Here is a 61,133-nt window from a genome sequence, read left to right on the forward strand (position 1 = left end):
GCTATACGAAGCTTGCGAGATTGAGCTGCTACGTTCCAGGGAGATGGAAGTCATCGGGAATTTCTCCACTGGCAGCGACTTAATTTTTACGAAAAATTACGCAAAATTTTAGACATTTACAGAAAGTATTATCGCCGTGACCGTAGTCAAGGTGAAACCCTGCTGTGTGCTAAGTCCCACGTTTCTGGAATGTTCCTGACAGTATCCAGTGTACCGTTCGAGTGAAGTAACTCATTTGTGATGTCTTGAGACGTGATGCGACGTCTGGAGATCCGCGTGCTGTTCAGCCAGCGAATCTGCAGCGCGAAGGCATGGCCTCAGGGTCGGTCGACGGTTGACGGAGTGCCGAAGCCGAGGCCGAAAAAGCAAACGACCTTCCCTGCATCGTCCGCTTCTTCGCCCGTGGTGGCGTGCGTGCCGGCGTTGGCCTTATCGAGAGAAACGGGCCCTGCCCCGGTTGTTGACTTCCTGCAGCGGTCACCCGGCGGCGGCCCGCGACTGCTGGCCTCTCGATGCAGTCACTCAGTGCGCAGCGATGCCTGGGGAGGGTAGTGGCCCGGTCGGTGCGCTTATCGTGTGTGTGTGTACGTATACACGCTTCCGCGGCCAAGGTCCCCTTCCACTCCCCCTCCGTGCCCGCCTCGTTTCTCCCCCGAGATGCGTGACCTTCTTAAATGCGTGGGTTCTTGCGTTAATGAAAACGACGTGCTGCCGCCGCTGAAGCCACTCGGCTTCTGTGACACGTGACCATCATCTGCAAAATTAAAAAAAGTAAGAGAAGCCGATGGTGAACGAAGCTACGCAACTCATAACAGGTCGTCCATCACGCACGCGTGAAGCTTATTTTTCTCAGCGCTGTCGCTCCCAGTGAAAGAACGGTGTTCGAAATTAACTGCAGGAGGAACTGGTAGTCCGCTGCCCCGCCATTACGTCGCTTGCTCTGGGCGAAGCAAAAGCCTGTTACACAGGCGTTTTGTTGCTGGGAAGTTTTTTGGTACACTGTCGTTTGGCGCATTATTTTTTTTTTTTCTAACAGGAAACCTTAGTGAAACGAGGCCTGGATTCAGCGCAGGCTCGCGGCCTCCTGGACATGGGAGGCTCACCACATCCCTGTCCCAATACTTTCTTGTTCAAATAAATGTTTGTTCCCCACCCTCTTCCTACTGACAAGCTTCTGTTGATCACGTCTGGCCTCTTTGTTTCCCGCATTATTCCTTTACCCGTGGTCTTACTCCATTTTCGGCATAATAGTTTTCCGTTCAGAGCTGCTTCCCATATTTACAGATGTTAAAATGCGGAATCACGCCGAGTCTTTGCGGCTATTTTTTAGAAAATTCAGAATAGGCCGGCTTCGCGCGCAGTAGTGGATGATTACTTTTTACCACCTGGGGATCTTTAACGTGCGCCGAAAGCTCGACGCACGGCGTTTTCGCTTTTCGCTTCAGGCAGAGAAACGGCCGCCGGGTCAGGAGTCGAACCCATATCCTTGGGTACAATGGGTTCCTTTTCGGACATTCGGACCAAATTGCAAAAAAAAAAAAAAGTGCCTTGGTGGCTGTTATTCAGAAAGTGTCAAATGAAAATCCATGGCGGCGTAACGAAAAAGAAGTTATGTCACCGCCAATTCCTGCCCCCCCCCCCCCCTCCTCCTTCCCTCCAAGACTTCTACAACCACCTCCAACCACCCTCTTTGCAACTGGTCAACATATCCGAAAAGGAACCACAAAGCCCGCTCGCCTGAGCCGCTCGAGCCGACTCGGAGCCGAAAGATTCCAAGCGGTCGGTTTGTTAGGTCGACTCTGCCTACCTCGCTAGTCGCGTTCTGGGGCGGAGCTTTCCGGCCGGCTAAACACTTCAAAGAAAGCGGCCGCTATCTTGGCGCCAGGCGTTTTCTTCACTGCAGTTACGAAGCGAGCGACATTTTGCGCTCGAGAAGTGGACCAAGTCTTGCTCTAATTCTGCCGCCGTGACTCGGGACGAAAAACACAGAAGAACGGCGACCGTGTACGCGGTGTTGTTACATTTGCAAGGGACCGCCTGGTTGGTGCAACTGTCGCCGGAGCTGTGGCACTAAGTTGGTGTGTCATCATTTCATGTATGAGAAAGCGACGACGCAGAAATGTGTCGCGCGATTTTGCCAGGTCAAGGTAAGAGCGCGGATGGTTCAAGAAAACAGCGTTTTGCACATCATGACTGTAATACTTCAAGTAGGGGAAGGAAAAATGTCCGCTCTTCTATCACCCTTGCCCTCAAGTGCTGTTTAACAATGTACCAGAACCAACTAGCCCAACCGTCGGTTTTGCTGAAGGAGGAATGACTAGTTCATCATCATGGCGATTATATGGATCGCACGTCAGTTTTTACACGACTTCATTACTCACACTGTAATGCACGTTGCAATTATTCAGGTCGTTTTAAATCGTGCTAAGACAGATTGCTTGAAGTCCTTTTCATCACGTGTCTTGTCTCATCCTCGTACCATTTGGGGAGTGTTTCTAGAGACACGCATTGCAGGGACACAAGCGTTGTTAAAGCAAAGCTTTTTACCTCTGCACCCCAAGGGTTCTGTCGCGACCTTTGGCGTCAACAGAAAACTCCCGCGAACAAATAAAAAAAAGTTACTGGCACCGTCAGGAATCGAACCTCGAACGAATATATATATATAGAAAAACAGAGTGAGAGCCCGTTGTCTTAACGATAAACCTACGAGCCCACGCGGAAACGGGGGAGACCGACGATGCACTCACCGAGCACATCTGCGGGTTTACCCCCTGCGTTTTCGCTGAATGCCACGTCATAGAGTCACGCGACCTCTCGCGCCGCTGTGCGCTCCGCCCACGGCACGTGTAGCGGCCGTGTTCGCGCCTTGCGCATGCGCTAGGAGTTATAGAAATTAAAGGAAAATCATACCAACGCATGGCATCTCACTTCTCCGTCCCTGCCACCGATCCCGTCGCCTCCGTCGGCTGTGGCAGAGACGGAGAAGTGAGATCGCCTAACACTGGGTTTGAGCTTCCTTTAATTTTATATATAAAAAAAGAGTTTCCGCTCAGTGCTTCACCAATACAACTCAACCAACCACCATTCATGAATCATGCATTGATATTTAACCTTAGAAAAGAATATCTCTTTGAAGTAATAAAGGGTGTGCTTAAGTGCATTTCACTTGTCTCTGGTTTCACTTTGTAGAGCCACGTGTGTGAATTCAAGTGACATCGCAATCGTTGTGGGTGTCGTTTCCAGCTTCACTTTCCAACTACCTTCACAGGATGGATTGGCGCGCACTTTTTTTAGGCCACTTCATGATTTACATAATCATCTTTCAAGTGAAATTTTGTGCGAGGGTTCCAAAAGAATTGTGTGAGGGTTCCGAAGCTGTTGCAAAATCAATGCACCTGTTCATGGGGTGCATTATATTCTAACGTTACGGAATGGTAGTGATAATCGCTTTGTGGTCGTCGCGGTAGACCGTGATAAGTTCACCGCATTTTTTGCTAGATTGTTGGACAAGCTATACGCTAAATCCAAACATGATTTGTAGTGCGTGGTTGGTTGATTGCGGTCGTTCCGTTGTAGCAGGTCAACCCGAAGTTGCCCTTAACAAACGACAGAAACAAATCCTTCTCGTTGGGTTTGGCAACGTCAACATTAAAGTCGCCGACTATAACCACTGGAGTGCTTTGTTATTGTATCCCCCATGCTCTCGCGCGAAGTTATCAATGTCTCTCTTTAATGATCTCGCGGTTGATGTAGACCGTGAAGATTAGTGTTCCGTCTCTGGTTTTAACACCACATCCTTAGCGCAGTCGGCGGCATTGATCCCTCGGTGTAGCATTGGGCTCCGGAGCTCGAAAAGCTTCAGGGCCAAATTTTTCTTCGCGTACATAGCTACACTACACCGCCGGCCGTTTCGTCAAGCCTATTTGCACGTGCGATCCCAGAGAACACCGTGGAGATGACTTCGATGCGTTCGTCCGAACAGTTTTCCGAAAAACACAAAAGCGGCACATCTCTGGTGATGAAATCATGTGTAACATTGAGCCGCACACAGAGCGGCAAGTGCATTGGAAGCGTGTGCGGCTGGCCGAGTACGGTCTTGTACCGTTGTCGGTGCACGGTCAATTCTCATCAGCTGCAACGAATTCTAGAGTGCTTGAATCATAAAAATAATGCACAAGGAAAAACGCGTGCAACTCATTTCGTCGTGAGGACGCCGACACGAAAAACGTAGAACCAAGTTATAACCTTGAAAATAACAGCAAAGCCCCGGTAAAAGTAGTTAATGTGTAGTTAATTTCTGCCTTTGTAGGTGATAAACTATGTTTAACTGGAAATTCGACCTTAGCTCTTTTCACAGTGGTAAATAAAATTCTAGTTTCGTGGCACCGGAACCTTCTACTAGAAATTATCAACGGCATGGATATGAAAACGTCATACAAAAGTTCGAAAATGTGCCCTGTATTTTGATATTTATTTATTTGTCTAGTGTTTCGTTTTTTTTGTGTTTTTATTTGTCTAGTGTTTCGTTTTTTTTGGTTTTTTTTTTCTCATTCACCTAACGTTGTATATAGGTTATTCTTGCCCATGTTTGATATATTTATGTTAGCCCTCTACCCTATCCCCCTATTCCTATGTACTCTTTCCTCCCTATCCCACCTCCCCTACACCATCAGGCGTTCCGGTGTCCGCCCCTAGGCGAGACAATTTACGCCTGTTGGTGGACCTTCCTTTCTTGTTTTTGTGCAATAAATACAATACATTCCTAGCATCATCATTAAAATGTAAAGTGAGACAATCAAAATATATAGCAGTGTGTGCATAAATTAAAAATAAAATGCAGCTTAATTGTGTGAGCAGTTTAAATTTGTGGCTTAAAATAGTTTACAAGTTATACAATCGAACCAACTTTGTGCCATAGCCTGTGCCATAGCCATAGCCTGCATGCGAAAACCGGCGTAAACATGGCGCGTTCAAGCGGCGACGCTGAAAGTTTATCCCGTGCACGAGCATTCCACCGCGAAAGTGTTTAACATTTGCCTGTGCGCTTACAGCGATAAGTCAGACCCTTTGTAACTTTAACGTGGTGCTGAGTCTGCAAATTGGTTGTGCTGGTGTTGATTATTATCGTTTTGTCACAATGGATACGAGCAAGACGAGCAGCATCAAGTCGCTACTTCTGCAAGCGTGGAGGGAGAGATGGACTGACGTGAGGTGGGGCATTAACATCAAAAATGTTCTCCCACGAGGCGTGAGCGGGGACGTGTACGATCTCGCCGACTGCATCCTTCAGGAAGCCCTCGTGGGTCCCGGACCTAACAACCTGTTCCTCTCGTATCTCACGCATTGTCTGAGCGCCCAAGTGGTGTCTTACGGAGCTGTGCTGTCGAGCATCGGCCGGTTTCAGTCCTTCTTCAAGCCTCCCTGCATCCTCAGCCTGTTGCAGCTGCTGTACAGCATACAGGCCAAGATCACCTGCCACGGAAACGAAGAAGAATGCATCGCCCTTTGCAAGGCCATAGTCGGCGTCACTCACTGGCTCTATCTGTGCATGTGCCACTCCATCGGCAAGATCGTCGAGCTCAAGCAGAGCACGGAGCACGGGCTCATCCTGGAGAAGGCCTGCGAGTCGCTCTCCTTCTTCAGCGAGTCCACGTTTCTCAAGTCGCTCCTGTACATCGGCAAGCACGAAGAGCCGGCCATCTACGCGCAGCTGGTGCAGAAGCAACAAGATCTGGAAACGAAGCTGGGCCAATCGCAGGCCTTTAGCATCCCCAAGGACACGTTGGAGGGAGCTCTTAACTTGGTCCGGCTGGTGGACGACATGCCCAAGATTTCGCTGTCTTCCTGCGTCAGCGGCCGGGTGCCCAAGCAGCCGCTCGTGTGCAGCCTCAACGCCAACGTCGCAATCGAGGCCGTCCTGAACCCCGCGAGCGACATCCAAGGCACGGTGGACCACCTGCTGCTCCTGAAGAAGCTGCTGAACCTGTCGTCAGCAGAGCTGTACTGCGAGATAATCCGAGCAGGCTTCATGGGGATGGCTAACGGAAGCATCGAGGACCTCAAGTGGGCCGCCTTCACCTTCCTCAAGGTGCCGCAGCTGCTTCTGAAGATACGCAGTGCCCGGAAGGACGACCGGCAGTGGGAAGAGGAGCTGGAGGCTGGGCTGATGCAGCTGCTCAACTACACGCCCCTGCTCGATCTCACCGATTCCAAGTGCCACTGCGACTGCCTGCAGTACCTTTTGAACGAGCTCCAAAGGGTCGAGCTTCTGAGTGAAACACAGGCCAAGGCCCTGATGCATCGCAGGCAGGCCAACACACAGAAGCAGAACCTGCCGAGGCCAGACCAGCAGACGTCGCAAGCAGGAGCTACGCTGATTCTCCGCGCAGAGCCCACTGTCACGAGCATCCTTAAAACGCTAGACTCTGATTACTCTAAAAACCAAGACGGCCTGTTGGGCATCCTTTGCCACATCATCACTGGCAAGAGCTTTGAGCTGATCCTCTCCGCTGCTGCAGCCACTGGGAAGCTGAACAGCTTTGTGAAGAAGTTGATCAAGTTCAACGAGTATAACAAGCAAATCAGCGGCGAAGCCACCAAGAATGCGCAGACGAGAGCACTTCTGTTTGACATCACTTTCCTGATGTTGTGCCACATTGCCCAGAATTACGGGATCCACTCCATGATCTTCAATGAAGAAACGAAGGACTCCTTCTTTGCAACATGGGTGCCCGAATGTCTCGCGGAGGGCAAAAGGTACAACTGTCCAGAAAAGATGCTGGCGAGCTGCGACCCTGCCAAGGTCGACCTGCTCTTGGAGCAGTTCATGAGCAACAGCCCTGATTTCAAGGGCAACCAGGCCAAGTGGCATGAGGTGTGTGTGAACGCCCCGATGGCCATCAAGGAGATCCTGGTAGCCTGGGAGCACGGGGCCGTTTCAACGGACACTGTGAAGATGATCCTGGATAATGTCAAAAGCCGCATGTGCTGCCTTCCCATCTGCATATCTGCCTGGCTGTGCAGCTACATCAACGTCCTTCACCACGAGGAGCGGCTGAAGCCGATGAACATGCTGCAGCAGTTCATGACCCCACTTGCCTCCGACACTGTCGTCAGTGCAGAGGCCGGTGGAGAACGCCTGAGCTCGCAGGAGCAGAATCTCTCGTACAAGGAGCGTTCGATGCTCATGTCGAACATCATAAAGAAGATGATGTACGACCTGCACCCACCGCAGCAGATCCAGGTGACTTCGCATGGCCTGACGGCCAAAACCCCCCTGTGGGAAGTCATGGACCAGGTGTTCAGCGTGGCTCACTCGAGGGGCTGGATCGACCTGCGTGCGATCCAGAACCTCGACACACTGATGTGCGTCGGCGGCCCCCAGTGGTTCAGCGACACGCTCGTGCGCCAGGCTTTGAAGCACGACCACCTCGAAGACCTCCACCGGGCCGTCGACCTCTCTTTCGGCCTCTTCCACATCGACATCGAGCAGTGTGCTCTCGCCCTGCTGACGCAAGTTCTTCCCAACTACCTCCTCTGGGAGACGCGGCAGGACTTCCTCACCGAGCCTCGAGGCTCCGCCCTGGCCAGGCTCGTGGTTCTAAGCACGTTCGCCGCCTTGCAGGTGCGGACCACATCCCCGATCCTCGGCACGCAACGGGGAGGCCACAAGCGGCCGTACTGGGACATGGAGCTCGAGGAAGCCATGGACGAGTCTAAGCGGATGCGGCCCAGCAAGATACGGCGGGGCCTCAACGACTCGGAGCTCCTCGACGACACGCCCTTTGCGCTGCAGTGCCACTCGGAGGAGGACTACCGGTCGCTGGACCCGCTGAGCAAGGCCGTGGCGGACACCATGAGGCTGCTCATGGCCATTGCCTCGGACTCGGTCATCAGCCAGCGCTCGGTGTTCCCCTTGCTGCTGTTTGAGCAGATCGTGCTGTGCGCGGGCGAGGAGTCGCACCGTGTGCTTCAGTTCGCGCCGCTCGGGCTGGTACCGCAGCTGGTGCGGAGCATGCCCCTCCTCATGTCCCACCAGCTCGTCCTTGCCCTCAGCAGCCTGCAGACGTCCAGGGCACGCAAGGTCACTGCCCGGTCCACCTGCCAGCTGCAGATTGCGCGGTCACTCAGCAGCGCTCAACTCACAAAGTGAGGAACCAGGTTGCAAGTCTCTCATCGAACGTGTTTAACACTGTGTCGAGAAAAATGAGGCCAGTGACATCCTCAATACAGCAAGAACTGACAAAGCGTGTTATCCTCATTCCATTGTCAAAAAAGCTAAGAGTAGTTTGCGGCATTGAAACTGGAGTTTTGCTGCACCCATTGACGCGTGTTATGCGAAACTCCGTCATATTTCATCCTGGGCTTTTTTGGCCGGTCCCTTCCTATCCCCCCAGTGCTGTCAGTGCATTGGCGCGATATTTGTGTAACCTAACTTGAAGACATTGTAAAGGAAAAAATAAAACGGAAGACGGTCATACCCAGTTTGCCTCACAATCAGTTCTGCAATGGAACAATGAATTGCCCCCCAACCAGTACTGGTAGTGTGAGCAGGTGGCTGGGTTTGTCACTTGTGGCTATTCTTCTACAAACTATCTTTGCAAACAGGCAGCTTGAGTGTCTCGATCACCTGATGCATTGTGTGGGGCTTACCGGTAATCCGTCAATGGGGAAGGAAAGGTGTTTACATTTTGGCTAAGCGTGTCAGAGCGGCACCAGGGCCACGGAGCAAGAATATATATACGAGGCGAAATGGGCCACTAAGGAAAACGTAGGTGAATGGCCAGATAGTGTCACAATGAAAAAGAAAGCGCACTACAAAGCTTCGTAGCTGCGATTGCGAAGGAGAGGGTAGTGGCATCTAATAGACAAAATGATAGCGGCCACATTCATTCCAGGGCTGTGCAGTTTCTTGTCTCGCGACAGATGTTGCTAGTTTAAGCTTGTGACATTACCTGGCTGCCATAGGAAGGGCCGTTTCTTGTACTGTCTTGTTACTGCGTGACCAGGGCTGTGCAGTACTCCGTAGTTGAGGGCCCAGAAATAACAATTGGGCCACCTTCGGATGTTCTAACGTGCACTTTATAGCGGTACACAGGGGCATTTTTCTTTCCAGCCTTCTCTAGAAAGACTGCCATGGCTGGAATTTGGACTTATAACTTTGTTATTTTTGTAGGAGCAAACATGTAGAGGAGTGCACTCATAGTCGAAAGCAACCTGAAATTAGTGCACGGAGTAACATCACAGATTGTTATAAAATTGTCGTGATTTAAAGGCACACTGTAGCCAGTTGTCATAATTGTCTACCTCACCAGATGCAAGACTACAGTGTGCAGGTCCTGCTGTCAGTTTTTCAGGCCGACTTATGTGCATTTGTAATGAGAAAGGTACATATTAAAGTGCTGTTTCTCTCCTACCACTCTCCTGGCTAATTTGATGACACTGGCTATGATGACACACTGGTTGGCTGCAAGCCTAGGTTCAGTAAATTGTTAGAAAGTTTATTTTGCACAAGTCATGCTTGAACAACCAAAAAGCTTTTATTAACTCCAAAAAGACAAAAATGAAAGTTCTGAAGGCCGAGTTATTGTGAAAACATTTGCTAAAACAGTGTTACATCAAAACGTTAGTAGGTTCTGTGGTCGCAAATGCTAGGTGTTTTTCGTTCCCCTACACTTTAAAGATTAACTAGGGCTTTAGACATGTGCTTGACCGTCGAGTAATAGATTACGTCGGTTAAGTTGTACAATGTAGCCACAGTGATTTCACTAGAGTGTCTCTGAAGTGCGTGGAGCTTCCTGGTGTGTGGAGTGCGAAGCTTTATTTAGCATCAGTAATGATCTTCACGCAACACTGGCATGTCTTCCTTTCTTGTTCTACTGTGTGCAACGAAACAAGAAATGTGAGTTCCGAATGAACTCCTGGAACAAATTTTTGTGTGTAGATGGGGTTGCTTGGTCCTTCTTTATTCACTTTAACATGCAGGGAAAAAGCAAATGGTGTGGCCTAAATGTACTTGGCATTCATATGCAAATTGCTTTGAATGAAGACGTGTGACAGTTTGTTCTGTAAGCAACTGGCATAGCTTCCGTTAAACTGAAGCTAAACTATTATTATGAGAGCACGCACATTTGTTACCCTATTGCCAAGGATTCAAGAGGGCTTGGGGAGGTGCCTTGAAAACTACATTTAGTCAAGACGTTATGCTGGCTGGACGGGCTGGCCAGCATTTCGTTGCAACGCACACACTCGGGGATACAAGAAATGCAAAGATATAGAGAGAGGGAGCCATAAAGACATGACATCCTGAGCTTCATTATAATTTGAAGAGAAATATGCTGTGGTTTATTTTTGTTTGAAATATGGTGTAATTTTCTTACTCTTTTTTTTTGTGCTCACATTTTTTGAAGAATATTTGAACAATTCAAATTAAAGACAGAAGTCTTCAATCATGATGAGTACAGTAGTTTCATGGCAGCTATAACATGACCTCCACTTTCTTCGTGCACAGGAACAGGGCACAACAAGCGTCATGTGACATGCATATTGGCAAGATTAGTCTTTGTGGTTGTAGTCCCAAATGTGTTTGCCGTATCCCCCCTTTCTGTCGCCCCACACAACCACAGATTTGACGTGTGGTCCCTTAGCCAGTTCCAGTCTACCGGTAAAGTGTTCCCCGTTGCCTTTCCTGTAGCCAAAGCGGTGTTGTCCAGGTGCTGGCACCTCGGCAAAGCTGCGCAAATAACAAAACAAGTTCAAGGTCAGGGATGTGATAATTCCCGCTGGGTTTAGAATATGTGTGCGCTGAGACCACTGTCATGCGTGCTAAATAAAACAACTAAGCCCCCTCTTTGCTACACGCCTACCAAATGCTCAAAGCAATTCCTGTGAGGGGCCATTTGGGCAACGTCATGCAAATGCATACTCCAACCATTCTTGTGGCTTCATACTACGGCTCTGGTTTATAGCTTACTCACAAATTATGAGTTGTGCATGCGGGGAATGCTTAAGAGCCGTGCTAAGGCTTTTCTCAAGATCTTCTAGTGCTGATTTTGTGTTTCTGGGCGGTAAAATATCTGTAACTGTAAAATATCTTCAGATTGTCGTCGTATGTATTTGGCAGGCTACGGAAGGAATCGCCAAGTCCCTAAACGATAGGACATTAACCATATTATAGTAGCGGTGCTCTTTTATTTATTTCCCCCTTTTGGCACATTTCGTAAGAAACATTGTAAGCTTGCAAAAGTTGGCTTTACCTCTAGGCAGCTCTCCGGTGTGTGAAGCTCACGCTAAAGGATATTTTTGGTTTTGTCTGTCTTATTTCCGCGTTTCTTGTACGGGAATACGCCATGGTTAGTCTCCTACAGCAAAAACTAGTTGACACCCCCTGCCCACTAGCCTCTCTTTGCAGAAAAAAAGGACAAAAACGCGTACGAGGCGTTGGTGGTACACGTACAATTTTGCTTAACACGCAGTGCCCTCTGTCGTCGCAATCGGCAAACGATTGCCGCGAAATATGAACTTCGGACATCGTTGGGGAAAGTATTCATTATTTGCTTGATGTATTTCTTGTGTTGCACTTACGCTTCAACATGCTTTGTCAGAGAAAACACGAAACCAATCCTTACGAAATCTTACGAAGGTTGCGGTGCTTCTGCAGCTATTGCCCTACCTGAAAAACTGGGAGTATCCGGTGTTCCGCTGAGTACTCGGCGTATCCTGGAGCTCTTCACTGACACGGTTGCTGCTGCGATCAATTTTGTCTCTTGCCGTAAGCACCGACTCCGCTTGGGAGGTTTCTGGAACTGGCTTCACTTGCGAAGCCCCGTTCTGAATTTTCGCCGGCAGCTCTGGCGGCTTTTGCTGTACGGTTCTGTACGAGGAGTTGCTGTCGTCAACCAATAGCTTGAAGCCTTCGGCCGGATCACTGAGCGTGTCCAACCGTATCGCATTTTGGCTCGCCAAGTCTAGTGTGGTCCGGGGGTGCGTTGCAGTTGTGGCATTAAACGAAGGATTAGTTTCCACTATCCGTCCTTCGGCGGTACTCGTGGCATTTTGTTTCGTTTGACGAGTTGAATTAGAGTCGTTAAGAGATCCGTCCCCTGTTTCTGGAGAAATATTGGACTCCGTTGAACCGCTGTCCCGTCGGTCTTCTTCCCGCGAAGGCTCGTCGCTACCGCTTTCTTGGTACTCGTCTGAATAGTGGCCCCCGTGGTACTCTGGAGAATAGTCGTAATCACTTTCGTGCGACTCACCCATCACTGGATCTTCGGACACATCACGATCACCGGCTCTATCGACGGGCCGTGCCATGAGCGGTGCTCTTCGCTCGATTCCTTTCGAGTCTAGGTCAACGCCATACACACGCGGCCGCATCACGGAAGATTCAGTCATTTGATCTTTCTGCGGCTGCTGTCTCCGTGGTCTGTTGACCGTCCCGTTCTGGCACGGTCCATCGTGGCGCGGCGTTTCGGCGCTGAGGCAGTCTCCCGATTTGGGACGCTTCTGAAAAACGTCTACCGCCAGCTGGCGCCCTCTCGGTTGGAAGAGGTTGAGTTTAGGCCTTTTCTTACGGCGGCGAAGTCTTGTGGCATTGGTAGTGCGTCCCGGTGCTAGAGCAGAGGTTGTTCGCAAGTAGACCTCATCATCTTTAGTACCATTCGGCCGTTGCGACTGGTCCAGGATCGCACGAGTGGGCCCGAGGCGCGGTTTGCTTGAGTTAGTTGGCCTCGTTTTAGTACGAAGTAACCTTCGTCTCTTCGTGGATGTCTTGTTTGACCTAGGCATAGATGGCATTGTTTGTACCGAATGGGAGTTCGGAGTGCTGCCGTCAATCTTCGTAGGAACGATTTTCAAACCATATAACTTCGATTCCGTAAAAGGAGCGGTGCTCGAGCCTTTGCTGTCCAGGGCTGGCGCAGTAGTCACTTCTTGTACGGAGCTTGTAGCCGTAACGCCGAGATTATTGATGTGACTGCTGTTCACAGATACCGCCACGGCGAAGCTAATTTTTTTCTTGTTGGCCGGGAGAGACGAGATATCTTCGCATGGGGGTTTGACGACCTTTGGCGGAGGTGTATCGGGCTTTGGCAAGGCGGTGGTGACCTTCTTGGTGGCTGCAATGCGCAGCAGGTCTTTTTTACGAGGAAATGATGGTACAGGCGTAGCTGCCGCTATGGTATTGGTGAGCACTTGCTTGCTTATATGGTCCACAAACTGATTAGAGTCGGCGAGCATCTTTTCCAAAGCGTGATGGTTTCGAGCCGTCGAGCTTCGATGCGTACTGGAATTTGCAATCTGCAATCTCCTGGAGGGTGGTTTGTTGTCGTGCATTTTTAAGGCGAACTTATGCTCCTGCCTTTGTCGACTTCTTCCTTCAAGGTTCACATGCAGTCTCCAACCAAGCTTGCTACTGTCCTGGCCCGTCGAAGTTGTCTGAGTTGTTCGAGGTTCCCTACGGCTATTGAGGTCCCATACGTCGAGTGGAAATGCCTGTAGGACTGTCAGCACCGTAGAGATGGCAGGCAACTGCAAGATTGAATACACATGCAGTAATTCCGCAGTGTAAACACTCAATATAATCGTCTTAGGCGTTGGATGGTACAGTAGCGTATGCTAGAATGTGCAAATTGCTATGCCAGTGGTTGAAATAGCAGCTTTCTCTTTTAAATTATAAACTAAACGACACGCAGAATGGCGCATGGGTTCCAAACGCCCGAACTGTAATGATGATTTCATTGTAGTCAAATGTGAATATAAAAAAATAAGAACTGCTCTTAAGCGGTTCACTGCGCTCACTGGCCCAGCTGTTGCTGTTAGTGCCCCAGAAAATGCTCTTCGCCACAGATAAATTCGCTTTGCATTGCACCGGTTCATTTGTAGGTGTATGATGGTTGGCTGTCCGATTTCTCTTCTCTTCAACCTTTTTAACGTAGTAGAATTTATAAAGCTGATTTCTTCGCGGTGTTGTGTTTCCCCACCGCATCCCGTCCTCAAATGCCCGTTTCGCGCTTGCTTATGTCACCTGGGCCAACGTTGCTAGGCCGTAAGGCAAAGGTAGTATGGAAAGGTAGGTCCCTTATACGAAAGGTAGGTCTTGCGTTCCAGTCCTCCTTTACAGCATGTGTAAATGCCACACTGGAGGCGTGCGAGTCTGATGTGCATCGATAACGAGCGCGGCACAGCGCCTTTAAATATACCCGCGACGGCTGCGATGGCTCTTCTATCTGGAGGCCTTATTATGCTCCTCAAGGAAGTAAAGTAGAACCAGAAGTGGGAGCAAAAAGGGTGTAAAATTGGAGTAAAAGTTTACTCATTTTGTTCTCCGTGGGAGTAAGGCGAACATGGACCTAGCACCAACGCACACCTTGTGCGTGCTTGCATCATCTCAAACGTAATTCGTGACTGCAAACAATCAACAAAGCCACTTCGAACCGGTTTAAATTAATTGGTTTGAACCAGTTTGAATATTCAAGTATCGCTCGCTTGGAAGCCGCGGGCACACTAGGCGCGCACAGTTTTCGAACTACGTACCAGCATGGCCGGCTCCAGGGATTTCAGCTGTTCCAGCCGGCGGGGAGGGCCTCTCGTTGTAACAGTGGCACCAAGGGTTTGGTGTCGAACCTGCCTCGTTTCCTCGTTCAACGGGGGACACGGAACGCGCGGCAGTAATGGCGGGGGCGTTTTCGGTCCTTTGTTCAAGAAGGCGAAAGCACCAGCACGTGACGACGCGGGAGTCTGCCGCCGTCTGGGCCTTTGTCGGTTTTTCTTCGTTGTTTCCTTTCGTGGGAGAGTGAAAACTTCGAGCTAGAAGGCGCCGACATCAACCTACAAAAGAAATTCCGCGGTCGCTCGAACAGACAGTCCACGAACATAGCGTACGTATGTAGCACATACGATCATTGCACGAGTTCGTGCATGTTAGATCACAAACAAAACAAAATGTATTTCAACATTTCGGCCGAAGATAGGTATAGTGATGATTGAAGGCAGTCAAGGAGTTTTTGGTGAAGTATAGTGACACGTCTTTTCCCAAGGTGGGGCCATCGACTCAGAGAAGGCGGCGGGCACATTTCTGCGGCAACCCGAAGCGAAATTTTTGCCAGTGTCTTTCACAAGCACGCGCATATCACCGCGGTTGCAAGTTATGCCTGCAACCTGCAAGGGTGGGGGGAAAGTGGGGGCGTGGGTGAGCCCTTACAGCCAGGCTGATGCGTTAACCGATGACATGCCCGTTTTGCTCGTATGTCCTGGGCGTCTCACGGCCCGTAACGATCTGGCTACTGTCCCCCGCGGTCGAGCGGCTTGAATTGGTGTACGTGCTACACAGACAGTGAGATGCCTACGGCTGAAAGGGAAACGGGCAAGCCATGTTTGTCCGCCAGAACAAAACCCTCGTCCTTCCAGGTTTCATTCAGCTAATTCGCTGGCAAATACGCTCAATTGCAAATTACGAACAAACGTACTTCGTTTCGTGCACTCCTCAGACTGCACGTGCCCAGCTTCGCTGGTCATCCTTCTTCACATAATTGAAGGAAACTGAATCTTTCAGACATCTGAGTTTCACGGCCCTTATTGCGCTCGGAGCTGCTTTTTTTATATATTAAGACCCATGGCTGACTAATTTTTAGTGCGTAAGCACCACAAGACTCAAAACCGCCAGATCCCTTTGTCGTGTTGGGCAGCGCCGCCGGAGCGCGCCTGTCCAGTAGAGGAGCGTGTTGCCAGCGGCGGCAGCGGTGCGCGCGGGCTCGGAGCCTGTTGGCGGGAGAGCGCCGTATGCAAAACTATGACGTCACGTGGCATGTGAGTGAGTGAGCGCTTTATCGATGCATAAAGTGGAACAGAAGTGGGCTGGGGTTATTTTGAACTCATTTGGGAGTTCACCAGCATACAACCCAGTCCGGGGAAGAGAGGGGGAATGAAAGGAGATAGGTGCACGGACAAATAGGGATAGAGAAAGAGGGAGAGAAAGAAAGAGGTAAGGAGTGCGTAAGGCTGGCCGGCAGTCATTGGGCTACAGCCGTTGGACGAGGTTGGTCTCCTCGAGGAAGGCCAGGAGAAGTCGGAATGCTTCCCGCCGGATGGAGTTGGGGCGTGTCGGGAAAAGCAGGTCCATCAAGGTGCGGCTGGGCAGTCCGAGACGCTGGAGTGCGGCCCGAAGCTCTGCTCGCGGGGCATCGTGCAGGTAGGTGGCAGGAGCAGGTGCTCCAGGGTCTCGGGCTCTGGGCAGGCTGCCACGTTAAGGTCCAACGCGTCAAAAGGTCCAATATTGGACGCGTTGGACCTCTTGACTCATTGGACCTCTTGACTCGGAATCGCGGCTGAGGCGAGTCAAAAGGTCCAACGAGTCGAGAGGTCCAAGCTTTAACAAATCACCGCAAGCTGCCAACCGCACTGCGTGAACGTTTGTTGGCACTGCAGGTTCTATAAAGGATGCTACACTTGCATCCATGCTCGTAGAATTGTTCAAGCACACTTTACGAATATTTATTAGGCGCCAAGCAGTGCGCGGTAGACGCAACCATGCACAGCGTTTTGTTATTCCCACTTACGCAATTGTGTTGGGAGAAGTGCGAATAATGCGAGTAAATAATAATTTTGTGGGCTGTCTTTACAAGGAAAGCTCCAACGGCGTTTATGCTGGTTACAGGTAAAAATAAAAATACCGAAACTAAATATCAAACGCTGACGCCTCTACGGCAGGGCTGTGCTGTGCTTTCAGCGCGCTGTCGGAAACGACGATGCCGCAGTAACAAGTGCATTTATTTATTAGAAATACCTACATCGTCCATTCCTGTGGGGGTTTGAGAAAGAAAAAAAAGCAGAAAATTCAAAATAGCAATCACACATAATACTAAAAAAGAGAACGAAGCACAAACAACCCAACAAAGCACGAAATGCAACTGGAATGCAGCATTTATTAAAAGTAACCAGCACGTTAATCAAAGAACAATGACGTTCTCCTGTTTGTTCTTCGCTTCACTTTCTTCTCGTGCATGCGCATAGGAATGTTATGTGGCGGTACGGCGGCTTTCTTCAACCGCGGTTTCAGAGGCTGCAGACCATCTATTAATAAACGACACACCCAACATGCACGAAAGACACACCATCAATAACAAGAGAGTGAACTAAACTTACAGATTTTGCTCCAGAAGAAGTCAGCTTTCGTGAAGTGACTACAGCAAACCCCATTGTGTTGCTGACACATTTTCCAATGGGAAGTTACTAGATGGAAGCTGAATTATTTTACTTTACAGGGACGAAGAAACGCGTAATCGATGCTACACGTTGAAAGAATATTAATTCGGTTTGGGGACTACAGCATTCGGCAACCTTTGAGAGGGGCCCCGATCGCTAGTCACGTTTAAAAAAAAAAAAAAACAGAACACACGAGATCCAAGGACTGGTCAGAGTTTCGCAAGGAAGTATTGGTGATTAAGAGTACTGATATACTAAACTGGGAGGCTGAACGTAAGATGCTGAAGCGAGAATTTCTATAGAATTAGTATAATATGTGTCATAGAACGCATATGCTGGAACACAGACCCTAAATTCTAAAAGACCAAAATATGTCATTCAAGCAGTTAGTAACCGTTACCAGGAACCGTTATACTCTAGTTACACTGCGGACGTAACCGCAGTTAAGCCTAACCGTGGTTATTTAACTTTAACCGCGGTTATCACAAACTGCGGTTTTGGCTGTTACACGCGAAATTCCAAGTGTGGTGACCGCGGTCACTTGGTTGTGAGCATAACAAAAATAAATGACCACACTTTTAACTTCACGATAAAAAACAAAAGAGAAGCAGTGTAGACAAAAGGAAATATCTTTAAAGCAGTCGCTTCAGAGCCAAACGCAATGCAGTCGCGCGCGGCGAGATGAGGGGCTTCTCCAAAAGCTCGCAACCGGCTTGGTTTGCTCAGGTCTGCTCGGTGTTGTGAACTTTAGGCTTAACTGCGAATTACAATATATAGCAGAATTTTTCACCGCACTAACTTCCACTTTCTCGCATGGGGAAGTTCTTTTCCGCGGTCAGGTTGACTTCGAAGAGCGGCGATAAGCTGTTGCTGCCGTGGTATGGGCCGGTTCGAGCCGCTTGCAGTTCCGTGCGGGCAGGCGCGCCGGCGTGTTCGCAGGCACTATAGTGCCTAGAATATACTATTCTAGGCACTATACAGGCACGGCCGACGTGCGCGCCGATCGTTTCCGAGTGCTGAAAACGCTTCACGATTGCCTGGTTTATCCTTTTTTTGTTGGCGGACGACGCTCGGAATTCACAAATTTAGCACGGCTTTCGTCGTAGTTGATCGGGTGGATCGGGAAACGAGCCGCTGCTGACGGGCAGTCGCGCTGCTTGCGAGAGCGACGCAAAGAACGAAAGCGCCTCTTGGGCACAGCTTTGGGGCGCTCGCTATTTGAGAACCTTCGTCTCCTCCGAACGCCAGGTGATTTTTTTTTTTTTCGCCTTCGCTGATGCGCCGCCACTTGCGTCCGAACTGACTTGCGCGATTTTGAGCACTGCGACTGCGGCAACTGCGGTTAGCGTGAACTGAGGTTGCCAAGCTCAGTTTGCGTTAACCATGGTTAGCGGGGTAACCGCAGTTTCGTCTGCCGTGTAACGTAGCAAACTGCGGTTTTGTCTAACCGCGGTTCGCTTGACCGTTGTGAACTGCGCCCGTGTAAGTAGGGTAGTATTAGCAGTCTCTCTGTCTACTTTTCGCCAACAACCATATAGCAGTCGTATAGTACAGAATCATCAAAATAGCTAGAACAATCAGTAACCATCACAAGCACCCATTTATCGCAATCTAAACCCGCAAAACTTAAACCAGATATTAGGGAGTTTTAGTATAGCGTTTTAGCTGTAGCGTTAACGTTTTGCGGGCCGCAATCGCCAACGGATAGCGCCTCGTTATGCTACGGTTAGCGTGCCCGCTGTTGCGACAGTGATTCCTCGAAAACCTGCCGTTGACCCTCCGTCATCGACTTGCTACGAACCGGCGTATTCACAGTGGCGAACTTTGCGCCTACTTGAACTATGCGCCTTTCAGCGACCTCGTGGCTTCTCAAAGCGCCAACCGGCCAGCGGCGGTGCTAACAAAAGCAATGCTGGGCGCCCTGCACAACAAGCCTCGGCGGCGTGCCCGCGCCTCATTGTCATGCCCTCTTGTGGCGTGTTGTCTTCAATAAGCCACTCGAAGAATATTTCCACCGAGGGATGCAAAGCGTCTTCGTGGTAGTGCAACATCGCCAGGACAAAGGAGGGCTCTGACCACGGCGGATTGCCACGGCGGGAGCAACCTGGCGCTCACCTGCCCAGGAGAGGAGGGGTCTCGTGCGTGTGCGCGTGTGTTTTGCGTGGTGGCGCTCCTATCAGTGCCATGACCTCCGTGATTGGTGCCTCCTGACGTCAGCCGGAGAAAAAGGGTGAAGGGGAAGGGACCCAACGTGCCTATTTAATCTCGAGCGCGCAGGAGCACCAGCCCGCTCTCATACCAAGATGTAAATACTTGTATATAAAGTTTTCTTCTTCGTCAACTTGCCCGTCATGACTGCCCCGGCACTTCACCCACCTCGGCCCACATCGACCACGCTACCATGGTTCGCAACAGTGGAGTCAGCGGTGAAATTCCCAACAGGGGACTCAGACCCTGGCTTCCCAATACCGCTAACGCTATGGGCGCGCTAAAGTGGTGCTTTCCGCTATACTAAAAGAACAGCAGCTGGTGATAATTAACTGAGAGCATAAATGCGACGGGCAGATAACGTGGCAAAGCGGCAATAGACAGTCTTGCATAGATATACGGCCTGGTCTCAGAGCACACGTACGAGCGGTTGACCCAAATGACGATACATGAACAAGGAGAAAGCAGCCTGGGCACCGACCACAGGCGTGTAATCCTGAAATTTGACAGTGCAGGGGCACCAGAGGTTGAGCTGCCGAAATTAAGCGAGAAACAGATAGCAGACATCGTAAATAGCATCGAAAGAGAATTAGAGGCCCAGTCCACGAAGGTGTGGGAATATGACGAGGTTGTGAGTTGTATACAAAAATAAATAAATAAATAAGGAAAAAAAAACTGCTGGAGGGGTAAAAGAAAACACCGAAGCTGGTGGGACAAGGAAATTAAACTGGCTATTGAAGAGCGACAACGGGCTTCTAGATTGCATAGAAAGGCAAAACAAATGGGATATCAGGATGAAGAGGTGCATGTTACGGTGGAGCCGGTAGCGAGAAAAGAAATTTGAGGTGCAAAAACTAGTACAAGCAAAGATTAAAAGTGCGAGTGAGAGATGGGTATCAGGTATACGTAAGAAGGATAAGAGCGCACCCAAAAAAATCTGGAATCATTTAAAAGCATTGGGAACGACGACTAAAGAGGTGCAGACTCAGATACAGGACGGGGACGGTAACATTTTCCTGGGGGACAGCGCATTAAGGTACCTACATGGAGTCATTGCAAATACTTTTGGCCAAACAAGCGAGATATCGGCTAACCGGACACAGGTGGCCAATAGGAGCGCGACAGATGAAAATTTTAATATCGAAATTTTGGACTGGAAAAAGGCAGAACACAATGTTCCCAAAAATACGGCAACAGGACCGGATGGAATCCCATTAGAGATTATCAACCAGTTGGGACCAGCGGGAAAGGAGCACCTGTATACAGCCATTGAGCGCGCTATAAAATCTGAGAGGATTCCTACGCAATGGCGCGAAAGCCGAATGAGTTTGATATATAAAGGCAAGGGAGAGAAGGACAAGGCGAGCTCATACAGGCCGATTACAGTCACGTCAGTGCTCTATAGATTAGCTATACAAGCCATCAAATCCGAGTTGTTGAAGTGGGTGAAAAGTAACGGTATTTTAGGGGAACTGCAAAATGGATTTCGGCCGGGGAAAGACAATATTGTCGTATTAACCCAGACCGTCGAAATTTCGGAAGTACAGGGCAGACCAACATGGCTACTGTTTCTGGACATAAAGGCAGCCTATGACAATGTAGATAGGGGATTGTTGTGGCATATACTAGAAGAAGAGGCGATTGGGTCAGAAGTTGTAGGGCTGCTCAGGGTAATATATGAGGATGACAAGGCGCATATATTACATGGGAAGGCCGTACGGGCAGAGCCCGTGTACATTCGAAGGTTTAAAACAGGGGTGCCCCCTTTCGCCATTGCTGTTCACACTTTACATTAGAGGAATGGAAACACGGTTGGAGAGTGGCTTTGACTTGTCGTAGCAAAGCAATGGGGAGTCGGTGGAGCAACTGATCCCCGGATTGACGTACGCGGACGATATAGTGTTGCTGGCAGATAATGCGGAAGACCTACAAAAACTGGCCGACATTTGTTGTGATGAAGCAACGTACTTAGACTTACATTTTAGCCCACAGAAATCCGGAGTCATGGTGTTCAACGAGGAAGCTCATGCAGCGCGACTAAGGACTCAACAGGAAGCCACACCATTAGTAAATAAGTAAAAATACTTGGGGATCTGGCTTAGTGAAGGAAAATGCTACCTGAATGCCCATGAAGAACACCTCAGACTGAAAGGGAGACGAAACGCAGTTGTAATGATGTACGAGGTAGTCGAGGCGTCTGGAAAGGGGTAATGGTGCCGGCGCTCACGTTCTCTAATGCCGTATTATATGCTTAAAGCCTGATATCCTGTCGGGACTGGAGGTTAACCAAAAGGCAGCCGGTAGATTAGCACTGGGAGCTCACAGTAAGACTACAAATGAGGTGGTGCAAGGCGATATGGGTTGGGCCTAATTTGAGGCGAGGGAAGCGCAAAGTAAAAAAAACTCCCACATCCCCTCGCGGGGACCCCTGTGTAGATGCGACGCATAGGCGGAGCGGCGAAGGTACCGCGTTTTACAGCGCGCATAACATTGAGGGGACTGCGTAAGCCGGTCCCAGTCGATGACGACGTTGGCGTACTTGTAAAGCGGCGTGGACTCTAGGTGTTTGAGCCAAGCGTGGATGTTGCTTCGCCGGAGAACGGCACACCGGTTATATGTGCAGCGCGCCCGAAGGAGAGGAAACCGCGGAAGAGGGAGTACTGCACATGCGCCGGCACCAGCGCGTCTGCCGCGGCTATGACGCAACACAATCCACTTTAATTCAATCCAATCCAAATCCAAGCCAATCCAATCCCCCTTGCGAGAGAGAGTCGCTATCGGAGAGGAGAGGGGGTGAGCGGCGGAGAGCGCAGCTGGCGCGGCGAGGAGACTCGGGGAGGGGCGGACAACGCCGACGACGACGACGCCGGAGGGACAAGGCGAGTGAATCAGATGCTCTGCATCTAATACGTTTTGAGGAGCAGCTTAGACATTTAGACGAGAAGAACTGGGCAGCCAGATTGCACAGGTAAATGTACCTTAAAAGTGTGTACACCCAATAGCGGAAGAGGACGCGAAAGCTGGCGACTAAATATAACTTGACCACGGCGAATAAACAATGGGGGGCAGTTAAAAAGCAAGTGAAGGAAACACAGACGCTCATGTGGTCAGAGAAGATGGAAAAGAAGGGATCACTGGGAATCTATAGGGCAGGCAAACAAGAGATCCGGAAAGAGAACTTTTATGACAACAATAAAGATAGTGCATTGCTGATCCTTGAGGCGCGGGCCGAACAACACGGTGCCGAACTTCCGACTAGAATTTATTGAAAAAAGATGCTGCTCATATACACAAAACTAAAATACTAAAAACATTGTGACATCAAAATGCATCACATTTCTAAGAACGCCACTTCTTTATCTGTCAGTGATATGGACGGAGTACTAACGCAGTTATCCCCTGCCTGTCTGATAAAAAGAGCATCCAGAATTTCGCGCTCAAGCTTTCCTCTTGCTTTCCGCAAAAACTTTGTCCTATCTAGCAGGGGGCTACACTTGCATCTTTTGCAGTGCTCAGATAGGTGGCCACCAGCTTTATTTGCAACTGTCCAGTTGTGTTCCCTTGCCCTCTCATTGAAGCACCTTCCAGTTTGCCCTATGTAGTACACTTTTTTTCAACTCAGGGGAATTTCATAAACTACACCCATGCTGCAGTCTGTGCAGCGAACAGCGTGGTTTTTTTTTAAAGGGTTCGGATTTTTCCTTCGGAGTTTTGCTCGTCAAAGGGCTAACTTTTGACAGGTTTTGCGGAGCACTGAAAACGATATTTACCCCGTACCTTTGTGACATTTTCTTTACATTGTGCGACACTTTGTGTAAATACGGTATGACGTGCACCTTTTGTCTTGTCGGCCTGTCTAGTTCGTCTGGGCTATCTTTTCGCCTCATCTTTTGTAGAAGAGCTTCACACAAGCTCGAAAATCAGAAAAGAAGGGAACCGGGCCAAGCTTAGCCTCAAAATCTGGTCGTGGAAACTAGCCTCCACTTTGTGTACGTACGATTTTTTCAAGGCTTCTTGAATACACGTCATCGCTACACCCCTTTTTACTAGTTTTTGAGTGCGCACTATTGAAGGGAAGAAGCTGTTTTCGTGCCCTCGGACTGTACTGCCAGCAAACATGCGTGCCTCCTCTGAACTAAAGCTGCAAATCAAGGAAGCGGATTTCATTATCACATGGCAACTCACACGTAAATTTGAGAACTTTTGACGCCTATCTGAATGTGCTTATCACATTTTTTACTATCAAATCTTGATACGGTATTCCCCGATTCACCACCACAAGAAAGTCATCGACATACCTACAAATGGTAAGGTCAAGCGAACTATCTATCTAAAGATAAGCTAACACGGTTATCAAAGGCACTCAAAAACAAGTAGGACAAGATGGGGACAAGGGATGAACCAGTACAAATACCACTACATTGAGCATAGTGTTTGTCCTCAAAATTAACCACCGTGGAATTCAGGTAAAAGTTTCGCTATTCACTCCCGTCACGCCATTGAACCTTATTTCACCATAATAAATTTTTTGCCCAGGACACTGAACCGTTCATCATGAGGAATATTGTAGTAAAGGTCCTCAACGAGAAGGCAAACACTCCACGTACCTTCTTCCAACTTCTGGATGACCTCGGTAGAGCTGCGGAAGAGAAAAGGATCATCCGGGCGCAGCTGTTCCTGTTTTTGTTTTCTCTGGTGGAATATCAAACCCCCCCCCCCCCGAAAAACAATTCTGGCTATGCCAATGATTGTCGGGTTCAGGTAAAACCAGTGGGTGTACCTATTTTCGTCCCAACTAATCCTGAACTCTCCTCCATTCCCATCCTCGCCACCCTCCATGAATTTTCATCCTCACCCCGACTTGTTGGTTAAGAGCCTCTGAAGCAGCTACAGTGAAGACCAAAAGTGATCTTGTTCCCCCTCTGGCAGCGCCGATAGTTTTGATTGATTACGAGGTTCAATGCGCTGATGCTACACAGGCGATGAGGCATGCGCCGTAGTCGAAGACTTTAGATTTGACCACCTTGAGGATATTTAACATGCGCTGAAATCACAAATGCATGGGCATTTTTGCTTTGCCCCTCCACCAGAAAAGCGGCCGCTGCGGCCGGGAATTGAACCCGCATTTTGCAAACCCGGTTTCAGGGAAGGTTATGGATGCTCACGGAACAATCATATGCAGCTTCTTTCACAGAAGCAAAGCTACAAGGTTATCGTGCAACGCAGACCCATATCAGAAAATACAATGAGAAAGAGGAGAAAAAAAGCAAGTTCAAACGGTCAAAGGACAGCCAAGTAGGCAGTATCCATGTATGTCTAGAATACTATTGACACTGGAAGCCTCGCCTGCATGGCATGGTGGACGGCACTTTTGTGAAGATATTGATAAGTATCGGACCATCCGACATTTCTTGCTGCTTTAGTAATTAAATGGCTAAAGTATCCTTTATGCAAGATTTCTAATACTTTAGAGAAACAATGACAATCCCAAACATTGATTTGATTGATTGTAGGGTTTAACGCGCCGATGCAACGCAGGCAATGAGGCGCACCGTAGTGGAGGGCTCCGGATTAATTTTGACCACCTGGGGATCTTTGACGTGCGCCGAAATCTCGTACACACGGGCGTTTTTGCTTTTCGCCTCCATCAGAAAAGCGGCCGCCGCGGCCGGGAATCGAACCCGCGACCTCGTGCTCAGCAGCGCAACGCCTTAGCCACCGAGCCACCGCGGCGGGTTGACAATCCCAAACAGCAAGAGTAACCTCTGAAACTGTACACCCATGCAGTTTCTTTCAAGCATCAACATGTGCACAGTTTTTGATGCTGGAACAAACCATGGTATTATTGACACTGTACAACAGTTGAACTAAAAAAAGTTGCTAGGGAAAAAAAAAAAGCAAAAAACATGCTCTAAGCAATTTTGCGCCACGTCAGAAATTATCGGTAGGAGCGGTTCTGAAGGCAACAGCCGCGAGTCACGGATTTGTGGTGCAAAGAACAAACAATTTGTTCTTTGAAGAAATGAGGCTAAAGCCAGTCTGGCCTGGTTTGGCATTTATTTTGTAGTACTCAGTCTGAATACAATTACATCAAGCAGAGTACGAGAACAGTATGCAACAACGGCACGAAATGGCCGAACAAACACAGCACCATCTTGTAGATAGCGGGAAGGAAGCATTAAACCATGTATGCGAATCGCAGTTCCGAGATTAATTTGCACTGTGCATGCAAATAAAAAACCACATACATAGTCGCACAGACATGAAGTTCATGTTTCTGCTCTCCCAACCCAATCATAGTTGCACGATGCTGTATAAAGCAGATTTTCCAGCCCTCTCACTAACCTTCTCACACCAAGTTAAATACCCTGCTTCATTGCATTTAAAACACTTCTCACAACACGACTGGTGACCAGGTACATCCCATGCACTGTTCTGTGCAAGCTTGCTCTACCACCAGTAAAGCGCAAGGTGACTGAAGAAATTTACACACAACTGCGAAACTGAAGAATGTGTAAGTGGCCCAGAATTACTAAGTAGCACTCGTGTACTTAAAATTAAGCAAGAAGCACTAGGAGAACATGTGATGCAACAGCAACAAACTAAGTAGGTGACACTGAATAATGAAGAAACAGCATGGGCTACCTTTCGGAAAAGCAATTAAGAGCCGACTCCGCAATCACTGCATCTGCGCAACTGGAAGCAATTGGTGCCCGACTTGCTTCCCACACCATAAATAAACAGGAAAACAGAGGTAACACATGATGAAAGATGAAAATGTTAAAACCAGAGTAAACAGCAAGATTTACTGAAAAAACAAAACAAAAAAAGCAGCAAATGTAACCTCTCTATAATAAAAGCTAAGGAAGTATTTTTTTTTGTGCCAATATTGATGCAAAGTTCACTACCTGTGTTGGCACGATGCAATCGCAAAATTCAAAAGCAAATTCAGGAGCAGTTTACAAATTCTCAGCCAGGGCAGGTGACGGTGCTTATTTGCATTTACATGAAGCACACTTGCGGACAACTCAGGCTACCAGCCGACACCTCAGACTGAGTTCAAAAATCACCAGCTTTGGGCAAGGTGAACATTAAAAAAAAAAAAGAAAAAAAGAAGAGAACAAAGGAAAGGAAATTGCTGCTGTTATTGTGAATTGAGTAGAACAAACCAAAAGGATGATCACTACGGATGATCAGTGCAAAGAAGACAACAGTCAAAGCGCACCCCCCCCCCCATCATAAAACAAAGAAAAGCACACATTTGATATGTGCCGCACTGCGCAGCCAGCTGACAACCATACCCAGCTATGCGCAGGAGCACTAAAGCTGCACGTAACCCGTTAGACGTTAAGAGAAACTGCAGGCCACAGCACGTCCGGAAGCCAGTTCATATGAAGAACATTTTGTTCTCCATCACTTTGTGAATCTTTACAGCCGAGTCGAGGAACTCTGTCGATGGCATGGAACCGTTTGAGCCGCTGCCGCTGCTGGAGTCCGACGCCTCCGAGCGGGCGTCCACATAGCACTTTGCCCTCTTGGTGGCGTGGTGGGCGTAGTAGACCGGTGTCGGGATGGAGACCGACCGGGCGCACCGGGCATACGTGTGGCAGAGGCCAAAGGTCAGCTTCTGCAGGCTGTCCGCGTCGAAGTCGTTGTCGTCCCAGAGGACGTAGTAGTGGGCCGGCCGGCTGGTGCCCTGGATGCCGAAGTGGGAGCAGAGGAAGAAGTCAAAGTCGACCGGGTGCGTGATGACTGTGTCCACCACGGTGCCTGGCGGGACGTTGCCAGACTTGCCGCAGCCGTCTCTCCGGTCCCTGGGCATGAAGCGCGTGTGGTGCCTCTTCTGGACAGTGAGGAAGGTGATGCCCGGCTGGTAGCCTGGCTCGAGCTCACTGCAGGCAGCCCGCAGAGCGGCCACCTCGTGCTGCTGCACTTGGCGGAACTGCCCCTCGCTGACGCCGTCCCGGTAGAAGATTATCTTCGCGGGCTTGACGCCGTTGTTGATCCTGTAGAAGCCGAGCAGCAGTTCTTTGGCAACGTTCTTCATGTCCTCTATTATCTCAATGCGTGCCTTGGCGACCGTGTTCTGCTTCTGGATGCGGAACGTGGAGATGTAGCGGAAGGCGAGACGATCCACGCTGGCCACGACGGCGGCGACCGAGGGCCGGTTCATTTCCGTTGGGGCTGGGTGGGTGACGTCGGCACCCATGATCATGATCGGCCGGTTGAAAATTATCGTCTTGACGGCCGGAATGGTGTTGTTGGTGCCACCCAGCTTTGCGTTCAGCTTCTGCAAAATGTTCACAATTGTGGCAGGGTTGCACCTCTTGGTGACGCTCTGGTCAGTCACGCACTGGGTCACCATGCCGAGAACAGTCTCGGCACTGTTCTTCAGCGGGCTGTAAAATGGAGAGTTCTTGCTGCCTCCGGCAAGCACGACGAGAACCACCTCGAGATTTGGGAAAGCTTGCCGCTGCCGTTTCAGCATGTGCTCGGGGTCATCCGTGGGCCTGCAGTTGGTTACTTGGGCCGGTTGTGTCATCGTCATTCCTAACTTCGTGCCATGTTGTATCAACATGGAGACAAACCTGCCAATGTCGGACTCCGAGCAGTAGTTCGAAGTGTTCACAATAGTCCAGCAGGTCATGCTGGCAGGCTTGAAGAACTTGTTGCTCTGCAGTTCCCACGCACCGTTGTTGGGAACAGCCTTCGTGTCGCCTTGGTAGATGACCTCGGGTGCAGGGAGCACCCTCGCCGACAGCTTGAGCGGGTCGTCACTGACCCGGATGCCAAAATGGTCCAAGTAAGGCTTGCCCACGGCATTGCACCCTTTGACATCCTCTTGGATCATACGAAACCTGTCGGACGGTGGCACGGCAGCCTTCCTGATCACTGCCGACGTCTGGTTCTCGTCCAGCTTTCGCTTGCAGTGCTGTCCGGGTACAACCTCGCAGACCTCCAAGGGAAGGTAGCTCTTCTTCGAGCCAACTTCAACGCAAGGCAGGTTGGGAAACTGCAGACGTCCGTACTTGGAGGCAAAGTAGTTGGCCACTGTGACGGGCGGTTCTCCGAACCTCAGCTCATTGGCTGCGGCGGCAGTCACCTTCTCAATCGTGTACTTGCGCTTGTAGGGCAGGTGCGTGGCCACCACCTTCAGCCTTTTCAACGTCTTGTTCAACTTGAAGATTTGAGTGCCATTCAGCCTCATCGCAGTGCTCAACTTCAAGTTTCCCCGCCGATCGCCAAGAACCTTGCTGATGAGGTCGAGCAGTGGTCCAGCTTCGAAGAAGGCAGTGACCACGGTGTTGATGTTGACAAACGGCTTCCACTGCCCCGGGCGGATGCTTGTCTGGAAGCCGTGCCACAGCTCGAGGCCACCCCCAAGCGCCGCCTCCCCCCTGGGGGGCTTGAAGAGCGAGCGGCCCACGACTGGCAGCCTCAAGGATGGCCCGTACCGGAGGACTATGTCCAGGGCCTGCACGACTGCCTGGGGCACCTCGGGAGTGGTCACCTGCTTGTTGTACAGCTGCTGCAGAAGGCTCACATCCAGTTCTGCGGCCAGCTGCACGGTCACCCTGAACACCGCTGGCCGGTCCCTGCCCTCCTCTTCCATGTGCACGTTAAAACTCTTCTTGTCGAAGCCCAGAGGCTTTTTGGTGTACATGTTCTTCTGCCCGTCAAAGACGGGCAGGTTGCCGTTCAGCTCCTGCTTGTACTGGTTCACGAGCAGCTGAAACACTCGCCGCTTGCAGTCCTTGGAGATGACGGTTTGCACCTGGCCTTCCCTGCGAACGCTCCCTACGTCGACGTCGTAGTGGTACAACTTGTCGGCAGAGAGCTCTAGCTCGAAGTAGTTGGCTACCAGCTGGATGGGGCGCCCCTCTTTCCCAAAGCCCTTACGCCGGGGGAAAGGAGTGCTCCGAGCAGGCAGCTCCATGCGAAACCGGGACAGCTCCACTGAGGGATTCCTTTCGGGCAGGGGGGCTGCTGCGGCTACCGCTGGCCGGTTGCCGGGCTTCTCACGAGTCATCGTGTGAGGTGGCGGCGTGGGTGGTGTAGGTGGCGGTGTTTCCAGACCCAAGTACACTGGAAGGGGTGAAAACACATAAAATTAGCACAATTGATGTGCTGCTCTATTGCTAGCTAGCAGCAACTGGAGAACAGGGCAGGGAGGCCATGGGATGAAAGCAAATGGTCAAACAGCAGCTGCACAGCACACACACTCGAGTTGTGGAAAATACCAAGACCCGCGTCCCTTGCATCTCCTAACAGTAGTAAAGGCACTGCAGCAGGAAAACGGTTTTACTCAGGAGCCCTGAAACTGCCGGACGTAGCATAAAAAGCCCCAGAGACAACGCATAAGGTCATGATAGAATAGCGACCTTAAAACTGAGTTTCTGGAAACTGATACGTCTTGCTTTATGAAGACATGGAGGTGCCTTCCTAAAATTATGGGGATCGAACATTGTTCAGAAACAGTTTTTAAATGGTTAATGATCACTGGGACATCAAGACGCCTGGAAACCACAGCCCAGCCTTATTGGGGATACATTTGAACAGTCACAGACCCAAATATCAGCACGAACAAAGAAAAGTCAAAATCAGTCACAGGCATCCTGTCTATAACGGTAGACCAAGACACGAAGCTCTTTGCAGAGCTGTATAGCATAGTTTGTGCAGCACTATCCACGGTCATTAGAGTATCCCAGTAGCCAGATTGCTGTAAAAGGTTACGGTGGGTTTTCCATTTCTGTTCCCTCTCGGTGCACTAAATTTTTCAGGGAGCTGCATAAAAGCTTTTCTGCATCAGTAGTCATGCTATGCGGATTGGCAACCCTTGAAGGAGGGCTATTATGATACAACACAACATTGTTCAAACACTAGTTCTTTCGAATTCGTTGATACCAGCCATGGAAGAAGCTCCTTTAACCCGGGGAAAAAAATAAATGCAAGAATTATTGAAAATCGTGCCTGATGACATCAGTAGCGATGCAACAGTGGCAATAGTGACGCAACGGAAAGAGACACTTAAAGGGGTCCTGAAATACCTTCCGCCGATGCATGGATGTACATGTAACCAAATAAAGCAATGTATTAGCAATCTCCTCCCGCAAAAATTTTGTTCAAGCGATGCGTATTAGCCGAGAAATCGTAAATCAGAAACCGCGCATTATCGTCGCGCCGCATTTCCTCCTCCTCTCAATATTTCCTTCGCTGTTGACGGTGCGCGAGCCTTCCCTCCCATGATGCTGCGCTCCTCAGCGGTGATTTACTTTCGCTATTGCGTTTCTCAGACTGCTGTCTGCTACGGGCAAGCTCTTTTTGCTTTTTCATCTTTGTTGACATCATGGATCTTGCACTCCGCTCAAGGCTGGAAAAGCGAACGAAAGACCTGGCCACATGTGTGCGGCCTGGCCTTTCCCTTTCGCGGTGTACGTTGCTGCGGTTATATCGGCGGCACGCGACTTTTTATCGGCGGCGAACTCGCAGCCGCACGAGGAAGATCGTGCACTTGTTCCCTTTGATGCACTGCGCACTGTTTATCCAAAAAGCGTCGTCTCAGATGTGGCCCCACTGGTGCCAGGTTTTATTTTGCAGAGGTGGTAATTCCTACCAGTGGCATGTGAAAAAGACATTTTAAACAAATACAGAACCCGTGCACAAAATGCGCCGGATCGGATCGCTTTATCAGTGGCGATGAATGGGAAGGCGCAGAGCAAACCAGCGCCACACTCATGCAGCGTGCACCCGTGTTCTGACCAGCCGCACCAATATCTAGTGAACGGGAGTAATAGAGAGTTTTAGAATAATGTATGCAGCCGTACGCAAACAGTTAGCGAGCCCCATTTTTTTGCATCGTCGGCACTGCGCATGCGCCGTACGTTAAGATGCTTCTGCGTTTAGCAGACGGAAGAATAGCAGAGGCTATTTCAGCAAAATAGCATGCGTACGTGAGGCCGCTTGCGTTTCCAAAATGGCAGCAAGTAGCGCGACAACCATCCACGGTTGCACTCTTCTGTGGATAGTCATTTGCTTCCGATGAACCAAGTTCTTTGCCCCTGTGTTTTTAAATACGTCGAGTGGTTAGCACATCGCCCTCACGCAGATCTGCATCGTCGTAACATCGCTGACTGTCCGAATGAAGCTTGCAGCTAAGCCAAGCCAGCATATTTTTACAATGCCGAATGCATCAGCCCGGACCGGCCAATCAAGCCCTCTCCTACTCCGGCCGCTCTCCCCCAATCGGTAGCCTTCCCAGCGCTTCAATCATGTGACCAGTTCAGCTTGGGGCGACGCGTAGTGGAGAGCGGCAACGTTGGAAAAACATGCTCCGCTGCGGCTCTGAGCTTCCTAGTGCTAGCGCAAGTGCCATTTCTTAGACAATCTCAAACATTGGTTGCCTTGGCAACAAGGCACAAACCGCTCCAGGGGCGGTATTCCCGTGTTTTGTCCCTTTTGTGTCCCTTTTGAGCGAGCCCTGATTGGCTAAAAGCGAACACCCGAATGTGACGCCATGCAAGCACGGCGGAGCTATGAGCCGTGGCTACTCGGAGCAGACGATTTGGAGCAGACGATTTTTCGTCGCAGTTCGCTCGCGGAACAATAAACACATAAAAGATACTCTGATACGGTTTCACTTCTTTAAAATGCGTTTGCAAGAACAGTTACGCTATTTGAATAAAAGGCCCACTGCTTAAGCGGAAGTACGCCACGATGAAAGGGACGCAAAAGGGACGTTTTCGAAAGGGACAGTTACGAGAATACCGCCCCAGAAGTCAGTTATGGTTGCGTGATCCCGGTTCAGCTCGGGGCCCCACCTCACGACATGTGGGCACTGCAGGCGTACCACCCACTCCCATTGGGAAGTGCGCGATGCGTTTGGCATTGTAAAAATACAGGAGGCGATGGTGTGTGTATTGTGGATGCGTTTGTTTCGTGATGAAATGCGACGTCTGCGGGTGGATAGTGCTTCCCATGGTCTGGATTATCTTTCTCGAGCGACGTACTACTCAACCTCGCATGGGGCATGTGCAGTGTGCGTGGCTAAAAGCCATCTCTGCTTGCACGCCAGAGTTAAGTGAATTGCTGTTCGTCCCCGCAAACCGTGCGCGAGGCGAGTGCCGAATTTACGACAGTCAGGAGGAGGCAACCGATCATCTGTCAATCGCGGCTCAGACTTGCAACGCATGTTGCGACGTTGTGTTCGTTCAAAACGCATCTCTGGGTTGTTTTAAGTTGAATCAAATGTATGTGTCAAACCCGTGCATTCGGCCCAGGGCGTTCTCTGCGATTGCACAAAAGAAGTACGACGGGGCTTCAACGCTTTCTTTATGGAACTTACTCGGGTAAGAGATTATCCATGTCAAGTTATGGCCGTGTTGCATTCAATACAATCAGTTAAGCGCTTGTTTACACTTCTTTGGATAGTCGTAAAATGTCCAAGCACTCCGCTGGCAGATCAGCCGGCGAGCCGACGCTGAGCAGATGACACATCTCTTTTCTGGAAGTGCGTGAAAAATCCGCCCAATCGCAGGATGTCTACCTCATGACGCACACCTGGGAATCGACGACGTAGGCATGTGAAGACGGCGGCATCCAAAAACATGCAGGGAAGGGTGAGAGAAAGGCGACAAACTTTGCAACAAAAGTGTGAGCTTTCCGCTGCGCGTAAAAGAGATACAGTCGAACACGGGTATATCGAATTATTGTCTATATCGAACTCATAAATTATCCCCTTGAAAATTCTGTGTAAAAGTATAGGAATTCGTACGTTTATATCGAACCGTATTTTCACCGACATTGGGTATATCGAACGCCGCGCGAGCTGGAAGGTGCTCTTTGGCGGTCGCTGCACTCCCGACTGAGGTTGAGGAGGATGTGGAGGAATGTGCGGGCATGGCGAAGACTCGCTCGCGGAACTAATTCCTCTACCGGAACGAATTTGTGCTTGCCCAGTCGGGCCCCGCTACCGGCCGCCGTACCGTTAGAGGACGGAGCCCGGTATGTTAAATCTCTCTAGGCACACAAGTCCGAACGCTCGGAAAATGTGACAGTGCGAGGTAGGGATGCCCCGACTCCGCACGTCTTTTTTTTGGCTGCGTACGTTCCTCGGCTCGCCGAAAAAGTTTTTTTTCTCTCTCTCTGGGTCTGTCTTCCCCCGATGTCGTCTCGGGAAAGGGAAGAGGGAACGAAGGTGCTGGCGGCCTCCTCCTTTTGCATTTTGCTGCTGTTGGTGCTGTTTGGCGAGTTGTCCCGCACCTTTCGGAGATCACTGTTTCTCTTGGAGATGACCATCACGAGCGCTTTGTTGGAGCCCGTTCAGAGAGTCTTGGAATTGTAATTGTTACCTTCAAAGTTATTGTGGTACGTGCGCGCTGTTCTTTTGCGTGCGTGTTGTGCATGGTGTGCGAAGGCCCAGCGCACTGCTGGAATTTTTAAGTTGTGCAGCCTCAAGAAGATCGAGACCAGCGTCTTAATTTCATTTCCTGGACGAAGAAGCAGGCCAAGATCACCGATTTTTTTTCACGGAAATAAAGCGTCCTGTTGCGTCGTGAGTGCAGAATTAGTTGTCATTCTTGAATGCGACGATCGGTAAGTGATCGCCCGCCATTGGTGAGGTCTCAGAGCCCATATTTTTTTTACATCAAATTTTTCATATATCGAACTAATTCGCGATCCCCTTCGAGTTCGATATATCCGTGTTCGACTGTACTTGGCACAGCCGACGTTGATGGCCCAATCCAATGATTGCGCTAGTTCATTTAGTGTTCTCAAAACGCCTTTCATGGCCCCTTTAAAGTGGCTGGGGAGTTGCCACTGGTTCATCTGTTTTGTTTAAAGAAGCCATGAAAACAAAATACAAGTTTGTGTTATTCGAAAGATTTAGTGTTTTATAGTGCCCCCAGCGCGTGGCCGAATGCAAACGATGCTTTATTCACTGAGAAATCAAGTAATGCAAGTTAAAATTTTGATTTCCCCGCCAAATCACACGTTTTCGTGGTCTACAATGACATCACAGGAATGGACCGACTGCTCTGCAGCCGATTGGGACATGGCCAGACTGGAGGTGCGGCAGGTGCGCACTTCCTTGTTTATCTTTAGTGAACCTAGATGGCGCCACCATACCGTGGCAAGCCGTTTTCTGCCTTTGGTTTGTTTTTGACCGTATTTAAACCTGGCTTGTTTTTGTTCAGGGAGAAAATCTTTGTGAAACATAGTGCTCGCGCGACAAATATGGTCACGTAGGACACCGTTGCTGGCGTCAATCGGCCAGTGTCGTCTAAAACTGACCCCGAACCCCGCAGTCCTGTGCAGCTAAACCAAGCATAGTGTGCGCAGTACCAACAGTAGTACGCATCGGTACTTTTATGTTTACGCGCGGTTTCGTAACTTTCACTGTTTATCACACCATTCTTACGGCTTTAAAAAGAATGTAGCCTAAATTTAAGCGCAAATAGCTCGTTCAGCAAGCTTACAAGCTCTGCCTAATTTGCGTTTGCTTTTGCCACCCTCCGCCAATCGCACAGCTAGCTGGTATGACATCATAGGTTCTGTTGCGGGAAATGAGCTAGTGGGTCGCAGGGCCATTCCCGTTTTTTTTCCCAATTATACAACTTATTTGGGCGAAGTTTACGTTAAAAGTGGTGTCAGTATGATTCTAACGAGGCAATCTTTTGAATGAACTACACTTGCGTTTTCTCCTCATGGCTCCTTTAATATGCAGATTATTTGATTATTGTTATCGCGACAAAGCAATCTTTCGAACATGTATTTTGTCTCCATGGCCCCTATAAGATGATGGCCTAGATGATGATGACCGCAATTTCGAAAGATTGAACATATAGAAAGATCGAAAGCAATCTTTCGAACATGGCATAGAGATATAAAAAAAAAAGTGACCGCAATTATCAACTTTGGGGGGCATATTGTAATGGTACACGGTGGTGACAAGCCATCCACAGACGCACAAATAAGGTCAAACACTTCCGGCCATGCAAGCTTCTGCACACAAGGGCCTGTCTGTCCCTCTAATCAAGCATGCTTTTGACTGAATGCAGGGCCCAATTCTGTCCTCCTCCCCTCCCCCATTTTTGACCTGCCACCAAGTTGCAGTGTGGAGGATGGCCGCTGCTTCCATTACCGACAAGTACAAGAGGTATCATTATGCTAGCCTTCAGTGTAGCACGGGTAGCAAAAAAATTCATATTCAACCTCAGCCGCTATGTGTCCTAACTAAACTGAAAATAAATGAAACACGGTCCCTAGGCTGGAAGAAAATGCACATGAAGGGAACCACACTAGACCCGTCGCAACGCTTGCCTGCGACACCACTGCAAGCCACTGCACGAGTCGCATGCCTACCTAACCATTTTACTCATTTGATAGCCTACTTGAGCAAAGTTTACATTAAAGGTGGTATCAGTGTTACTTACACGAGGCAATCTTTCGAACAAACCAAACTTGCATCTAGTATTCGCGGCCTCTTCAAAACTAAATCCGTATAGGACAACCTGACTATTTTTGCACAATTAAGCCCTTTGTTACTGAGAGCGTCTGCCGTCAGACTCATCATCAAGTCCCTGTCCCTCCCCCTCTCGAGCATGCACTGTCCCCCTGTGCATGCTTAGTGGCAAAAAAATTAACGCTTAATGTGATGGCATTGCACAGGAAGCGTCCATTCGCAAATACCGGAAGCAACACAAGGTTTCCTTCCACCTTGCTAAATCAGTCTTCTGGGAACCACAAGGAGAAGACAGCAGTCGTCTAGGAGCTTACACGCAAGCTGTACAAAGTGTGCTTTCTGCATTACATTGTCTTGACGTCAGTGCCAAACGACAACAACGCTGCCCTCCAAACAGTGCACCAAGTGAAGTGGGGGTTGGCGGTAACCGGAAAGCCTAGTGCATGACCCCTACAAACAGTGTTCCCTTTGTGCCTTGTAAGGACTCACTGGGGGAGTTCACTCTTACTGGAGCCAGAGTTTTCCCAGACTCATCTTTTCGGAATAAAACAGCAAAGTTTCCGACAGAAACCCACATCCCCATTGGTTTCCAGACTCCTCATCTTCCCACAAATTCAAAGGTGTTATACGCCCTGCTGCCTTCCTTACCCAATAAATGCTTCCACATGTACAAAGGCTTCAAGATTTTTCTAAAAAAAATACTGACACGAAATTTTCGCGTTGCGTTTTTTTCCTGCTGCTATGGTGCCTACCAGCCCATTAATCGGAGAAGGGCAAATAAGGCGGTCGATCGCAGCGTAAATAATTATTTACAACCTCATTTATTCGTGTCAGTTTAGTTTCAATGTAACGAACACCATGGCGGCGGCCATGACAGGAGGGCGCTGTTGATGTCGCTGGTCTCGCAACACCGGGGCCAGTCTGGACGCGCACTAGAGCGAGCGAGCTAGTGAATGCGTCCAGACCAGTTGTTGCACATGCCCAAGCAGCACGACGGTAGTCCCAGTAGTGCAACACGACAGATAAGGTGGAGCAGCGTGCGCCAACAGCAGCCAGTGCGTCGGCCATCCATGTCAAAAGAGCCCAGACATCGGCAGTTTGGGGCGAGGCGCTCAATGCGTCATGCTGATGCCGATGTCAAAAGGGCATTCGTTTTGAGCTTTCTCAGGCATGGAAAGATTAAAACTGATTGAAAAATGTTACACTGAACGGTTACAGTTGAAACTTCCCGCTTGAAATTGCCATATGCAATGGAAGCATTTTTTTAACGTAGTTCAGCTTTGAAATTTCGTGACAGCTCTCTTAAGACCAACAGCATAGTGCAAGTCCTGGCTGCTATAAAAAAATAATAGGCTACCATAATTAGCAACTTTAGGGGGCATATTCTAATCACCTGCCTGGACGACACACAAATCATTCCGTAGAGATGGACAGATTAGGTCATACGCTCGTGGCCATGCCTGCTCCCAACTGACCTTCCCGACAGCGCAGCACAGGCTATCTGTCCCTCTAATCAAATAGGCCCGAATTTTCTAAGTCAGTCGACTAAACAAAAACCAGCAAGTACACTTGGCTCTGCATGGGCTTGCTTACCTTGCCGGTGGGCAGGGTGCTGAGGCATAGAAGCCTGCTGCTGCTGTGGCTGCTGCCGATTCTGCTGCTGCTGCTGTGGTTGCTGCTGCTGCTGTGGCTGCCGATTCTGCTGCTGCTGCTTTTGTGGTTGCTGCTGCTGCTGTGGCTGCTGATGCTGTTTCTGGTGCGGCTGCCTTGCCCCAGGCATATTTTGATGCGGTGGTCCCCTTTCCGGGGCGCCATTCCGGCCCCTTCCCCGACCCCTGCCTCTACCCAGAGGGACGTCTGCTTGCATGGCTTGCCTGAAGGAAAAGAAGCACAATACAGCCATGAAGGACTGAACACCACAGCACACACAGAGCTGCAGAAAGTTATGACTGTTACATCTTGAACAATGGAAGCTGGAAAAAAAAAAAAAAAATCTCCAGACTTGACTGCTCAGCTGTTACCCACATGTGGCATGGCTCGAGACAAATCGAATCACCAAACCTACAAATTAGAACAATGCAGCCCTGACAACCCCCTATCCGCAACTGTTCACCGGCTGGCCAGAGTCACTGTTAGCTATTGCTTACTATTACTAATTAGAAATGATCAGACGTGCCTCTAGCGATGGCTAAATGTGGACGAAGCCATGTCAATGCAAAAGATACGTCTGAACGAACTAACAAAGCAAGTAGAAATGAACAGTGACTCTGGGTAGACAGTGCGCGGAAGGGGCTTTGACGGTTGGGTGACACACTACTTCCGCACGAGTTATGGGGCGGCCGTGACAATGGGTAGAGGTTGGGGAATGATTTGGCGACGCTTAACTTGACGCTGACAAGATATTATTATTATGAATATTTTAAAGAAACCAACCACCCGCCTTTCTTGGAAAGAAGCATGTGCCATTCCTGTGAGCCACGTTCGTCAGTCGTGCATGTTCGAGTCTCACTATTCGCCCCAGTTTCCTTCAAAATGTATTATTTTGTTCCGATTCCGGATAGAACTTGCACTCTTTAACACGTTCAAAAAACTGGTTTCACCCGCGGTGACAGCTTAATGCAACAAAGCCCAGAAGCTGGGTCTGCACCTATGGCGCTACAGCGTAAAGTTACCGACATGGCAGGTGATAGGCAGTTTTAGCATATCGTTACGGTGTTTGCGTTACCGTTTACCGGGTTACCGGAAGCCGGTAATTTACCGTTCGCGGTAACTCTCGCACTGTGCACTCACACGCTAAACGGTTGCGTTACCGTTTACCGGGTTACCGGAAGCCGGTAAGTTACCGTTTGCGGTAACTCTCGCACTGTGCACTCACACGGTAAACGGTAACGCAAACACGGTACCGATATGCTAAAACTGCCTAATAAATTATCACGCCGGTGTAATAACAGAAGCTGTTACACAATAACTGGGCACACAAAGTCAAACGCAAGCGCTAAGCTAAAAAAGTAGTGACGTTATTTCGCGCCGGACTACAACGGATTCTGTAAAGTGAAAACTAGCATTAAAATCTTCGCAGTGAACGCTATACAAACCATTTTTAAAACAAAGGTTGCCGCAGGCTGCAGTCGATAACATGGCGTTGGTTAGTGCTAACTAGGGATCCCAGGGCTAGCTGGTTAAGATTTATACCTCTGTTGGGAACGCCTGTCAGAAAGCAAACACTTAGCACGCGGAGTGGTAATACGAAGGGAATACAGCTCACATTATGCCAGGTGTAGACATGACACTTCTAAATTATTTCCTACGGACGAACACAAAACATCGCGTTTCGCCACTATTGCAGCCACGACCGTAAGTGTGAACGCCTCAGAAACACTGCGCCAGCTTTAAGGAGCAATTTACGGAAGAATCCAGGATTACTGAGGATAGCACAGCTGCTGATGCAATACTTACCAGCTGGCGTCGGCAATCCGATACCTTTACAGCTGAGCCGCCGAGCCTGAAAAACAAGCAGAGCCAACGGGCTATGCTACTTATCTGCCTCCTGCAACCACTGCAACTGCAAGCCCTGACAAGCCCCTTTCGTTGAGAAAGAAACACCCCTTTCCACGTTCGCGGCATCACTGGCGTCACCTGGCCACCTGGCGTTGACGGGACGCAGTTTTAAAAACAAAAAAAGTCTCTGGTTGCCCCATAGAGTTTTGTAGAGTTGTTGGCTTCTTTCTTTCCTCTTTGGTGATCGGATTTCCTATTTGCATAGTGAGAAACTCTATGCCTATTTGTGACCATCCAATCAAAAAAAGAAAAATTTTATTGCCTTCGAATTCCCGACTGCTTCCACCGCTCACATCTATAGAGCGTATTCACATACATACAGGCAACCATGCGTGCGCCGCCATATCTGTGGCCAAGCGTCTGTTGCTAGGCGACGTTGTGCGCACGGCCCGCAGATCAGGCCCTCCTCTTCTCCTCCGTGCCTTCATGGCGGCCAGGCAGGTCGCGGTCCGCGATATGAGCTTGTGTTTTCGTGCAAGGCGTGTGCGAGTGGCTTGATAGTCTGTTGCACCGCGATAGCGTTGGTTACGCGAAAATTCATGGTTCCGCTCATGAGTGTGACAACCTTATCTGCAATTCAACCCCAGCCTCTGCGCACACCTACGAGCGAGTGCGAGTCGGTCGGGGCGCAAAGGTTGCATCGTTAGCGCATTGGTCGTTTGTCAGCATGAACTGCATCATTTCCAAACTGATGCCCACTGAACGCAAAGTAATAACTCGACGCTAAGTACTGTTGAGTACAGTGCGATCTACCTATCGCCAGACGCGTATCAAGTCGCCGCCGCAGATCAGCTGATGACCAGCCGCCGCGCTCTGTCACAGGTGAGTTGTTTTGCTGAGTGTGAAACATTTAGCGCACGAGAAACCCAGTGCCAATGTGTCGCCCGTGCCATCTTGAGGGAAGCCGTTTTTAGGGCTGCTTTTTTGATAATAACGCGAACATAAGCAGCAACGTGTTTTCTTTTTGTTTTTTCTCGTGCGGTGATTGGATCGCATGCAGCGATCAATTTACTTCTGTCAATCTCAGCGCAGGGCATGAAGCCCTGTGTTTCGATTGTCCTTGGGTGGAGTGAGGAAACCGGCGAGCATCAGTTAAAGGTCAAAACCTCGGGTACTTCTACCGTGCGCACTTTTGAGGCCGATATATCTTTAAAAAAAATTGCTGTTCGATCACGCCGTCCGGAAACGAACGTCGTCTCAAGCTGTTGTTTTGCGCCAGCAGCGCTTAGCGAAACTTACTATTATGTGTTTTTAGGGGCAGCAGAACTGCCATTTCAGTCTCCGTACAAAACTTGTAGCTCCTGCTTGGTTTAGAAAACTAATTGTGCACATAATGGAAGTAATTGTGCCTTTCTGCTTCACCCCGAACTTTAGCCCGTTTTTTTGCTTCTCTTTCATTGCAGGCGTATGCAGCTGCTAGAAAAGAAATACGGCGCCCTCACAGAGCTGGTGTGCGTCCTGCGGGGCAAGCCTCAAGAGTGCCGTTTATTGCGGCATCCGTGAGCAGCAGCAGGTTTAAATACAGTGATGGTGTTTAGCACACTTCGAAACTGATCTACAGAAATATTCAGAAATAAATAGCGAGGTCGACTGGTGCCCTTTTATGTGCATTTAGGGGCCTTTCCAGCTACTGCTATTTGAATTTACAATGACTGTGGAAAATGAAAAAAAAAAAACATTTTGGTCATGCTCTTCATGTGCTAGAGTATAAAAAAAAAACATTTTAGTCATACTCTTCATGTGCTAGAATATTTTTTGCAAGACGTGGTTTCTGGCCAGGAAATGATAACTCATGGCTATCGCCTTCATTTTGGCTAATTCAACTGTTATGAAATGGTGATCTGTACAGTGAGCACAAAGACTTCATTGAATTATCGGGCCACATTTTGTCACACTGCGAAAAGTTACGCTTGTGTTCCACTTTTTGGGAAGTGCGTTCATTGCTTAGAAAAGGAAAAGTTCACACATGAATTGATAGGCGTACTTGAAATTGAATGTTTAATAATGTGTACATTAGAGACCCTTCAGTTGCACTCCCAAAAAAAGAACTCGTGTATCAAAACCTTGCTATGTAGCAGGGAAGGGGCGAGACGACGTGTTGGTTTTGATGTGCTTTTAGCCTTTTCATTGGTTGTAATCGCATTGGTATGTTTATTCCTTGAATAAAGAATCAGTCACAGTTCAGTGCTTTGTCCTGCCTTTGTTCATATTGCTTTGTAAGACCCACTTTTCATTATGCAATACCAACTAGCTTACCAACCCATGTTCTTTGTGCACCACCAAAGCTTAACATTGGTGTTTCCGGGCATCAGCAGCAAGGCTTGTTAAGTTAACTTGTCTTACTTACACCTAGGGTAACTGCTAACAGCAGCTTGGGACACTATTAAAAATTCCCCGCGTTTCCCCGAGGGGAAGAATGTGAAAGTGCGAATGCACGAGTTGAATTTACGCGGTTCGGTAATGTTCGCGAAAGAGAGATCACACACACACACACAACTACAAAGAAAGAAAGATGCATTTATTCACAGACACCTATTTGTGTTGTCGTTGTACTTGATTGCTAGAGCGGATCTCAGCTTTGAAATTTCGTGTCAGTACTCCTTTAAGTGGGTGCATTAGCCCTTCTCACGCCCGATTCTTGGCCAATCCCCCACGTGGGTATGTGCCATGTCAGCGGCCAGGCAGCGCGCGCCCATCTCCCCCCGTTGCCAAGGAAGGCGAGGAGATTCCTGGCCAATCCCCCACATGGGTATGTGCCATGTCAGCGGCCAGGCAGCGCGCGCCCATCTCCCCCCGTTGCCAAGGAAGACGAGGAGATTCCTGGCCAATCCCCCACGTGGGTATGTGCCATGTCAGCGGCCAGGCAGCGCGCGCCCATCTCCCCCCGTTGCCAAGGAAGACGAGGAGATTCTTGGCCAATCCCCCACGTGGGTATGTGCCATGTCAGCGGCCAGGCAGCGCGCGCCCATCTCCCCCCGTTGCCAAGGAAGACGAGGAGATTCCTGGCCAATCCCCCACGTGGGTATGTGCCATGTCAGCGGCCAGGCAGCGCGCGCCCATCTCCCCCCGTTGCCAAGGAAGACGAGGAGATTCTTGGCCAATCCCCCACGTGGGTATGTGCCATGTCAGCGGCCAGGCAGCGCGCGCCCATCTCCACGTGCGCGGACATCGCCGGTGGACGCAGGTTCAGGGTCGCTTAAGAAGTGCATTGCACTTAAAATGGCATGATGAGAACATGTCTATCAAGAAACATTTTATTACACATCAATAAAACACCACCCAGCCAACAGTTCACAATGTAATTACCCATCAGTTAAATATAAGTGATAGTTTGCAGTAGGTCACAGGAGCACCGATGCAGTCTGCCGATTCTCTTTTGTTGTCACTTCTGCACTACTACTTGGAGCTAAACAGAGACAAGGAGCCTTGCTGGGGTACAAAAAAAAATTACACCCATCTCCCCGAAGGGAACCATGAGTAGGATGCGAAGTGTCATGGGGGTTCCTTTGCGTTTCCGTTATGTTTAATTGCATCAGCGCACCCGCTGACGGGACTGTTGCTTCCATCCTACTTCATCTGAAGAAGCACGGAGTCAAGCGAAGCAAGCGCAGCACTGAACGTGCGCTCTGCGCGTTCCCCTTTATATTCACAGCTGTAGGAGAGGAGACTACGAGAGAGAGCCGCGCATGCGTGCGAGAGAGCTGAAGCGAACGGAGGAGGAGCGTGCGCAGACGGTAGGAGAGGAGAGGAGAGTACGCAGCTGTTTGGAAAGGAGGAGAGGAGCGCATGCACAGATGGTGTGCGGACGGTCGCCACCGGTCAACAAGTGACATACCCCCGAGCATAAGACACTCTGCATCTAGAACACGGAAACAACATTTTTTCCCATTCCATTCGGTTTTTGTGTGTGGGTGCTTCCACTTGTAACCTTCCATTCTTTGTGTTACGATTGATACACATAGCCATGCCCTATTGTGCACAGTTAATCTAAAGCAAGGGTGTGAAACACCCGGGCCACATGTGGCCTGCAGACCTTTTGATTTTTTTTTTACCTTTTGATGTATTAAAGGATCACCGTAAAACAAATATCAGTGCCTAGATTTTAGTCATCCTGGAGATCAGTACTGATATGTTTCTCGAATGGTGACACCAGATTCCATACAGAAATGACCAAGCATATTTACAATGTGTGGGAAAGGACTTGTTTCGTTTGAACGGCAGCATTAGGTGACAATTTGTTACACCCCCCTCCCCCCTGCCCTTCTTGCATTGCAACCTTCCCATGTGGGACTGAACTTCTTGACTGTGGCTTGCTTGCTCACTGATGTGAGTTGAGACCCCTCATGTCACTAACTAAGATGCACAATTTTTTTTGCACAAAACACTAATAACTCTTAAAAACTTGCATACTACGACGACAATCATCAATGTCAGTTTGGACAAAAAAGGGAAACAAATACTGACATTGGGCAGCATTACAAACACCCTGTATTTTTTGTGAAGACACAGAACTAAGCTGAAGAATGTTTACTAGAGCAGCAGCAGCAGCAGCAGCATAAAATGTTCAGTGGTGTAACAACTGACAAAAAATAACCTACCTAAACCATTGGAATCAAAATCACGAGCGTAACAGTTCAAAATTGGGCTTGATGTCTTCATCTAGACTCCCATTGCTTTAGGCTCGCAATGGGTGCTGCCATTCACTGCGTGGAATAGCATTTCACATTATGGAAAATTCGGAGGGCATATTTTACACATTACGGCACATCAAAACTTTCACTGCCAAGAAATTAGGTAAATCGTCGGTCAACAGTCCAGGAAACAGCTTTTCATGTCTACAGGAGCAAAATCCTCATAATGTTCTGTTTGAACAGAAGAGTGCATTCATACAGATGACCAGGGCTAAAATCTTCATGACAGAACATAACTGCAAATCACACAATGAAAACCAAAACATCTGTGCATTTAGATACTACAGCGAAACAAAAAGTTGCATCAATAAGTCAATCATCAGGAATTGCACTACCTGGTACATTGTGCATTGTGCTGTTATGCCCATCGCTCGGTAGTCCCTAAATCATACTTCCAATAAATACACATGGTTTGCGGCGATTTTAGATGCCCACCACACAACATTTTTTGCACACCCGTTACACACCACACTAACCATGCGTTGCATCCTGGCTGTCTTAATGGTCATGTTCGCCTTCTAACCAGTGGCATTGGATGCCTGCTGCTCTTTTCACTGTTGCCCAGTATTGGCATTTCATTGCGGCCATTCCCATTCCATCCTCTTCTGTGTGGCTAAGGTGTTCTGCTGCTGGGCCCAAGGACATTGCAGGTTCGATTCCCAGCCACTTTTCTGACAGAGGCGAAAAGCAAAAACGCCCGTGTCTGCGAGATTTCGGCGCACGTTAAAGATCCCCCCCCCTCCCCCCCCACCTTCTTGCCCCAGGTGGCCAAAATTAATCCGGAGCCTTCCACTACGGCGTGCCTCACCCACCTATTTCCCACACAATAAGGGAAACTGCTAGACATTGTTGTCTCAGCCAAACTGATGCACACGGCTTGCTAGGAAATGCCTATTCGAATGGCACAACTGATTGATTCTGATTGTAGGGTTTTAACGCGCCGACGCAACGCAGGCGATGAGGCGCGCCGTAGTGGAGGGCTCCGGATTAATTTAGACCACCTGGGGATCTTTAACGTGCGCCGAAATCTCGTACACACGGGCGTTTTTGCTTTTCGCCTCCATGAATGGCACAACTGACTGGCTCAGATTTGCTAGAGCTGCACAGACAGCTACAATTTTGTCTAGCTGGGTGAGCCTCTCGTTGTGCTTCACAGTCACAAGATCAATTGGAATAGTGCTTGACAGGATTCGGTATCGTCCTCTAAGTAGCCCAATCACCCGTTCTACATGAATGCGGACATCAGCCAATTTTCGAGTTTTTTGGACGTCCCAAGCCGATAACTGCGATTTCCCCCTAGTGAAAGCCGGCATTTCTAGCTTGGCTGAGTGGATGCCAACAGCATCACCTATTGTGAATCCTCTGTCAGCCAACACTGTGTCACCTGGTACAAGGTTATTTAAGATGCCGCAAGACTCGGTAAGGTGCTTGTCGCTGGGCCGACCACCCCAACCCTCGGAAATGAAAGTGACTGCACCTCGTGCTTTGCAGCGCAACGCCTTAGCCACTGAGACACCGCGGCGGGTTATATTTGCAGCATTGGTAAAACCATTTTGGAATACTGCAACTTGCCAAGGAATTTAGTCCTGTCAGTTTTACCTTGCAATCTGATTATACTCACATTTTTTGCAGTTTGTTTTTAGTTGTAAATTAAGTGTATCAAATCATTTTTTTTGCGTGTTTGCCATTCAGCAGAAGACTGATTGATTGATTGTAGGGTTTTACGCGCCGACGCAACGCAGGCGATGAGGCGCGCCGTAGTGGAGGGCTCCGGATTAATTTTGACCTCCTGGGGATCTTTATCGTGCGCCGAAATCTCGTACATACGGGCGTTTTTGCTTTTCGCCTCCATCAGAAAAGCGGCCGCCGCGGCCGGGAATCAAACCCGCGACCTCGTGCTCAGCAGCGCAACGCCTTAGCCACTGAGCCACCGCGGCGGGTTCAGCAGAAGACTGCACTTACTGGGCACGTCTGGTATTGATGGTCATTTGTCCTCAACACATCCTGTATTTACAGATTTCTTTTCTGACTCCAACAACTGCATCGGTGAAGCAATTTTGTAAGCCTGCAGCTCGTCGTCTTGTTCAGTTGTTATTAACGTGCTATGTTAGATAAATCACATCAATCTCAATTATCTTTTTAGTTTAAGAGTGTGGCATTACTTTGTGTATTTACCAGAAAACTATTACCTGTCTGTATAATGCCTTTAAATCCCTATTTCTTTGAACTGTTTCAACACTTTTCTGTGTATGATACTGTCCAGTTGCTGTGATTTTTTTAACACGAGGAAAATGCAAATATCATTTTAAGCAGTGACATCACAAATGACATACTGTGTGCTGAATAAACTTTTTCTGTTGTTGCCCACTAACCTGTTGCCTACTAACAGCTTTGCAGGCTTTGCTTAAAGACCTACAAAAAAAAAAATAAGTAGCAGATAGTGAATTTTCACTATTGTAAACGCGGTGATACCCAGGACTCTGCTGGGAAAAACCCGTCATTGTGTACATAGAAGGGAACTTAGTATCTGGCACACAGCATCACTGAAAAGCAATTTACATGCCCATCATAGCTAAAACATGCTAAAATTCACACTCACTGCTACATTGTAATTTTTTTTTATTCTAAGCATCCCCTTTTATTCATGCCCCTTGCACTTGCGATAGATGCACTTACGGTTGATGCACAAAGATTTGGAGTATTTAACATTCAATACACCTTTTATTAAAATGGGGTAGGAACTAAGAATTGAGCAAATGGGGCAGTAAAAATTGGACCAATTCATACGGTGAAAGGTGTTGGAGGGCCAGAGACAGATGTGATGATAGTTCCAGGGTGCTTACTGCTCCTACCCTTGTTCTACTCTCCCCAAGTAGGAGCTGTGCAGTACGGTCTCCCACTGCTATTAACACTGCAACTTGGTGTGGCTGTGTGAGGACGCTGACATAGCATGTGTGCTAGGCCTGCTCCTTCCTGGCACCTGTGGCACTCTGCAGGGGGGGTGGGGGGACAGCTACTGTTACCTGTCCTGGGTAACAGTAGCTGTAGACAATTAAGCTCCGACACGAATTTGTCTGGAGGTGTCTCCAAACCACAGATTCCTGGGAGGGATACAGGCTCAGGTCAGCTGACAGTGGTTGGGGATATCCGTGTAGGACACTACTCTGTTCCTGCCTGACAGTGAGATGAAGCCACCGTCCAGATTGACGTGCGCTAGGTCGGTGAAGCCGCAAGCGGCGTTGTGTGCGGATTCACTCCTGGCCATGCCAAAGAGGGCAGCGGTCCAGATTAGATGTAACTTGCCGGTTCGTTTTTCGGGGTCGAAGCCAAAAGTTAGAGGTACGGACACCTCTTCGGAGATCTGCCCTCAGGAGAAATTTAGGATTGCAGACTTGGAGGTTTTAATTAACAGCGATGCTGTTGAGCAAATCATTTCTGTATGGTGTCCGCAGCTTTTAAAATACTACGAAAATACTACGATACGTGTGCATAGTTTGTCGCGGATAGTGGATAGGCCACAGATAGTTGGCATGGCCGAGGAAAGGAAGAGGCCGGTGTGCTTCGACAGGCTCGGCGTGCAAAGCATCTGCTAGAGACGATAAGTCATGCTTACAAGGCGGCACAAGAAAACGTCGACCAAAACGACGAGCTCACTCTGGCGTTGCTCAACGTAAGGTAATGAAATGCCATCCCGCCGGCGTCAACCACGGCACCACGACAATAAAACTCAACTTTGTGTCCGTCAATGATCAAGTCTTGCACGTGAGCGCAAGCTTCCCTGAATTTTTTTACTGTTCTGATTTTTGTGAAGGCCACCATTGCCAGTGCAATGGCTGCTGCTTCATACACCACTGGGGTATGAAGCGGGCCAGAGGCAATGGAGTTTCCCTGGTTATTGACTACAGCAACTAATATTACGTCGAGACGAAAATAGTTGGCTGCGTCCCTGTAAACCACGTCCTCACATTTAGCTTAGCGTCTGCGCAGAGCTTGCGCCCTGGCCTATCGTCGCTCGTCGTTGTAATTGGGGTGCGTTTCACGAGAAGAGGGGGAATGAGGATGCAATCTCCGCGTTGTTGGAATAGCTACTTGTAAAGTCGTGCTGCAAGGAAGGTTAATGTCCAATGTGCTTAAAATGCGACTCCTTGTTTGGCTGTTAGCTAAAGCTCATGCTGCCTTAACCTTTGTAGAAAGTGTACGTCTGAAACTGATCATGGTATGCAGAAAAAGAGTTTTCCTCCATGTTCAAGAACCTTTCCCATGCATGGAATGAGAGATAATGGCTGGAGAATTTCAATCGTAAGCTTTTTTTCAGGTTTAGGGATTAAAATATTTTTGGCTCTTTTCCACTGTTTCGGAATGTGGCCTCTATCCCAACACATATTGAGCTAATGAGTGAGGGCTTCCAAAAAGTCATAACCTAGATTACAAGCATTTGTTCCTGATGCCGTTTTGCCTAAAAGCACATTTTGTTTTGTGCAAAGGGCCGTAATGGCAGCCGCGTACCTTGCCCGAAGTAATGTTGAGGAGGGCATTATTCCGGTTCGAGTAGGGGGGTAGTACCTTGGCAGCACAGCTTGCAATATGAAGATCCTGAATAACCTTCAGTAGTTCTTTGCCCGTGCTACCAATCTGATAGGGAATGACACTTAAGGCGAATTCCATTGGGAGAGCAGGAGCACTCAAAAGCACTCTGAAAGTGCTCTCTCCTGAGCAGGCGTGTTTCAGTGGTCGAACAGAAGTAGGAGCACTGTCATCCAGTGGTAGTGCGAGACCACTTTCAATGCTCTGAGAGCAGTTGGGAGCAGTTCGATCTGCTCCCGCTTGAAAAGTCGGAGTGAGCACAGTACGATACGAAGGAAGTCACATGACCTTTAACGTCATATCCTCCCCTTTGTGTGTGTGTGTGTGTGTGTTTTGCTCCCTTGTATCGGGGAGCGCAGCAGTATCCATCGTGCATTTGCAACTTTGTGGAATGGGCAGCGAGCCCTACGAGCATGCGAATGCTTCACACCGCCACACGTGCTTTGCCCGGCTTTGCTCACACATGCTTTTCCGCAGAGATTGCTGGGATGCCTAAAGGCTGGAATACGTGGAGCGAACTTTCACAACAAAGTTCGCGCGGTGGGAAATCTCTGAGCTACTGTACTTATCCAATTCTAACGCGCCCCCGATTCTAACGCGCACCCGATTTTTCTGACAAAAAAAACCAAAAAACTTGCACCTCCGTTTGTAACGCGCACGGAACCTTATAACCCAGACAAACGAATGCGGGAGAAATGGGCGATTTATTCCCCAAAGTAATTTCGCTCATCTCACTCCTCGTCGCTTTCCGCTGACCAGAACATCTCGTCCTCGGTGCCGCCAAGAGCCTTCGCGATGCCACACTTCTGAACGAACATTCAACCATGGTCGATGGGATCATGGCCCACGCCTCGCACGCCCATCCCGCGAGCTTCTCCAGAGCCGCACGCTTCAGCCGACCGCTCGTTTTGAACGCGTGAGAGCCGCTGCTGCCATTGCTGTTATCAAACGCGCAAGTGGAACAATTTGATGATTTGTGTGAACGCCGATAGAAAAGTCTAGGCGCATATGCTTCCTGAGTCCGAAAAATCGTTGCTAAAAGCTTTAGCGCCATCTTGACATGGTGATGGCGATGGGTGGGACGAAATTTCCGCTGTTCCGGTTTCGGTTTCGAATCCGATGCTAACGCGCATGTGATTTTTCGGCCTATTTTTCCTGAAAAAGGGTGCGCGTTAGAATCGGGTAATTACGGTACATGGAGCGACGACATGGCGCGCGCTGCCGCTGGGCTGCTCTAAATTAAAGCCCCTCCGCCGCGGCCCTGCCCATAGGAGGGGCTTTACTCTCACTGAACTCCATGCCCAGAATCAACGGTGCTGTTCAGTAAGCAGACCCAGTGAAGGAGCTTCCCACTTTGGTTGTACATCATTTAACGATTCTGCGTGGGGCGGGGGTGTTTCTTCTACTGAAATATTCGTTCTCAGTTCTCAAAAACGCTAAAGGCTGAAGAGAGAGAGAGAGAGAGAGAGAGAGAGAGAGAGAAAACGAATGGCACCGGGGAGATTCGCACGAACGACTACAAGAACAAGTAGCCGGCAGTTTAACCTCTACTTCACCCCGAGAGATGGTGCATATGAGCAAAATAGCCTCTGTTACTGGTTTTTGTCGTATTTGAGACGCCCTCGTAGTGATACCGCCTGTTCCTCACTCGCCAATCTTGCAGACAGGCCTCATATTGCTGCTACTGCAAGTAATGTAGCCGGATCGCCCTTATTTAACCTGATAAATGCTATCATGTATGCCCATACAGCCGGTCGGGACCGTGTTTTCCCCTCGTCGTTTTTTCCTCTCCCACCTGCTTTCCGGGTGCGTGCCGCACTCATGGCAGGTGCAGTGGCCCTGCTCCCGCGTGCCCCCAAGTGTTCTGTCACCTACTCCTCACTGCACGACGCCACTGCTCCTGTTCTCTCAATGGAATTCCCCATTAGGTTGCATCAATGTATGGCTTGGCTCTTACCGAGATCGATTAAGCATCAGATGACGTTTCATGTCTTGGGTAGTTGCTTCTCACGGTGCAATCGCAAGCTGTATGCCAATTTTGTCGCAATAACTAAGTATTCTTCAATGTGTTGGTCAAGCCAATCCAGGCGACAAAACACGTTGCAACTGACTTTGTTCTTGCGGAGCTGCTGTTGCAAACCACTCTTGGCCTCCCACATGTGGGGAAGCTGCAAGTCAACCTGGCATTGGTTCCCTGCTTCAAATGTATAATTAGTTGCCTGCTCAGCATCTCGGCCCAGTTGATCCGCCTTTGCCTTGATGTTAGTTATTTCTCAGTTATGTGGACCAATCACCGAGTGTGAGGAATCCCGCTGCACCACTCAGAGCCCTTGAAATGCATCTCAGTAAATGAGGATAAGCGGGCCTACCAGACCTTCGTTTGATGTTGACGGGTGGTTGCTGCCGAGATTCTCTTATGTGTTGCGTAAAGTGGTCTTCCTTTATGTGTGTTCGGGATGCGTATGGTCAGTGGTAAGGGTGAGGCCTTCTTGTTGGGCATCAAGCCAAAGGTTTTCGCTTTTTAATGGTGTCATGCTTGCAATCCCCACTTAGTGTGATGTGCATTAAAATCACCGACAATGAGTAATGTGTCGAAATGGAAAATTTTAAGAGTTTTCTAAAAAAGCTTGGTCAATTTGGAGGTGTTGCGAGAAGGGCTCCATACGTTTAGGAGAAACGTGCCGGTCAGCCATGTTTTGCATTTAGTAATTAATTCGATGCAACAATACTCGCATCCCGGCCAGCAAATTTCACTTCTTTTCACAGACGCAGAAGTTTTGACGCCTCCGAACGCTCCAAGTTCTACACCGTGTTTGCCATTTGAAAAGACTTTCCACACTGATGAGTTCTACACTGTTTGTTGATTAGTACACACATACCCTGAAGTCACTGACCAAAGAACTGAAGCGCATGAAAAATTCCTTGCCGGCCTGACCCCTGACCCGACAGGCACAGTCAGCCCTGTGCGGCAGCAGCGGCTCACCATTGTTTGCATTGCTGGATGTAAACAAATCTTTCCTTTGCAGCTACGTCAGCTGACTCCTTAGCCATGATTGGCTATCCGGTTTTGCATTGCCGAGGTGCAACGAGGGGATTCAGTCCTAGAGCGATCTTGTCCTCCCTCGCAAAGCGAGAAAAAGCGATGCCTCGCTCATCACTTGCGACGTCACGCAGTGGGAATGTGCCTTTAGACGATTGGTGAGCACTTTGGAACTGTCCGCTGACGGAGGCCAGACGCACGTGCAGTCGATTTTATGGGGCCCATTCCCCTTCACGCAGCGTCCTCAAAGAACCGGTGATGCAAATGTTGAGACCGGTGATTTCAGCACCAATCTTATCTTCAAATTGCACTAACATGGCTTTGAATGTCGCACGAGGGTTTCCATGATCTGTTCTCCAAAATTTTGAAGCACACCTTCCGTAACGTACTAATCATCCGACCCCGAAGCAAGGGGGGTTTGCCAAGGCCAATTTTCTTGTCCCAGTGTTTTAACTGAGCAGAGCCAGATGGAGAATTGTCCATTGCATCTGCGGACCCAATTTCTGAGGACCCCAAGGTCGTTAACCTGCTGTGGCTGGAGTCAACGATGGCCTGAGATGCTGGTCTGACGTTTTGGAAGAGGCGGGGTTGACAGTGGTGTCGACTCCCTTAAGTTCAGTTAGGGCTGCTTTTAGAACTTTTTTTTTTCCAACGATAATGGACTGAAGCATGTGATGGATTTTGTTAATTTCTGAGCATGAATCGGAATGTCTGCCGTGAGTGTATTGACTCTGGGGGACCATGTGTCTCTGAGTGTGTTTGCCGTGGGAGACCGTAGCTGCCCAGCTCACCTTGTTGTTTAGGTTGATTCTGTTGGCATGGATATGGCCGCCTGTCCTCGATGGTTTTGGCCCTCAGTGCTTGACAGCCGACGACGCAACGTCCAGCGCACACAATCCCAGCTCCGGGTGGAGTTGTCCTTGGTCGCCGGTCCACAGCTCGCATTCCCTTGGCTTTGCTGCAACCAAGGAAAGGAGCCCAAATGGTCACTCTCCCCAGATGAGGCCCTAAAGAATTTTTTACTGCTCCTTTCTATTGTCCTCGTCCTTCACGAATAGTCACAATCTGCGCATAGAGTGTAAATCCCGAAGTGCTAGGACTTGATTTTAATGAAGCCTGTCGCGTGCTTAAGCTCCCAATCAGAGGTCAAGAAAAAAACGTTCAATGCATTACTGACCGCTAATCGCTAAAACGCTTCAACAAGGCCGAAGCCACATGTAGCCAAAGCAACAAGCACGAAATGAACATCGTACTGTTAAACTAGGCCGTACAGCCAGTGTCTTCTTGGCAGGAGGCACTTATTCACGTGGCAGCATGTAATGCCTTTCAGCTGCTGCTTGCATCAATCTAGAGTTTTGCTCCCGTGAGTACACCCCATTGTTTTTCTCAACAGCTGCGTAGTTTAATTTGACCCAATGCAAGTGCAGTTACTAATACGCCTGCAGTGCACTGGCCTTGAATGCAGGATCACACATGCTTGGTGCATTGCTACCGTGGTATGCTGCACGTATCAACTCGACTCAACAGTGTGTCACCTGACAACCTCCAAATGCACACCTGAAACACCTCCTTTAGTTCTTTCCAGGGTGCTCATTCTTCACAGTCCATCAACTGTTGGTACAGCCAGAAATACTTTTAGGGGTTGGGGGTGTATGGAGGTATGGGAGAATGGAAGGAGCCTTGCCAAAATGAATGCTAGCACTTGCTTATGTGCAGCATAGTAAAATGTTTGGGGGAGGGGGTTCAAAACCCCTTCGCGCTGTACCTGGAGAATCCTATCGGCCATCTGGGAGGCCATCACTGATGTGTTGCTAAGGCATTCTTGGCTCGTTTCTCTCTCACAAAGGTGAGCACATGGCGGAGTTATTTGTGCACTTGACAGCACCTGAGGATTCACAAGGATTGTCAGCTGCTGATAATGGCTGAGCTGTTGGGTTGACCTTTTTTCTGTGCAGCTTAGCAAAGGGGTCAGCCTCGCGTAGGATGTTTACTAGCACTGATGAGAGGCTGAAAGTTCGGACGTAAAGAGTAGTCAGGCAGTGGATGTTCACACGTATTTAAAGAATTGGCCATCATATGTCTTATGTGAAGACTATGACATGCTTTTCATCACTATCAGAAGTGGGGTAGGTCCAGCCCCTTTAAGGGACCGTGGTACACCATCTTGCATTCGGGACAGACGCCAACACCCACACATCAAAACGTTCGACAAGTACTCCTGTAATGATGCCAGCATTTACGGAGGTGAAGGATAAAAAAATCTAAAATGAAGTTTGCCTTGGAGGTGCAGTGTCCCTTTGGCACTGCACATTTTTATACGTTTCAACACGAAAATGCATAATCAACATAAAAAAAAAGTTGTACAACTGAAACTGAAAAGCAACACAGGCTGCATAAACTTTACCTTCTTAAGAGAAGCAAAAATAGGCCAGAAACATGCATACGCTATGCCAAGTTTTTTCTGCAGCCTTGTGTGCCTAGTGGTGGCTGGATGGCTTTTTGTTGACTTCGCCGGACTGGGGGAGTGGCTGCTGAGAGCCAGTGGTTGATCTCATGCTTCAGACCTGCAAGAGTGAGTAGTAACATGTGAACTTAAACATGCTGCGATGCACAGTTTTACAACAGTCAGTTCACCAGTGACCACATAAAGTTGAAAACGGCTTGTGCTTGCTTTGTAGAAGGTTTGTACGAACACTTTGATTGACTATGAGGTTTAACACACTGACACTACACAGGCGATGAGGCACACCGTAGTGAGGGACTAAGGTTAATTTTGACCACTTGGGGATGTTTTAACGTCTGCTAAAATCTCGAACATGGGCATTTCTGCTTTTCGCCTCCATTAGAAAAGCGGCAACTGTGGCCAGTTGCCACTTTTCAAATATGAAGTCTGGACTAGAAGGTATGCAGGCAACGTTTAACAAATATACATATGTGCAGACGCAAGGATGGTGAAAACAGAGCCTGCAAGCATATGAATAGTCTGCTTGCCAGTTGGGAAGGTTGGTTGCTTAAAAAAAGAATGGTGCATAAAATAACCTGCTAGATACCATGTGTGCCCAAGGCATTGCTTAAAAATCAACTCTCCATTCCATGTAATAAATGCAGCTATGTAGTAAAAGCACAGAGGGGGAGGGAGGAATAACCGGGTGTTTTAAGGTGCACAGTAAAAATAGCGCAGTTAAAAGGAACGAGCCAAAGATGGAACTAGCATTACTCCGCCAAGGCCTCGACCTTTTCTGGATCGGGACTGATTCCTTGTGCGCTAACCACGACTACAAGAAACTTGACTTGGTTTGCAGAGAACGTGCATTTCTTGCGGTTCAGCTTGATTCCCGCTTCTTCCAAGCGCTATAACACCTGCTTGAGACGTTGGTCATGCTCTTGCTGCGGTGCTCCGAAGACAAGAATGTCGTCAATCATGCTCACAACTCCTTCGAGGTCTTCCAGAATTCTGCTCATCTGTCGCTCAAAATATTCTGGCGCTGAGCAGATTCCAAAAGGTAGCCTTTGGAAACAGAATCTTCCCATTGGTGTTATGAACGTAGTGAGTTCTTGACTTTCTTCTGAAAGCTTCACCTGGTGAAAGCTAGCGGTAGCATAGAGCTTAGAGAATACCTTTGCTGATCCGAGGCGTCCCAGGATGTTCTCGACTGAGGGTAGTATGTGACGCTCCCGAAGCACGACTTCGTTGAGTCGGGTGAGGTCAACGCATATTCGGTAGCCTCCTCCTGCTTTTGGAACAGCCACCATACCGGAACACCATGGTGTGGGACGGCCCACCCGTTGGATGACTCCCTGGGATTCGAGCTTGGTGAGCTCCTCTCGAACTGGTTTGTGAAGCGGAATCGGTACTCTTCTCGGCATGCTGAGTGAGAACGGTTTGGCGCCTGGTTGGAGACGTATCACGTATTCGTCTTGCAGCTCGCCCAAGCCATCGAAGAGACTGTCCTTCAAAGTGACGGTTGAATCCGTTACACTGTCCACGAACCGTATAACTCCGAGAGCCTGCATCACAGGAAATCCAAGAAGCGGCGGGTCTTGCGAAGGCACAACATACACTGTTTGCACTGTAGACCTGCCTTTCCAGCTCAGTTTCGCTTGGAATGTTCCGAGAACGGTGAGGGAGGAATTTCCTGGGCCCGTAAGCTCACCTTCTGGCTTTTGCAGCTGTTTCGGTATGCCTGGAAACGAGTCCGGTACCACTGTCACCTCCGCACCCGAGTCAACCTTGAAGTTAGCGTAGTCCGTTGACGGCCACTTTTACGAACTTGGCTCAGGTGATGGCTGCTACGGAGCGCAGTGTGAGAGCTCCCATGTTCTTCTTGCTTTTCTTTTCGCAGACTGCTTCGAAGTGTCCAATCCGATTACACCCTTTGCACTTGGCTTGCCTAGCTAGGCAATCTGCTCGAGGATGCGTTGGTCGACCGCAGTATCTGCAGCTCGTGGTAGCGTCGCTTGTGTTGGACTTCGTAACACGCTTGCCGGAGCTCCCTTGAGAATCCGAGCCATGTCGCGACTTTTGGAAGCGCTTTTGAACTTTGGCCTCGGCCACAACGTAAGCAGGATTCGGCTCTTTTTGGAGCACTGCTGCACGGGCTTTCACGGCATCTTCGTTGATGCGAGCCTGTAGTCTTGCTTCTTTAAGGGTAAGCTTTTGTGTTCGGCACAGTTTGTCCACAAGGTTAGAGTCCCGGAGACCCACGACGAACCTGTCTTGAACGAGTCGTTCTTCCACTTCCGCTAAGGCGTAGTTGCACTTTTTGACAAGTGTACGCAGCGCAGTGTAGAACTCGTCTACGGTCTCGCCTTCGCCCTGGGTTCGACAGTGGAAGCGGACACTTTCGTAGACCTCGTTGACCGGGTGGATGAAGTGATCGGTGAACTTCTTCTAGCGAGCTCCAGTCTTCGCTGGACAATGCTAGAGTGTTGAGAACGCGGCAGGCGTCTTGGGAGCCCATGTCGTAAAGAAGCGTTCTGACATGTACTTCTCCCGGCGCTTGGTAGAGCCCAGATGCATAGCAATAGTTGTCGAACTGGTAGACCCATTTTTTCCAAGAGCTTGGGTTCCCAAAATCGAATTTCGGTGGCGGTTGAAGCCCGGTGCCGCTGAACTGGATAGAAGGATCTCCATCCGCCATAGCGTGTTTTGCATGCTACGCACCTTAGACTGATTGCTATTAATAATTGATCGATGTGTCGCTAACTTTATCCCACTTCTGACACCATGTCTCGTCGGCTGACGAGCGACGATGAAAGCGACCACACCGACCGGTTGCTGGAACTCAAGTGCCTTATTAAGCGAAGAGAAATAAACCCCCCGGTCCCCGATGGCGCGGCGGCGCAGGCGTGGAACACGATAGCTCACGCGTCACACATCCGGCGGGTCCGGTAACGCGAACCGCCGCCCGAGCGAGCGTGAGAAACGCACCTTCAGCGCGCCGTGAAATGCGCGTCCACTACACTTCCGAAATCTGGGTCCTAGTAATTTTTCTGCGTCATGACTTGCGCATTGAATCTACACGGCACCAGCGGAACGGGTTGGTCACTGCAACAGCAGATTTTCTCTGGAATTGGAGTCTGAAGAAAATCTCAGTGATGTCAGTGTCAGTGATTGCCGCGATTTAAATAAAAAACAAGAGCGCGCCTGTTTTTTATCCCTCGTACGAACAACCGACAAGGCATCCAGCGTGCGGCCGCGACTGGTGACTGCGAAGCTGATGGTCGCGCATTGCTGCCTACCTAAGTTTTCATTCCAATTTATTTGAAAACACGTTGGCACACGGGGGCGTGCACGAGTAGGTAGAGCGGTAAAAACGTTAGAGCCCACGTATGCGTGCGACTGCGTCGCGATAAGTCACGCGTATGCTCGCGGAAAAGCGATCGCCCGAGGCATATGCAGAAAATGTTGCCGTACGGAAGCCAAACTCGAGGGATTTGTTCAAAGGGCGCTTGCGATCCGTCAGTGCTCGGGTTACAGCACGGCTCGGGAAGCGGCCTCGCATTCGCTACCATCGCTAAATCGGCGTACGCGTGAAACAGCTCTCCAAAGAAATTATTCGGTTTTTGTAATAAACCATGTATTAGAGGGAACTTACCAGACAAAGTCGTGGATACGGTGCGGGTGCACTTGCGTCGGCATCCACGGCGGCAGCCAACTGCAGTGTCGGACTTTTGCGCGCCGTTCCGGCCGTTCGCTGCCGCGGTTTCATCCTCCGGTGATGCGAAGTTATGATGATGATGATGATGATGATGATATTGCGGTTGTACCCTTTGCAGCGGGCGGGTGAGAGGTCTCGACCCTAACCAAAAACAAAAAAAAAAAAAAAAAAAAAAATTAACACTACGCACGCACTCTATATACAAGAGCTCAGGGCCCGTGAAGGCCCAGTGGCCGAAGAACCCAAACCCACCGTCCGAGTCCTACGCCACACTACGACCCATACTACTGTGCGCCAAGGGTCGCCCTCTTCCACACTTCAAGGCGGCACTTTGTCCGCGCCACAGCGCGCATGTCCACTGAGCCACCCTCCTCAAACCCAAGAGCAACATGCAGAGGAGTGTTGCCATCGCTCCCCACGCCCTTGCGGTCTGGTCCAAGCTGATCACACTGGAGGACCACATGTTCCATCGTTTCCTCCTCATGCACACACGCACGACACAGGACATCCTCCACTGAATCGTCCAGCCTCTTCTGTCGAACTCGCGTACGAAGTGCCCCCGCTCGAGCCTCAAAAAGGAGCGTGCTGCCCAGGCTGTTGTCATACAGCCGGACCGAGCTGATCGCACGTTTGTGGGCTCTGTAGAGGGCCAAAGAAGATTTTTCGGAGCAGCTACGGCGCCACTCCTCCTCTTCTGCCGCACAAACTCGCAGCCGCACTTCTCGTGTCCACAAGGTTGCCGAGTTCGCCTCGACAGGCTTTCGGGAGAGTCCATACTTTTGTTCCAGCCTGTACATTCGACGCGTCCACTTGGTGCGCAGGCACGTCGCCGACAGGTACTCGAAGACTCGGCGCGCCCAGCGTTCACGGCTCATAAAAAGCAGGCGGCCCTTATAGACAAGCTTGCTGGAAGCTTCCCTCGCTTCAAACGAGGACCACCCCACATCGCCCTGCACAGCTTCGTTGGCTACGGTGCCATGACAGCCGACTGCCGTGCGGCCCACCTCACGCTGGCGTCGCTCCAGCCATTCCCTAGTCTCCGATGACAGGCAGACCACAGCGTTGGCAAACGTCAGGGCTGGTACATGGACGAGCTTCCACAACTCGCGTACCATAGTGAAGCGGTTGCAGCCCCACAGCACCCGGCGTCTGAGGATCCCTTGGGCTCTCAGTGCTGATTGCCGGAGCTTCTCCTCCTGCTCACTGTACAGGTTCTCGTCCATTCCCAGCCACACACCCAGGTACTTGTATGATGCTTGAGTGGCGAGGGGTTTTCCGGCCAGTGAGAGCGTACTGTTTGCATTTTGACCACCAGCAAGGCGGACAACTGCAGTTTTCTTGGTGTTGAACCGTAGGCCCAGCTTTGTGACCTCGGCATGGCAGATGTCCAGCAGCACTTGGAGCTCTGATGAGCTTTCTGCCATAACGACCAAGTCATCTGCGAAGGCCAGACCCGGAAGTCTGCAGCTGTCATCTATGCCCCTGGTGCTAAATCTTAGGCCAAAGCCTAAGCCTGATTTTAGCAGCTCCCGCTCAATGTCAGCTGCATACAATATGTACAGCAGTGGTGAAAGTGGACACCCCTGCCGGAGTCCCTTGGCCACTGGGATCCGTGCAGACTGCACGCCACCAAACTTCACCACCACTGAATTTCCCTCGTACAGGCGTTGTATGGTGTCCAGTATGGCCCCTGGGATACCCATACGTGCCAGACGCTTGAAGAGAAGGGCATGGGGTACCGAGTCGTATGCTTTCTCCACATCTAAGAAGCAACACAGCAGGGAGCGTCCTTCCTTCCTGGCTATTTCTGTACACTGAGTGAGCACAAACAAGTTGTCGTCCAGTCTGCGCCCCCGACGAAATCCGTTCTGCAACTCTGTCAGGAGGTTGTGTGCCTCGACCCACCCGCTCAGCCAGTCCTTAAGGATGCTCGCGAACAGGCGGTACACAACACTAGTGACGGTGAGTGGCCGATGGTCGCCCAGGTGTGCAGGGTTGCCACCCTGTTTCGGGACAAGGGTGATCCTGCCCAAACGCCAGTCCTCTGGGATTGGAGCTCCCTCAATGATGCCTGTGAACAGGTCTGCCAACTGCTCTCTGGCAACAGGCCCGAGATTTTTTAGCAGCCGGGCTGGCAGACTGTCTAGGCCCATGGCTGTTCGAGCCCGCAGCTGTGCTAAGGCCCGGTCCACCGACAACCCTGAGAAGGCATAATGTGTGCTCTCCTCCCTTGACCTGGCCGAGGTCGAGTCAGGTGGTATGTCCTCTTTCTGCCCACCACACAGGTCAGCCGGAGGATCGGGGTCCTGGAATACACGAGTGAAATGCTCGGTGAGGTGCTCCTTCAGGTTGAGGATAGAGCGTCCAGATGCCACATCCCGAAGCTGGCACGGAGGGGGGGCTGGCCTGTCCAACGACGTGACATACCTCCAGAACCTCTGGGCGGTGGATTTGCCATCCGAGTGTAGTGACCGAAAGAGGCTCATGTTGTGCTCGGCCAACTTCGCCTGCACCAATGCCTGCACCTTGCGTTTCAGCTCAATGTATTGAGCCCACATAGCTGGGACCGCCTCGGCACACCCAGTCTTGATGGCAAGCCGGTGAGCTCGGTTTGCTCTACGGCGCTCTTTCCATGCCGTCTCCACCTCCTCATCCCACCATGGGTTCTTCCTGGCCTCGTCCGACCTTCTGTCCTGCACCATGTGGCGCTCAATGACCTCCCTTAAGGCCTGTACAAAGTCTTCGTAAGATGTAGCTGCATGCCTGCGTGGGCTAACCTCAAAATCTTCACAGACCTTCCCCACTGCAGCGCTGGGCAGGTACTTGCCTCTGTCCTTCCGCTGTGGGTTTCTTTTCCGGAATCCTGCAGCCCCAAACTGCAGGCACAGGCGGTTATGGTCGCTCCCCACACTCCTTAAGCCCTCCTCATCTACCGTGCACATCCTACAGGCACTGTCCAGACCGTGTGAGATGAGTGCATAATCGATGGTGGTGGCGCTTCCTCGTGCACACCAGGTGACTTGGCCCACACACCGCTGATCAAGGTTAAGAATGCTGAGCTGCATGTCCTCGGCCAACCCTAACACCAGCCTCCCGTTAAAGTCAGTGTGGCCGTCTAATTCACTGAGGTGCCCGTTGAAGTCACCAAGGATGATGAGTTCCCTGTCCGTTGCCCACTGGCGGGCATCCCTGCGAACGCACTCCAGCGACTGCACGTTTTCGTCACGGTG

At 49.7% G+C, this 61,133-nt stretch overlaps 3 protein-coding genes and 1 long non-coding RNA gene across 6 annotated transcripts; 1 reads left to right on the plus strand and 3 right to left on the minus strand.

Annotated features, from left to right (window-relative positions):
* The first annotated feature begins 4,933 nt into the window (after positions 1-4,933).
* Med24 (mediator complex subunit 24) lies at positions 4,934-8,479 on the plus strand. Its single transcript, XM_077684663.1, has one exon. It carries the CDS (start codon positions 5,138-5,140, stop codon positions 8,150-8,152), a length of 3,015 nt encoding a protein of 1,004 aa, XP_077540789.1. The 5' UTR covers positions 4,934-5,137; the 3' UTR covers positions 8,153-8,479.
* Positions 8,480-9,903: 1,424 nt separating this feature from the next.
* On the minus strand, positions 9,904-12,468 carry LOC144153031 (uncharacterized). The gene is made up of 2 exons (XM_077684664.1): positions 11,672-12,468; positions 9,904-10,732 (listed from the first exon to the last, which is right to left on the minus strand). The coding sequence occupies exons 1-2, from the start codon at positions 12,391-12,393 to the stop codon at positions 10,555-10,557; spliced, it is 900 nt and encodes a 299-aa protein (XP_077540790.1). The 5' UTR covers positions 12,394-12,468; the 3' UTR covers positions 9,904-10,554.
* Positions 12,469-25,445: 12,977 nt separating this feature from the next.
* On the minus strand, positions 25,446-39,479 carry LOC144152591 (protein argonaute-4-like). Its single transcript, XM_077683900.1, has 3 exons — positions 39,326-39,479; positions 37,463-37,743; positions 25,446-29,493 (listed from the first exon to the last, which is right to left on the minus strand). Exons 2-3 carry the CDS (start codon positions 37,734-37,736, stop codon positions 26,795-26,797), a joined length of 2,973 nt encoding a protein of 990 aa, XP_077540026.1. The 5' UTR covers positions 37,737-37,743; positions 39,326-39,479; the 3' UTR covers positions 25,446-26,794.
* Positions 39,480-42,496: 3,017 nt separating this feature from the next.
* On the minus strand, positions 42,497-57,971 carry LOC144153000 (uncharacterized). 3 transcript variants are annotated; one of them, XR_013319268.1, is made up of 4 exons: positions 57,841-57,971; positions 54,187-54,306; positions 46,906-52,700; positions 42,497-44,130 (listed from the first exon to the last, which is right to left on the minus strand). It is a non-coding gene; the product is annotated as an uncharacterized LOC144153000 (long non-coding RNA). The 3 variants fall into 3 exon arrangements; XR_013319266.1 differs by lacking the exon at positions 42,497-44,130 and having other exon boundaries at positions 46,820-52,700; XR_013319267.1 differs by lacking the exon at positions 42,497-44,130 and having other exon boundaries at positions 46,820-52,700; positions 54,147-54,306.
* Positions 57,972-61,133: the final 3,162 nt, after the last annotated feature.

This window comes from Haemaphysalis longicornis, unplaced genomic scaffold, assembly GCF_048455015.1.
Source record: "Haemaphysalis longicornis isolate Haplotype H1 unplaced genomic scaffold, Haemaphysalis longicornis Haplotype H1 scaffold_9, whole genome shotgun sequence".
NCBI classification, from domain to species: domain Eukaryota; kingdom Metazoa; phylum Arthropoda; class Arachnida; order Ixodida; family Ixodidae; genus Haemaphysalis; species Haemaphysalis longicornis.

Excerpts from the sequence above, each read along its gene's own strand:
- Med24 (XM_077684663.1), top strand. The coding sequence starts at position 5,138 with ATGGATACGAGCAAGACGAGCAGCATCAAGTCGCTACTTCTGCAAGCG.
- LOC144153031 (XM_077684664.1), bottom strand. The coding sequence starts at position 12,393 with ATGACTGAATCTTCCGTGATGCGGCCGCGTGTGTATGGCGTTGACCTA. Across the intron at positions 10,733-11,671 it reads GGATACTCCCAGTTTTTCAG|CTTTGCCGAGGTGCCAGCAC; the intron begins GTAGGGCAATAG and ends TTATTTGCGCAG.
- LOC144152591 (XM_077683900.1), bottom strand. The coding sequence starts at position 37,736 with ATGCAAGCAGACGTCCCTCTGGGTAGAGGCAGGGGTCGGGGAAGGGGC. Across the intron at positions 29,494-37,462 it reads GCACCCTGCCCACCGGCAAG|TGTACTTGGGTCTGGAAACA; the intron begins GTAAGCAAGCCC and ends CACCCCTTCCAG.